This window comes from Magnolia sinica, unplaced genomic scaffold (genome assembly GCF_029962835.1).
Source record: "Magnolia sinica isolate HGM2019 unplaced genomic scaffold, MsV1 ctg33, whole genome shotgun sequence".
NCBI classification, from domain to species: Eukaryota; Viridiplantae; Streptophyta; class Magnoliopsida; order Magnoliales; family Magnoliaceae; genus Magnolia; species Magnolia sinica.
Window position 1 is genome coordinate 29,595 of NW_026682810.1, and position 72,089 is coordinate 101,683.

The 72,089-nt window shown below is 41.3% G+C and overlaps 1 protein-coding gene across 1 annotated transcript; it reads left to right on the forward strand.

The window, feature by feature from the left end:
• Positions 1-38,209: 38,209 nt before the first annotated feature.
• Positions 38,210-56,054, forward strand: LOC131236231 (glucomannan 4-beta-mannosyltransferase 1-like). Its single transcript, XM_058233363.1, has 9 exons — positions 38,210-38,281; positions 38,983-39,081; positions 50,378-50,630; positions 51,546-51,656; positions 51,740-51,876; positions 51,953-52,066; positions 52,885-53,084; positions 53,859-54,104; positions 55,620-56,054. Exons 1-9 carry the CDS (start codon positions 38,210-38,212, stop codon positions 55,780-55,782), a joined length of 1,395 nt encoding a protein of 464 aa, XP_058089346.1. The 3' UTR covers positions 55,783-56,054.
• Positions 56,055-72,089: the final 16,035 nt, after the last annotated feature.

Here is a 72,089-nt window from a genome sequence, read left to right on the forward strand (position 1 = left end):
TCAACAAAGTAATGGGTAAGATACGCACCATATTCGGTGGACTAGCGGGTGACAGAGACTTGAACAGGGCATGCAGAGCACATGCCCGAAGTGCAAGCAAAAACGACAAGGAGCATGACATTTACCTTACCGACAAGACTACAAAAGAGTAGAGGCTGAGCTCATGTAGCTTAAACTTCATAGAGGAAGATGTCCGAGGTCTTCATCACCTACACGACGATGTCTTAGTAGTCACCATGATTGTGGCTAACCACAAGGTGCACCAAATACTGTTCGACATTGGTAGCTTGGCCGATATTCTGTTTGTCCTCACCTTCAATAAGATGGGAGTTGGGAGGTCCAGGCTATGACCTATCTAGACTTTCTTACTCTGATTAGTAGGAGAGAAGATTACCTCCGAAGGAAGTATACTGCTACCCTTAACCACTGATGAAGGTGTTAACCAGACAACCACTATGATCGACTTCCTTGTAGTGGACTATCCATCAGTCTACAATTTAATTATGGGCAGACCATCCCTTAATACCATGAGACCTGTGGTGTCCACATATCACCTCATAATGAATTTCCCAACAAAGCACGGTGTTGGCCAAATTAGGGGTGATCAACATGAGGCTTGACAATGCTGCTAGCTAGATAACGTTTCGAGCAAAAATACGGTGATAACAGATAATGCACATCATCTCTTTGGATCCACGAGAAAAATTTAGCAAAAGAGGATCACTAGTCTAAGACCTCGTCTCGATATTGATCTGTCATGGCTACCCAACCCACACAGTCCAGGTCGGCTCATTGCTAGAATCGGAGCTACGGACCAGGATCGTCTACCTATTAGGACAACATGCCGATGTCTTCGCTTGGTCTCACTAAGATATACCCGATATAGATCTGGAAGTGATGGTCCATAGGCTGAACGTCGACCTCGACCACAAGCCAGTAAGGCAGAAGCGAAGCACATTTAACTCAGAAAGCTATGCAACCAGTGAGGAGGTCCATCAGTGAGGAGGTCGGTAAACTCCTCTGGGCTAGGTTCATCGAGGAAATCTACTATCTCGACTGGTTGTTGAATGTCATATTGGTGAAGAAGGCTAATAAGAAATGGCGAGTGTGGGTCGACTATACTGACCTGAATAAGGCATGTTCGAAAGATAGCTTCCTCTTCTAAGGATCGACCAGTTGGTCGATAGTACTACCGGGCACGATCTCCTTAACTTCACGGACGCATACTCAGAGAGCAATCATATTGTCATGTATAAGCATGATAAGTAGAAGGCGACTTTCATCACTGATAAAGGATTCTAATCCTATGAAGTCATACCATTCGGGCTGAAGAATGCCGAAGCGACTTACCAATGCTACGTCAATAAAATGTTCGCCAAACAAATCGGTAGCACGATAGAAGTCTACATTGACGATATGGTAGTCAAAAGCACCAGTGTAACAAATCATATGACTGACCTTGAAGAGATATTCACGATCATGAGGAGGTACTGAATAAAATTAAACCTGTACAAGTGTGCGTTTGGTTTCCGTTCGGGAAAGTGCCCTATCATGATATGGTAGGGCACACGTACGAAAATCTCCTAAAAAGATCACACAAATCACATGATGTCAATCATATCCATCTACCATTGAATTGTGACTGCTGAACATTTCACTACTAACCGTCCATTTGACAGCTACTAATTCAATGGTTAGGATCATTTAGTCAACAAATTTTTTGTAATATCCAAACCTTTAAAAGGACCCACTGTTTTGACGGTCACGATTGAATCATTTCATCTTTAAAAGTGGTGGTGAACAATCAACACAGCCTTCACTTATATGTGACACGGATGTAGAGTAGTACGCTCCAGTGGTACGTCTGAGTAGATGTGGGGACCACGTAGTGTATGTATCACATCCAACCCGTCCATCATACGCGTACCATCAGTTTATCTCTAAATTCAAAACCTTAGCTTGATCTAAAACTCTGATGGGCTACAAAACAGGAAAAAAGGTTTAAAGGGACACCCACTCTTGATTCTCAACGAGAGCACCTGACTTGCAGAACAGCATGATTTTTTCTCCTGAACCTTCATCCATGGTGAATGAATGCTCTGTACAGCCTGGATTCTGCATACAAAACGCCGTTGGCGAGCAATTCTAAATGAAGGTTGATCGACACCTCTCAACTTATCCCCTGTTATTTGGCTCACCTGATTTTCCGTTATGGCTGAATTTTTTCCAACGAAGGTAACTTGAGGCTACGCATCTAGTGGACGTGTCGGATGTTGTTAATAAATGGAGCGGGTCCCTGTTCTACCCGCAGTACCACAGGAGCACACCCCTTGTATAAACTGCAAACCAGGACCATTAAAAGATGACAATGGGTCGGTTAGGAAAAAGAGAAGCAATCAAGGCCACTCAAAGACATATGTTTGATGCAATGGTCCCACACCCTGCATGCAAACAGGGTGTCTCCCTCCTTTTGTACGTTCTCTCACCTCTTCTCACTATTTAAGCCCACCCCAAGTGATTTTCCTCATCTACCAAGCCATTTCAAACCATGCATCATCACTCCTCCCATTGTTTCTTCCCCCTCTCTTTTTCTTGATTTCAATACTACACAACCTTCTTTAAGTAGTGTTTAACGGTCAGGATGAGTGGATTGGTGGGCGGGAATAATCTGATGGGGATAGGAGGGAGGGACGATATGGTGGACCACTTGAGGTTGGCATGGGAGCTGATAAAGGGTCCGGTGGTGATGCCACTGCTGCGGGTGGCTGTGTTCGTGTGTGCGGTGATGTCAGTGAAGCTGTTCGTGAAGAGAGTGTATATGGCTGCGGTGCTTGTGTGTGTAAAGCTGTTAGGGAAAAAGAGGTATAACCCAACTTCTTCCTGATGTGTGGCTGCAGCCACTGTAGAGAAAACTGAAACTTGAAGAAGAAGAGAACTTTGAAGAGAGAACTGCTGCTGTATTTCTTATTGAATAAAATCGTATTACACTGCTGCCTTTTATAGACTTTCTTATTATGTAAAATGACTAATCTATCCCTGTCTAGATACATCCTAGGGGTAGCTAAAGAAAGAAAAAAAATCCAGAAAATATCTACTGTATATCTTCACCAGCTAGCAAACTAAACTTAGAAGAAATCTCACAGCTAGCATGCACAGCTAGCTCAAAAGATACGTATACAGTTTTGGATTTGCAAAAAATCCTCCACCGTATCCAACACTCCCCTTCAAACCAAAACCGGCTTCATTCCGAGCATCGTTCTTAATCGTTTGAATGCGTCAGTCGGCAATGCCTTTGTGAAAATATCCGCCACCTATTCCGTAGTATGACAATACTCTAATTTCATCATTTTCTGCTTCACATGATCTCTCAGAAAATGATATTGGGTATCAATGTGTTTGCTTCTTCCATGCTGTACTGGATTTTTAGCTAGCTCGATTGCCGACTTATTATCCACATATATGACTATAGATTCCTCCTGTGGATGCTTCAGCTCCTTCAGTAGATTCCTTAACCAAATTCTCTCACAGACGATGGACGATGCTGCCATGTACTCTGCTTCACATGTGGACAGGGCAACCATACTCTGCTTCTTCGAATTCTATGTGAAAGCAGTCGTTCCGAGATAAAATACGTAGCCAGTGGTGCTCTTTCTTTCATCTTGGTCACCTCCCCAATCATTGTATGAGTATCCATACAGCATTGCTTCATCATCGTATGGATAGAAAAGACCGAATTTCATTGTTCCTTTGATGTACCTGAGGATTCTTTTTGCAGCTAGCCAGTGTGATTCTATTGGTGCTTGCATGTACCTACTTAAAAGCCCAACACTGTAGACGATATTTGGCCTTGTGATTGTGAGGTACCTTAAGCTTCCGATTCGGCTTTTGAATAGGGCTGAGTCGACGTTTCTTCCTTCTCCATCTTTTGTGAGCTTCAGGCCTATTGTAACAAATGTATTTACAGCTTTACAGTCGACCATCTGAAACTTCTCAAGAAGTTCCTTTATGTACTTCTTCTACGATATGTAAATGCCGTCGACTTGTTGCTTCATTTCAATGCCTAAAAATAAAGACATCAATCCACCATCAGTCATCTCGAATTCTTTGAACATAGCCTGCTTGAATTCTTTAAACATCGCCTGGCTGTTCCCAGTGAACAGCAGATCATCAACATATAAACAAGCGATAAGCATATCACCACGGGCATTCTTCTTTGTGTAAACGGTATGCTCATATAGACATTTGACGAAACCATTCTCTTGAAGATAACCGTCGATCCGAGATAGCCGTTGATCCATGCATTCCAAGCCCAGGGAGCTTGCTTCAACCGATACACCTATGTTCCTTCCCTTTCATGACAAAGCCTTTAGGTTAGTCAACGTAGACTTCTTCTTCGAGTACTCCATTTAGGAATGCGGATTTCACATTCAGTTGGTAGATCATCCAACTGTGATGAGCTGAAAGGGAGATAATCATCCTCACAGTGTCAAGGTGAGCAACTGGTGCGAAAACTTCTTCATAATCTACCCCATATTTCTGTTTGTAGCCCTTTGCTACGAGCCTTACCTTATAACGTTTGATCTTACCGTCGGCATTCCGTTTGATTTTATACACCCATTTAAGACCAATGGTCTGCTGACCTTTAGGGAGTGAGATCAGCTCCCATGTGTGATTCTTCTTAATGGTATGGATCTCTTTTTCCATAGCCTTTCTCCAACATTCTTCATTCACGGCCTCCTTGATTGTGAGAGGCTCATGGTCCCCATATAGGCAGAGTAAATTCACTTCCTCAGTTTGTGCATAGATGTCGCTGAGGCTTCTCATTTTAATAGGAGCGAAGGGTGAAGGAGAATCAGATGAAGATGTGCTAGATGAATTTTGATTTGATGAAGTACTTCCAAGAAAGATGGACCGTACTCCTAGACTTCTGCGATCCGAAGGGGGTGATGTGGCTGTCTGTTCTTGCTTCTCATGTATCTCTTCTTCGTATTCTTCGACCTCGACTTGCTTTTCTTTGGCCGAGTTTCCCTCGTTCCATTTTCATGCTTCTTCCTCACAAAATACCACATCTCTACTCACTACCAGCTTATTGGTTAGTGAGTTGTAGAGCTTGTATGCCTTTGACTCTTCGTTGTAGCCGATGAAGATGCACTTCTCGCCACGATCATCAAGATTTTTCCTTCTTGCTTCTGGAACTTGAGCGTAGGCAACACACCCATAGATCTTAAGGTGTGCCACGCTTGGCTTGTATCCACTCCATGCTTCTTGCGGTGTCTAAAATCTGACGCTCTTGGTCAAACACCTATTGAGCAGATAGGCAGTACATGTAACTGCCTCTGCCCAGAAATTCTTTGGCAGACTTTTCTCCTTCAGCATGGTCCTTGTCATATCGAGGATGGTACAGTTCTTCCGTTCCGCAATTTCATTTTGTTGTGGCGTATACGCTGCAGTATGTTGTTGCTTAATACCATGTTCCCTGCAATATTCTCAAAAAACATTTGAGGTGTACTCCCCACCTCTGTCAGATCTAAGGATTTTGATTTTAAGACCACTTTCTTTTTCAATAGGGGCCTTAAAAATTTAAAAAGTAGTAAAAGCAGTAGACTTCTCTTTGATTACATACACCCACAATTTTCTACTGAAATCGTCAATGAAGGTAATAAATATTTATTACCTCTAAGAGAGATTTGATCCAATGGTCTACAGATGTCAGTGTGAACTAACCGCAATGGTTCTCTTACTCTTTGGGATACTCCACTCAAAAAGGAGTTCCTTTGTTGTTTCCCAAGTGTGAACGCCTCTCACATATGTTCTGGAGCTTCAATAGTAGGTAAGCCATACACCATACTTAATAAGGACAGAAGTTTCAGGCCACTAAAATTTAGATGGCCAAAGCAAAGATGACACATCCAGGAATCATTCTTTACCTTTTCATAAAAAACACTTCTCAAGCATTGTATTTATATGGAGAGGAAACATATGATTCTTCGTCATCTGGACTTGCACAATCAAACGTCCATACATATCTCTTATGGAAAGAGAAGAGTTCTCCATGTGTATGACATACCCTTTTTCGAGGAGTTGTCCGAGACTCATATATTACTTTCATATTGGGCACGTAGTACACATTGGAGATATAGTTTGGAACACCATTCTTCCGAAAGATTTTGATTTTGCCTTTACCTTTTACTGTCATTTTTGATGAGTCTCCAAACGTTACATCGCCATGAACTCCTTCTGTGAGTTCCACAAGGAGTTTCTTGTCATCGCACATGTGATTGCTTGCACCCGTGTCGAGATACCATACATCCTACTAATCATTGCCTTTCTCTTGTGTAAGGAGAAGTATGGAGCTTTCTTGTTCATGTCCTGATGCTTCGGCATAGTTGGATCGCTCGTTTTGATTCACCGGCTTGCTCCAACAATCAGATGCATAGTGGCCAAGCTTGTTGCAATTATAGCATTAGATGTTCTTTATACTTCCTCATCCACACATAGATCTACCTCTACAATTTTCTCTTCCACGAAAAGTGGTATTTTTCTGCTGGTTTTGACCATGGCTTTGTTGGTATCTGCACCCACTGCTTCTTGCGCAATTGTTAGCGAAACGTCCACCACAATGTGAACTTCCACGTCCACCATTGTTATCATTCAGAGTCAATCTTGACTCCAAAGCTTGTTTCATTGGTATGGAACTGGCATTCTTCTGCATTCGTTGCTTATGAACTTGCAACGATCCCATCAACTCCTTAATGGAGAGTTTCTCAATATCTTTTGATTCTTCGATCGCCACAACCACATGCTCAAACTTGGTTGTGAGGGATTGAAGTATCTTTTCAATAACTCGGACATCTTTAATCTTCTCACCATTTCTTTTTAAATTATTGACAGTTACAAGCAAATGCAAAAAATAATCAGTAATATTCTCACATTCCTTCATATGAGTAGCTTCGAACTCGGCTCTTAATGTTTGAAGGTGAACCTGCTTCACTCGATCTACACCCTTGAAGATGGTGCCAAGAGTATCCCATGCTTGCTTGCTTGATATTGCTTCGGTAATCTTTTCAAAGGTGGATTCATCCAACCCTTGATAGAGGAGAAACAAAGCTTTATTGTCTCTCTTCCTCTGATTTTTTAGAGCAATCTTTTCTTCATTGGTAAAGGCAGCTTCTTCTTCCATAGTGGGTTCTTCATACCCATCCATGACGATCTCCCATAATTCTTGTGACCTGAACAATGCCTTCACTTAGATGCACCATTTTTCATAGTTGTCCTTTGACAACTTAGAAACCTGCGGCTGGATGGTGCTAGCCATCTTTTCTATATATATTTTTAAAAATGGCTGATTTTTTTTAAAAGAATATAGATGAAAGAAAAAATCTGAAATTTTTTAAACAGATTTTTTTTTTTGGCTAAAATCTGATTTTTTTTAATAGATTTATTTATTTATTTTTTGCTGCAATCTCCTTTTTTTTTTGCAAACAAATTTTTTTGCAATCTGATTTTATTTTTATTTTTATTATTATTTTTTTTATAACAGATTGTTGTTGCAATCTGATTTTTGAAAACAAATTTTTTCAATCGGATTTTTTAAAAGCAGGCTTTTTTTTTTTTTTTTTTAGCTGGAAACTGTTTCTGATAAAAAAAACTGGACCTGTGGGTTATAGGCCCACCACAACTGATGTACCAAACAAATCTGGCAAACCCAACACAGGGAGTGCAAGACCTCCTTCTCACGGCTGATTTGTCTTGGGTATTGCAGACCCAAAACAGGTAGTGTAGAGCCTCCTTCTTACGGCTGAAAATGCCTCTGTATTCTGATTGGTCTTGTTGGGTTTATAACCCAACTTCTTCTTGATGTGTGGCTGCAGCCATTGTAGAGAAAACTGAAACTTGAAGAAGAAGAGAACTTTGAAGAGAGAACTACTGCTGTACTTCTTATTGAATAAAATCGTATTACACTACTACCTTTTATAGGCTTTCTTATTATGTAAAATGACTAATCTATCCCTGTCTAGATACATCCTAGGGGTAGCTAAAGAAAGAAAAAAAAAATTCAAAAAATATCTACTGTATATCTTCACCAGCTAGCAAACTAAACTTAGAAGAAATCTCACAGCTAGCATGCACAGCTAGCTCAAAAGATACGTATACGGTTTTGGATTTGTGTAAAGCTGTTGGGGAAAAAGAGGTACACAAAATACAGGAGAGAGATCATGAGAGAAGACTTGGAGCGGAGCCGGAGCCATCCTAGGTTGCTTGTTCAGATACCATGTATATTGAGAAGGAGGTAAATTTTATTTTTTGTTTTGTTTTTTTTTGTTTGGGGTGTGATCTAGACCATTCATCAAGTGGAGCAGCAAGATTTGGATTGAAAAGCAGGCCCATGCACTGTTCAGATTGGCCACCTGATAACCAGAAATGGTCATGCTTGGTAGACCCACATGAATAGCCTGATCTCATACCAGTAGAAATTTTCTACCGAGAACAGGTTCTCGTGAGAATCCCTGAGAACCCCATGAGGGGAGAGGATTAGCTGTTACCCGGGTAGCAGCTTTGTGGGTATTACCTTTACCGTGTGGGGTCCACGTTGATGAATGTGTTTTATATCCATGCCATCGATCCATTTTTTCAGTTCATTTAAGGAGGTCATCCCAAACATTAAGCAGATACAAATCTATTGTGGACCACACCACTAGAAAAAATGGCGAATGACCACTAAAAGCTTTTACATGCCACAAAAGTTTTGGATCAAGCTAATCTTTGAATTTTCCTTCATCCAGCTCTATTTGACCTTATCAACGGGTTAGATGGAAAATAAACATTGCTAATCTTCTTATGTTAGGCACAGGGAAGTTTTTAACTGTGAGCTTTCAATCATCTGCTCCTCGCAGGGAGTCTACCTGATATTTGGAAATGCTTAATGTTTGAAACCGTGTACTAAATTGAGCTGAAAAAACAGATGTACGGAGCAGATATACAACATATCATCAAGGTGGCCCTATAGGAAGCACGGGTAACGCCTAATCTACACCCCTTGAGAGTCATTTTATGCCAGGTGTACGTACAATCTTAGCCTACGGACTTAAGTTCCTCAATGTTGCAATGTGATTAGACTGCATCATAACACAATACATTTAATGCAGCGCATTGCTGAAAGCCACGATCATAATATAAACCAATCACAACGAAGAAAAACAAGAATAAAAAATATAAATATAAATAAATCAGTGGGGTAGATGATCAGAATTCCTACCTTAGGATTGCGTATATCCATCACGTGAGATGAGTTCGGGAAGGACTCTCACAAGTCCTCATCTCTTGGAGATTAGTGTTTTTATCATCCTCCTCAAAAAATTAGAAGGCCCTAAGCATAGACGGTTGGATGATCGGAAACATGCATCCCTATGTCGGGTGCTACCATTGATGGGCCATTGTCTAAATCTTGATTTTTTTATGGTTGATCCGTACGGTTGAATGGAAACTATTGTTAAGGAGACTTTGAACAGTTTACACACAGCTCCAAAAAAGTCAAAATCATGATGATTGGACGGTCGACTATTCCCGATATAGCCTTGATGAACATTCGTAGGTGTCCCACCATCTTTGCATGTATGGCCCACGAAGGGAGGCTTGGTGGTTAAGGAGATCGGCTTAGTAGACATGAATCGAACAACGAATCCGTCGTGAGTCATACCCAATCGGTCGATCAGCTTTGATATTTTGAAATACCTCGATATTTTCCTTTGATATATCCAACCACGTTTTTTTATTTTTTTCCCACGGTGGGCTCTGCACAGATCTGCCCGTTCTTTGTTAGTACGGGCGGGGGCCGGATGAAATCCGCTTCCATCCATGACATAGTAGTGACGATATTTTAAATTGTCTCGATATTTTGAAAAAATGATTCAGGATATGTTCTGAATTATCTCGATATTTTGGAAAAATCATTTCGGATATGTTCTAGCGCTGACGTCACGAGATCTTTTAAAATCTCGCAATTTGTTAAAATTTCCCTCGCGAATCAGCCATTGCTTTTTGAGGAAGCAGATTGGCTGACGTCAGCAAGTTCCGTCTGTCTAATCATAGGCATGCGTTATATCCAAACCGGCCATCCGTCTGGGAAGCTCTTATTAAGGCTTGAGACAAAAAATAAGATAGATCTAATTACCAAGTGGATCACACTGCAAAAAACAGTAGGGGATTGAACTTCTATCATTGAAACCCTTATTGGGGTCACAGAAGTTTTGGATCAATATGAAATTTGTTTTTCCTCTTCATCCAGGTCTTTGTGACCTCATGAACATATTGGATGGAAAATAAACGTTATGGTGGGCCCTACAATTTTTTTAATGATGAAAATCATTATCTCCACTGCTATTTGTGGTGTGGTCCAGATGATCTTTGGATATGTTTGTTTTTTGGATAACACTCTAAAATAATCTATAAAAGTAAGGGCCGGTTTTTCCACCGGCGTTATGTGGGATTAAGCTGGATGGAATTGAAAAAGTAGCATTAAATGCATGTGTAAGGTATTGTCTTTGGATTGGGTGTATCCCATGCTTTTTAATGGCATGTTTGGAAGATATGGAACTAACTTCTATCCTGCGGGATTGGGGCCATATCCTGTTTGGGAAAGAGAGGATTGCAAAAATCCAGCTGGTCAATCTGTCGCGGTAACAAAGCCAAAGTGGGAGAGAGAGGGAATGGAGATACTCTGAGAGATTATGAATATCTGTACGCATGCACACCGTGATGAATCACCTTTCGTCGTAGTTGTTCCCTCAATCCAAAATGTCCGAACCTTGTCTACGGCAGGGATGATGGCTCCGACAGAATTTTGAGAATTTGGATTTTGAATTTGGACTGTTGAACTTTTCATTTTTAACCGTTCGTTTGATGGGTGCGATTGGATAGTATTGGAGACTTGTTCTCTGTCATTTTTTGAATTATGCGCCCATTCGACTAGACAGCATGGCCCACCTAATTGGACGATTTAGGTTAGGGTTAATGCATAGTAGTTCCAAGAGTGTAATGGCTTGTGCATGGTTATGGGAGTCATGGTGGGCCAGGTTATACAAATCAGTCCTTTGAGAATAAATAAATACAAACGTCGATCCAGTGCATTACATCTCGGGTGTGTATATTGAGACACTTGGAGGGTCAGATCATCAACGAGTGTCATCCATTCACTCCATTCCGTACTGGCCTCCATTCCAAAATCACACTACTGTGATGGTCATGATCTTCACTATCTCATCAATGGATCGCAAAATAGATGGTCAGAATCAGTTAGAACTTAGATGTCTTGCCTTGTCAAATAGCAGAAGCTCCATGCTCCCGAAAGTTGCACCGATTGCACAATCCTTGCTATCCAACCATCGAGTTGGACCATTCACCCCGTCCAGATCACTCTTTATGGGCTACCTTACAACATATGGTGCAGATCAAGGTAGTTGAATCATCTAATTAATGATCTGAAAATCAAGTGCTCCATAGCAAAAATGTAGTGATTAGCAAAATAAAAAAAAATATGGAAAAAAGCAATCAGACTAGGGGTGATCACAACATACCTGTTATTCTGATGACAACGAGAAGATCTTCAGAGTGTCTTCAAAACTGAAAATATAAATATAAATATTTTAGTACATGGTGGGAATCAGTAGAGATGGAGTATTACAAAACATGAAGTGCAAACACATCTGAACGCCCACTGTGGTATAAAGATACCATCATGCCATTACCGTTTGGTGGGAGAGATACTGTGGCGAAAGGAAGGAAAGAGGTAGTTGCTCCTCAAGACATACAACACATACCTTACCACGTACTGGGCCGAAAATGCACGTTTGACTCCATGCCCAAGTCTCCTTTATATACTTCGACCTCCTTCCTTACTTCACTGCAATGTAAGAAGTGAGCTGTAACGTCAACCTCAACGGTCAATCGACGGTATGGCTGTAATGGTTGTACATCGTCTGGAGCCATGTGTCCTATAGGTAGTCTCGAAGCCGAAGGTAGACTTGCTCCTATATGACTGTGAGAAGGAGAAATAGTTCGTTCAAGCCATCAAACAGAATCCATCTGAATCTCCTGGATATGGATGCGCATTTCCTCTCAACCACTTATGCAGGAACTTCATACAATTTGAAGTTCAGTGGGACCCACCGTGATGAATATAGGAAATCCACCATGCCCAACAGGTTTACAATATCAATTTAGGTGACGGGCCTGAAAATGATCAAAATCCAAAATTCATATGGGCCATACATAAGAGAAACGTGTGTAGGTAAATTCCTACCGTTGAAACCTTCCTTGGTCCACCGTGTTTTTTTTATACCATCTATACCATTCACAAAGTAAATTCTATACACATGTTTTAGAAAAGTTATAAGTTATCATGTTTCAAATGTTGTATGGCCCCACGTATGTGTCAATGGTGGACATTCAATCATCAATCGTTTACCCCATATGTGAAAAAGATTTTCGTTATTTCTAGTTCAATGTCATAACATATTATTTAAAATCTGATGAACGTGGTGGATTTCCCATAAACATTACTATGGGACCCAGCTAGCTATCCTTTGCACGTGGATCCGCCTGTCACGCGTTCACAGGAACAAAAATGTTAATTCGAATTGGTACCCACTTTATATCGTCCTGACTTACTCAGTCCGTCCTTTTCGCACTGAGTACACTTAGTTTGGCCCACCATCAGTGTATTGTCTTATCCACTCTGTCCATCATTTTTTTCAGATCATTTTAATGGTTGAGACAAAAAATGAGGTATATATAAATCTCAAGTGGATCATACTAAAGGGAATAATGATTTCCACAGTTGAAACCTTTCTATGGCCTACATGTATGTTTTTTATCATAAAACCTGTTGATAATATCACAAAGACATTGATTAAGTGAAAATACAAATATTAGATTGATACAAAACTTCTGTGGTCCCTAAGAAATTATCAATGGTAGATGTTCAATTCAAACTGTTTCTGATGGTGTGGTCGATTTGAGCTTCGAAAAATTTTCAGTTTTATGGGTAATGATCTAAACTTATCTTCTAAAATATATGGACGGAATAGATGTAATCACATAAAGCACTAGGGGCTCACGTTCATGCGTTGTATCCAAATGAACGTCACTCTTTATACACAGCAGCGTAAGCGGTCTAGCCTATAGTGAATACGAAGCGTCGCCCACGGGATTGCAAAACCTTTCCTGTTGACACGAGGTATTGGCGGGAGACCCGATGTTCAATATCCCGAGATGAAATATGGTTTCCAAACATAAATGTACGGTGGATATGGCAGGCGGGGGAGTGCAATCCCACTTAATCTCACCTAATGCAGGTGGCCAAACAGGCCCTAAATGAACGGTGTAGATATAATAAATACATCACTGTGGGGACGTGTAACTTTGATCTCATTTAAACCGTCCGATTCGTACAACTCGGACATCGAGGAGCGTCGGTACTCGTCTTCGCACCACACGTGCCTACAGCATATCTGGTGTGTGGTACACCGGCCAATCCGCTTCCGCTTTTGGAGGAGTGTAGTTACTGGAAATCCCTCCTATTAATGTTTTAAAAAAATAATGAAGTTAGAAAATTTTGTCCGTAACAAATCTACTCCGTCCACACGTTTTGAAAGACCAAAGTAGGACATGATTTAAAAACAGGCAGATACAAAACTCAGGTGAGCCTTACCAATGAAACAATGGAACAGAAAGGTCCACCATTGAAACCTTCCTGGAGCTGACCGTAATGTTATATTCCATTCAAACCGTTCATAGGATTATTAACACTAAGATAGACGGCAGGAACAAATATCGTCATGATAAATAATAATAAAAAAATTCTGTCAACCCCGCGCGCTCGATCCCTACATTTTCGTGCGGTATGGCCCACGTGAGTTTTGGAGCTGCCTGATTTATAGAATCGTATCCTACTGTGGCCTTTCGAAACAAATGGAATATCTCGGTGCCGGGTAAGAGGCAATCCACTTCCGCTTTTGACCCCAACACCAGTCAGCTAGCTGTTGTCAAAGCTCTGTGAGCCTCACATGCAAACATATAAACCCCATCGTGATAATCGCCTGATTTTGGGCCACGGTATGTTCGTAGTGAGCCCCACCTAATGAATGCCCCAGTTTCGATGTCTGCATGTAAACCCTCCGTACATATCACGCGATTATACTTAGCATTCCGGTATTACAAGGACGCCACTTGCCTGTATCCCTAAGCTCTATGGTGAGGTCCATCGTAACGTCTGTTATATATCTACTCCATTCATCTGTTGCTCCAGTCCACTTAAAGGACCTGGTAGATTCCAGATGAACTTTTGAATAGGATGATATTTCAGTGTTTCCTTCCTTACGGTGGGTATCACTTCATGAACGGCTTGGATGGCATATAAAAATAAAATGACAATGGGACCCATGAAAGTTACAACGGTGGGATTTTCCATTCTCACTGTTTACTGTGTAGATTTTGGATGGGGTTCAGGTCATCCTATGTAAATTTCAAACCAAATTGGGTCATAGGCAATTCGATCCGACTCAGTCCGATGCCCAGCTCAGGTAAGGAAATCGACTTTTACGAGCTAGACACAATCGGCCGGTCAGCTTTGATATTTTGAAATATCACGAACCATTTGTTTTCACGGTGGACACCCACACGGATCCGCCTGTTCTTCCCTGAGAAGGGTGGGGGCCGTACGCAGTCTCCTTCCATCCATGACACAGTAGCGTCGATATTTTGAATTATCTCGAGATTTTGGATAAAATCATTCAGATATTCTCGCGCTGACATCACGAGGTTTTTTGAAATCCCGCCATTAGTAAAAATTTCCGCCGCGATTCCGGCATTGCTTATTGAGATGTGCAGTTACTGAAGTACCCTCGTATTAATGCTTAAAAAAATGATGAAGTTGTAAAATTTTGGAACCCACAACTACAGATATGCTGGTTATGTTGGTGACAAATCCACTCCGTCGAGGGCGCGGATTAGCTACTGACAGGTTGAGTAGTGTAGCGAGACTAGCTACTGAAGTGATGTGAGAAAGTTTCGTGGGCCCACTATGATGTATGCTTTGTATCCACACCTATATACGGGAGAGATCATTTTAGGGCAATATCCAAAAGAACGAGTTAAATCCAAAGCTCCAGTAGACTCCGGCATAGAAAACAGTGGGATAGTGAGTTAAATCCAAAGCTCCAGTGGACCCCAGCACAGAAACCAGTGGGACAGTGACGCTTACCGTTCAAAACTTCTAAAGGCCAAGAAAAGTTTTAAATCCAGGTGATATTTGTGTTTTCCCTAATTTCATGTCTTTTTTAACTTTGTCTTTTTAACTTTTGAATGAGTTAGATTTCAAATAAACATCACTATAGACCTTAGGATATTTTTAACAGTGGAAATCATTCTCCCACTGTTTTCTTTGGTATGGTCCACTATAAATTTTTATTTGCCTAATTCTTTGGTTCATACACTAAAATTATATCTAAAAATGGATGGACGGTGTGGATATGACACATACATCATAGTGAGGCCATAGAACTTGGTGACGTCACTTCAGTAGCCAATTCGCTACTCAATATCTAATCCGCGTCCCTCCATCACACGATAGAACAGAATTCTATAAATGAGATACAAAACTCAGGTGCGCCGTATCATTGAAACTACGGGAACAAAAACGTCCACCGTTAAAACCTTCCAGGAGCTGACTATGATGCTTATATTCCATCCAAACCGTTCATAAGGTTATTAACACTCAGATGACCTGTAGGAATAAATATCATCATGATACAAAACTTCTGTCACCCCCGTGCGCTAAGTCCCCACTTTTTCGTGTGTATGGTCCACGTGAGTTACAGCTGCCTGAATTTTAGAATCATGTCCTACTGCGGTCTTTCAAAACAGATGTACGGAGTGGATTTATCACGGACATCTTGGTGGGCCCAACACAGCCCCGGGCAATGGAATATCTCTGTGCCGGGTCAGAGGCAATCTACTTCCACTTGTGACTCCAACACCAGCCAGCTAACTGATGTCAAAGCTCAGTGTGCAAACATATAAACCCAACCGTGATAATCGCCTGATCGTGGACCATGGTATGTTCATGGTGAGCCCCACCTGATGAATGTCTCAGTTTCCATGTCTGCACGTAAACCCTCCATACATATCACGCGATTATACTTGCCTGTACCCCTAAGCTCTATGGTGGGGTCCAACGTAACGTCTGTTGTATATCTACTCCGTCCATACGTTGCTCCAGTCCACTTTTAGGACTTGGTAGATTCCAGATCGCATAATACTTCTCGGGAGCCTTGGAAGTTTTGAATCAGGATGATATTTCAGTGTTTCCTTCCTTACGGTGGGTATCACTTCATGAACGGCTTGGATGACATATAAACATGACAGTGGGTCCTAGGAAAGTTTCAACGGTGTGGATATAACACAACAGCACGGTGGGCCCCACAGAGCTTACGTTCCAGGGGATCTCCATAACTCGGGTTACATCCAGTGAAGTCGCGTACGTTGGACAGAATGCAACGGTTGTAGCTGTCTGCCTTCACTATCCTTTTGCAATAAAGACTAATTAACCATCTCACTTGCACATGCCACGTGTAATCAAGATTGATCAAGGATCTGGATCATCTCTCTGGTGGGCCCCACCTTGAAAGTGCCTCTTCATTGAGTTTTTCGAGGACTCTCTTAACTAACGGGTCAATTGAACGCAGTTTGAATGTATTCATCGACGCTCTTGCGGATTCCGTCCAAGCGCGACTTGGCCGCGATCCAGGAACCAGAAATGTGGGTGAGAACCTAACGCTAACGGTAGGGTACACCTCAATGATATTCATTGTATATCCACGCAGTACACCTGCTTTTCCAGATTATTTAGAATACGGTCCCAAAAATGAATCAGATTAAAATTTCAGTTGGACCACACCACAGGAAACACGTCACATAAACCTGGCTGACAGGAAAAACCAAATATCAGCTTGATCTAAAACTTTTTTACCCCACAAAAAGGTTTTTAATGGACAATAACCAATGTTTCCTGTGGTGGGGTACACCTGAAAGTTGCATCTTCTTATATTTTTGGATCATAGCCTAAAATAATCTGAAAAAACAGATGAACGGCGTGGATATACAATGCATAGATATAGGTGGCCCCTGTTGGTCGATATCACCCACGTCGTTGGTTCCGGGGTCGCAGCCACGTTGCACCCCGCTTGTACGGACTCGGTCCACGCAGGGCTCTGTGGGGCTAGCGTGATTTATGGGTTTTATGCACACCGTCCATCCATTTTTATTTTGATAGATCGGTAGATCACGGTGGGCCTCACAGAGCACCTGTCTTGACTGAGATTCGCTGGCATGCGTCGTACAATGATTCTTGCAGCTTAAAGAGGGCTGTTAATGGGCCGGGATAACTCGCTGGGCCTTCAGACCTGGCTTGCTTGCCTCTAGGCTTGGGTTGATACACTAGACCCAGTGCCTGGCCCAGGCCAAAAATTTAAGCCCGTCTATTAATTGGTCTGGGCTTGAGCTACCTCATCACCTCGAGCCCAGAAGGACCCAGCCCGTCTGGTTTAGGGTTTCGAGGCATTTTATCATAAACCATGCATGCACCTAATGAACCGTTCAGATCTTGCACAAAAGTGGGTAGCCAGGGTTGGGCTTGGGCCATGTGTAACCTTCATGGGCTGCACTTAAGCCTATGTATTTTGGCCTGTCATGGGCGTGAGATGGGCTCGAGCCTAAGAATTTGCTATGTGGGCTGGTCTTGGACAGATGTAGCCCCCTCCATAGCCTACCATGGGATCATAACTTGCCTATGTATGAGAGAATTTTGGTGGGCCACAACAATTGGGATGGGGACACCCACCATTAGTTATGTTGTGGGGCTAGTGTTTATATGCCATTGAATCTATTAATCTGAACAGCTCGGATTGTTACTCAGATTTGAGTGCTGTAGAAATGTTCAAGTCAGTGAGTTGACTTGACAAGTTGCATCGTGTCCAGAAATGCTACCCTCATGATCGAGTTTCGTGGTGACTGACTAGCGACACAGGAATCGACTCTTGCTGAATCAAGTTGACTCGCCGAGTTTTGAGTTGAGTCACCGAGTTTTAGAACTATGGTTCCGGTATTTAGTATGTAGAGATGGAGCTGTAGTTCACTGATCCCAACCATTGATATGACGTGAGCCTCACCATGGATGGGCCTGTTGGGGGACCGTGGAAGCACATAGAGATGAATATTCGAGTGTAATCCAATCACACCAAGTAAACACAAAGATAACACAGCGATTTAACGTGGAAATCAGAAAAACCCTTAAGGAAAAAAACCACGGCATAAAGTGACAAATGATCACTATAAAAGCAGAAATTACAAAGAGAAAGAGCTTACCCGATTTGGACAACCTCAAATCTCACAAATGCTACACCCTCTGAAACCCTTGGACAAATTGAAAACCCTAGTACACTCTCCCAATCCTACTTACACCCTTATATATAGGCTATAAAAGGATCCCAAGCAAAACTGGAAACAAATTCCGCAAAATTACAACTCTCCGTAAATCTGTGCGATCCAATCGAACACACTTCGATGTCATCAAAACTTATCCTTCGATAGCATCGAAGCCATGTTGATGGCATTGAACTAACACCTAAATTGCCCCGAGACAAAACATGAAAATCCAATTTTCTTCGATTGCATTAAGCCATCTTCGATAGCATCAAATTGATCTTTGATGTCATCGAACACTCATCAATATCATCGAGAAAGTGCCCAGTTAGTTCAGCGACTAACAGGAGAAAAATGAAAAATCTCGATGGGATCAAGCACTGTTCGATGCCATCGAAGGTGACATTGAACAGTTTGTCGATGGCATCGACAAACACTGTATCTATCTTGATTTAAGACATTAAATACAATAATCTCCACCGTGTCGTCAATCATCAAACGTATATCTTCTTGTCTTCTTTTCTTATCTCTTTGCCTTACATCATAGCTCCATCAATGCTTCTCGTGTACACTTTGTCTTGCTTTTATGCCATCGCCAAGCCTAGAGAAGTTGCACAGAACTTAAACTTCTCTGTAGGGACTACCTTGATGAGTATGTCTACTGAATTCACGCTGGTGTGAATCTTCTCCAGAGTTACGCCTCCTTCCTCAGGCACCTGTCGAATAAAATTGTGGCAAACATCAATGTGTTTAGTACATGAGTGATAAATAAAGTTTTTAGTCAAATTGATAGTGCTCTCGCTATCGCAATTAACTGACATGACTTCCTGCTGAAGCCCCAATTGATTTATCATGCCTCTCAACCAAACACCTTCTTTGAAAGCTTCTGTCACTGTCATATACTCATCTTCGGTTGTGGAAAGAGCCACCACAAACTGAAGCTTAAACATCCAACTGATTGCTCCACTTGTCGACTTTTTAGAATCAACACTGCCTGCGTAGTCTGAATCCACATACCCTACCAACTTTGCCTTTGTCTTTTCAAAAATTAGGGCATAGTCTTTCGTACCTCGAATATATCGAAGTAGCCATATAACTGCTTCCCAATATTGCTTGCCGAGGTTTGACATGTATCTGCTCACAACACCAACTATTTGTAAAATATCTGGTCCCTTAAAGACCATGACATACTTTAAACTACCAATAGCATTCGAATAAGACACATGAGACATATCTTACTTTTCCTCATTTGATTTAGGACATTGTTCTGAGGAAAGCTTGAAGTGACCCGCGTGGGGAACGCTGGCTGGCTTTGCCTTATCCATCCTATACTTGATCAACGTCTTCTCAAGGTATTTTGCCTGAGATATAGTTTATATCCCTGTCTGTTGTCAAATTTGAGGTGCCAAAATCACTGTTATGTTATATAACTTGCATAAGTGAAGCTCTCTCAAGGATCAACATTCATGAACAAGCTAAGCTCACAACAAGCAAAGCTAACAAGTACAAGGATCAATCTTGAATGTAAGAACTGCTCACAAGACAAGACTCAAGCTGCAAGACTTCAAGAAGAGTACAAGGCGGTTTGTAAAGAACTCAAGACACTTTTCAAGATTGAGCTACATCAAGAGTTCAACTACATCAAGACTTCAAGGCTCATACTTCAAGGTCACTAGTTCCTAATGTTTCAATGTCCTTACTTGAGGTATGAATGACCTTAGGTTGACCTTAGAAGTAGGTCATTTTGGATACATAAATCGAATGTTTATTCTTACATAAGTTTGGTTTGTTCTTCGACTAGCCCTAGGCCTTCTTCGACTAGTCCTAGAGTTGCTTCGACCGATCTAAGAAATTTCTCGATTAGTCGTGAGTTTGTTACAAATTTCGGATAAAATCAGTGTTAGGCTTCGACTAGTCCAGAATCTGTTCGACCACGAAGGAACAATGTCGACCGCATCTTCGACCGAAAATCTTCGACTCAAAATCCAGCGATGTTTTATAGGTTCTTCGACCAGTCGAAGGAAACCTTCGACCAGTCGAAGATGACCTACGACCAGTCGAAGGAGACCTTCGACCAATCGTAGAATGGTCAAAGCTTATCCCGCCGGATCTTTCAAATATCTGTTATTGCTTCGACTAGTCGAAGAGCTCCCTAGACCAGTCGAAGACGCGATCTGCTCACCTATAAATAGTGCACGAATCTTAGAAGAAATCATCGAATTAATTAATCTATTCAAGCCAATCTTCGTCGAACTTCTGAGAGATAATTCTGTGCTCCATCTAAGCTAAGTGTGCTTATTTAATATTCTCTTTCCTTAGCTTTATTTAATTGATTTTGTTTCTGCTATTCCAATCTAATTTGATAAGAGGAATTGTTATTCCCTTTCTTTGGAATCAAAATCAATTAAGGCAAGCCCTATTTGGTTTAATTTAAAATCTATTAGAATTAGAACCATTGTAATTGAGTACTGGACATTGAACTTGGACATTCAATCATCTACTCTGATTTGGTTCTACCGGGCTGCTACAACGAAGGAGATAATCAGGTATTTTACATTTAATTGTAAATTCCTTTCTGTTTTGGTTTCTTTTAAGATTTGCCAGAAAAATCTTGTTGTATTGGTTATCTGAGGAGAGCCAGGAAACTCAGAAGTGGGGTTTTTTAATTGTGTAAGCTCACAGACAAAGACACAATTGTAAAGGTTTTGGGTGAACTTGGGAAAACCTATTTATTAGTGAACGCTAATATCCCCTGTGTGAGGATATTAGGAGTGGAGTAGCATTTTGTGTGGCTGTTGTTTAACAGTTGGTGAACACACACAGGCGAACCACTATAATCCCTTGTGTTGTGGTTGAATAATTTATACTTCTGATCTTTAATTATTCTTTTGTGGGATGTATGTATGGTGGTGAATGTTGTAATCATTTAATTCAAGCATTGTGAGAATTTTGTAATAGTTTAGAATTTATTTTCTGCTATTCCTTTATCAACTTGATATTCAATTTCCTTTAAAAGTTGTTCCAGCAAGGTTGCCCTGCCATTTTTATGGTGTATGGCTGTCCCTAGAACAATACATTTGTAATTACAATTTATTTTAATTCAGTTTGTATTTATTTCTGTATTCCTCTTCGGTTTGAGATTTGATACAAAGATCTTTTTAGAAATAAGGTTGTCCTACCATAAACTCTGGTTTTTAGTATAAGGTTGTCCTTAGAACAACATTTGTATCAACCTCTCAAGATCTGAATTTTGAGGTTATTTTACTTTCTTGCATTGTGATTTACTTTGGCTATCATATTCTTTTTAATTCCGCTGTTATAAGTTTTATTTGGCATTGTCCTATTCACCCCCCCTCTAGGACATATAGCTAGGCCTTTTCAAGTGGTATCAGAGCCTAATAGCTCTTTTTTTATTCTTGGATTTAATTCTTGAGCTAACGATTTAAGCTATTTAAGATGTCAAATTTTGATAGCCTTTCAGTCACTAGGCCTCCACCCTTTGATGGCTCCAACTATGCCTATTGGAAAGCCAGAATGAGGATCTTCCTCAAATCAATGGATGAGAGTGTGGGGCAAGCCACAGCAACTGAATGGAAACCTCCTGTCATGGAAGTTACCGGGGTTGATGGTTTAAAATCTATGAAAGTCACACCATATTACCAATGGACCACTCTTCAGAAAAGTGAGAGTAGTGCACATGCTAAAGCACTAAATGTAATTACTTGCGCACTATCACCGGATGAGTTTAATAGAATCATTTCATGTGATATTGTAAAGCAAGCTTAGGATATATTAGAAATGACACACGAGGGTACTACAATTGTCAAAAAATCTAAAGTCCAACTCCTCACAACCAGATTTGAAGAAATTCATTTGGAGGAAAATGAAATGTTTATGGACTTTTACACTAGATTAAATGACATTGTAAACTCAATGTGGGGTCTTGGCGATAAAATCCCAGAAAGTAAAGTGTGTGCAAAAATATTACGCTCACTTCCTGAACGGTTCAATTCTAAAGTAACCGCGATCCAGGAACTTCGTGATACGGATAATATGAGGGTAGAAGAACTAGTTGGTTCTCTATAAACCTACGAGTTAAACTTTAAAGCTCCTAAAGGTAAATCTATCGCACTAAAATCTTCTAAATGTAATTCAGAAGAAAATTCTGATTCAGAAGATGATATGGCTCTTTTAGCTAAGAAATTTTACAAGATTTTCAAAAGTAAGAAAAGGGTTGATTTTCAAAAATCAAATGATAAAAAGAAGTTTAGACCCAAATCTCGAAAATCTTTGAAAGATAGTCAATGTTACAACTGTCAAGAATATGGGCACTTAGCAAATAGATGTCCTAAAAGGGACAAACCCAAGAAGAAGGGTATGTTGGCTACATGGGATGAATCATCTGATTCTGAAGGTTCTTCTGAATTAGAAGATTCTGAAACTGAGTCGGGCAATGAGGTTAAAGCTCTTATGACTCTAGCCAAATTCACATTTTCAGATAATGACTCAACAAGTGAAGAAAATCTGAATAGTGAATGTGAAAATGAAGATGATCTTCAAGACGCTTACAATGCCCTATATAAGGAAAGTTGTAAAATTGCTGTCAAACTTAAACTTTAAAAAGAAAAGTTTTCTAAACTCAAAAATTGTTTTGAATCACTTGTCTTAGAAAAATCACAAATTTCAGATTGTTTTGAAAAATCAAAATGCGATTTGGAATTCAAAAACTCCCTAATTATTGATTTAAAATCTGAAATTGAGAAACTTAAAACTGAAGTATCTTCTCTTCTGAGTTTAAAGGACACATGAAAATATGCCCAAGGTGATCCAAAGTTAGAGAAACTTTTATCCGGATCAAGAAAATGTGGCGATCGATCCGGGTTGGGCTATGATAAAAATCTACCTCCTAAACAAAAGTATACTCCTCCTATGTTTGTTAAAGGAGTGTCCTCAAGCTCAAAAGGGAAAAGTACTTATCAAGATTTTTCTAGAAATTCAAAAACTTTTCCAAAACCTAGAAGCAGCCATGTCAACTTTAATCAGAAACAAAATCCACTAGCTGAAAAGATAGTTGATTTACTCAAGGAGCTCTTAAAATCTAACTCTATAGGTCATTCCTACAAATATACACAAAAGAAGACCAACTATGTTCCTAAACCCAAAACAGTTATGAAATGGGTTCCTAAAGTTACCTGCTTGGTTGCTCACACTGCTTTCAAAGCAACAAGTCATTCAAAGTGGTACCTAGACAGTGGATGCTCCAGGCATATGACAGGTGACAAAGCTTTATTCATGGATCGAAAGATATGACTGATGGTTCATCACATTTGGTAATGGTAGCAATCGCAAGATTATAAGCCAAGGTACGGATCAACTTTTTAATCTTCTTGTGTTTAAAAATGTTTTATATGTTGAAGGCTTAAAACATAACTTGCTTAGTATATCTCAAATATGTGATAATAACCATAATGTTCGGTTTTCTAATCAAAGTTGTGAGATACTAAACAATAAGGGTTCTGTAATATTAACTGGACGTAGAACGTCTGAAAATTGCTATATTATTAGCGAATCCAGCTCATCTAATCAAACATGTTACATGGTCCATACAGACGAGACTGATTTATGGCACAAACGTCTTGGACATGTACATTATCGAAATTTATATAGATTGAGCAAACGAGAACTTATAAGAGGTTTACCCAAACTTCAAAAATTAGATAAAATATGTGGTGAGTGCCAGATAGGCAAACAAATAAAGAACTCACACAAAAAGGTGAATTCAAATACCACATCAAGACCACTCGAACTTCTCCACATGGATCTGATAGGACCTACCAGAACAGAAAGTCATGGTGGGAAAAAGTATATCCTAGTAATAGTTGATGACTTTACCAGATTCACTTGGGTAGTCTTCTTAAGGGATAAATCTGAAACCCTTGAAGAAGTAAGAAAAGTTTTCAAAAGGATTCAAACTGAAAAATCTTCTCAAATCAGTAAAATTCATAGTGATCATGGATCTGAATTTGAGAATAGCAATTTTGAGAAGTTCTGTACCGACTAAGGAATATTACATGAATTCTCTGCTCCCAAAACTCCACAACAAAATGGAATTGTAGAAAGAAAGAATAGGGTGCTTCAAGAAATGGCTAATGTCATGTTGAATAGCATGAAGCTCTCTAAAAATCTTTGGGCTGAAGCAGTCAACACAGCTTGCTGTATTATTAACCGAGTCTACATTAGCAAAGATAATAATAAAACGGCTTACGAATTGTGGTTCAATAAAAAGCCTACTATTAAATACTTTCGAGTTTTTGGCAGCAAGTGCTATATTTTACGTGATCGTGAAAATTTAGAAAAATTCGATACGAAGAGTGATGAAGGTATTTTTCTAGGATATTCCTTAAACAGTCGAGCTTATAGGGTTCTGAACAAAAGGACTGGTGTGATTTAAGAATCCATTAATGTTGTCATTGATGATCACTTAAACACGCCAATTTCTAATTCAGATAATGATGAAGTACTAATCATTGATAAACCTGATACTTCATCGAATCAGACTGATTCTGAGTTGAGGACTGTTAAAGATCATCCAACCACACAAATTCTTGAAAACCCTCTCACCGGTGTTCGCACCCGTAGACAACTTGAGGATATATGTAATTATGTATGTTTTACATCCCAAATAGAACCATCTAACGTAAAAGAAGCTCTTGCTGATGAGAACTGGATTGTTGCGATGCAAGAAGAACTCAACCAATTCGTAAGAAATGATGTTTGGTATCTCGTACCAAGACCTAAAGATAAACACATCATTGGAACAAAATGGATTTTCAAAAATAAGTCTGACGAGTGTGGAAATATAATTAGAAACAAGGCTAGACTAGTGGTACAAGGTTATACTCAAATTGAAGGGATTGATTTCGATGAAACTTTTGCACCAATAGCACGTCTTGAATCTATCAGACTATTTATATCCATTGCATGTTTTAGAAAGATAAAGATCTATTAGATGGATGTGAAAAGTGCTTTTCTAAATGGCGATTTACATGAAGAAGTCTATGTTGAATAGTCAATGGGTTTTGAAGATTCCAAAAATACTGATTATGTATATCGGCTTAAAAGGCACTTTATGGATTAAAACAAGCACCTAGGGCATGGTATGAGAAACTAACGAAATTTCTTTTAAGTCATAATTTTCAAATGGGATCTGTTGATAAAACTCTGTTTGTTAAAAAATATAATGATCATATCTTAATGGTGCAGATTTATGTTGATGATATCATTTATGGATCAACTTGTACTGACTTGACTACTGAGTTTGCAGATTTGATGAAATCACAGTTTGAAATGAGCATGGTTGGGGAATTGACTTATTTCCTTGGATTGCAAGTAAAGCAACAACCTGAAGGAATATTCATTTCTCAATCTAAGTATGCTTTGAATCTAATCAAGAGATTTGGATTTGAGAATGGCAAGAATTTCGATACTCCTATGAGTACTACCCTGAAACTCTCAAAAGACTCTAATGGTAAAAATGTTGACTCAAAACTTTATCGGAGTATGATTGGTAGTTTGTTATATTTAACTGATAGTAGACTTGATATTTCTCTAAGTATTGGTATTTGCGCAAGATATCAATCGATCCAAAAGAATCTCACTTGATTGATGTCAAGCGAATTATTAGATATGTCGCAAATACTTTAATCTCGGTCTCGGTATCCTCATGAGACCAATGTCCAATTAGCTGGGTACTCTGGGCTGGTAATCTAGATAATAGAAAATCAACCAGTGGTGGTTGTTTTTACATTGAAAATTGTCTAGTTTCCTAGTTTAGTAAGAAACAAAATTCTATATCACTTTCAACAGCTGAAGCTGAGTATATCGCAGCTGGTAATGCATGTACACAGCTTGTTTGGATGCAACGAATGCTAAGTGATTATGGAATTAAACAGGATTCTATGTTATTACATTGTGATAATTCCAGTGCGATAAATATTTCAAAAAATCCTATTCAGCATTCTCGTACTAAGCACATTGACATTAGATTTCATTATATAAGGGAATTAGTAGAAGAAAAAGTTATATCTCTAGAATATATTCCTACCGAAGATCAACGAGCTGACATTTTCACAAAACCTCTCGATAAAAGCAAGTTCAAAAAGATGAAATTTGATCTTGGCATGTGCATTTTAAAATGATTATTTATGCCTACTTGTATTATAGTGTATATATTTGCTAGATTGAATTCCAATTTTTGTATAATTTGCAAGAAATATGAATTTTTGGGCTTTCTTCGACCTGTCGTGAGTATACTCGACCTGTCGACCTACGACCGGTCGTAGATACCCACGACCAGTCGTAGAACTCGGGATTCACTTATAATTGGGGATTTTTGCTTTCTTCCTCATTTCATTCTTCTTCTCCTTGGAGCCGTGCTTCGACTTGTCGAACCCATCTTTCATGTTCTTCAAGGTTAGTGTTCCAAATCCCATTTTTCTTGCAGATTTGTGTCTAGATTGGTTCCTTTTCTAGCTTGAAGCTTTCTATTTTAGATTTCATTGAGATTTGGGGTTTGGATTTTGAAAAATCTGTTTTGAGTAAACCCACTTCTCAATCCTTTGCAACTTCTTAATTCCTTGATATCCTTGTTGCAAATGGCTTCTAGAGGTAGAAAAACTACTTCCCGTGGTCCTTCTTCTTCCTCCAGATCGACCGCTATCTCTAAACGTCATCTTCTTGTTCCCAATGATGATCCATCATATGTTAGGGACATTAGATTACGTAATGTTATTGTTGAACATCCTGTTGATGTTAATCATATTGCACCTTTTGACATCCTTCCTATGCTTGAAGCTGTAGGTTGGGTTAACTTATTACATTGGGGTGGGCCTGCATACCGGTCCATTGCCCAATCCATGTTTACATGTATTAGTGCTTTCTCACAGGATAATTTAACTTTTAAAATATCTACTAGAGAAGGGCCTTTTGACATTGATCGTCATTTAATTTCAGCCCTTATGGACATTCCTGTGAATGATGAGGGTATTCCTATCCATAACTAAACTGATAAACCCTCAATGTCTGAAAAACGCATGCTCACTAGAGACTTGTGCAACATGGATGTTCAATGGACACAAAAAGGGAATGCGCTTCCCGTAAGGTATTTGTTACCCAAATACAGAATTCTCCACAAAATCTTTGTGTCTAATCTGTATCCTCGTTCGGGTAATAAAACTGACTTGACTTCGTTTATGGTTCGTGTTATCCATGCTATTTCCAATGGTACTCAGATTTGTTTACCATCCTTAATCTGTCATTTCATTCTTCAGTTTAGACTCCATTATGGTCATAGTGACATTCCTTTTGCCTATTTAATGACTGTATTGGCTACACATATGTTAGTCGATATGCCGGTTGATGAGGCACCAATCCATCATCTGATCTTCAACAATACTAATATCAATAAGATGAAGTTGGATCTGCTTCCTGAACAAGGTGGTGGTGGTGGTGGTGGTCATGAAGAAGCTGGTGATGACATTAATATGGATGACATTTTTGAGGAACTGGATTCTGACTCAACAAATGATCCAAATTTTGAACCATCTGATGTTGATGCTCGTCTGAGTGTATTAGAAGATAAAGTTGAGAATATAAATGTAAAGATGGAAAACATGTCTGTTGCTCATGATTTACAATTCAAGTATATGCGCAAATATCTTAGGCAATTGAACAAAGGCATGCACCAACTAGATCCCTCTATTCCTGCTCCGTCATCTGGTTCTGGTTCTGAGTAGTTTTTATGAGACTTCTGGTCTGTTATATCTTTATAACTTAGCACTTGGTTTACTGATTTTGAGTTGGATACTATCTATGTTTTATGCTGGATATTTATTCTATGTGATGCTATGCTGAGTATCTCTATCACTGTTTTGCTATACTCTCATAACTCCTCATGTTTACTCTCATATATCCCTTTATTTAGTTCTCCTTTATTGTTGTTTCCTTTGTCATATTGTGACAAAAAGGGAGAGAATGGTTTGTTCTTAACGATGTGATTGTGAGAGGAGTAGCATTGGTTATGTTACTCAGGGGGAGTATGTTTGAACTAGTTGAATGAAACTGGTTGAATGTTGAATGTTGAATATTGAATATTGATTTGCAGGTAAGCCAGTTTATATGACCTGGTTCATAACTCTTTAACCAGTTGTTTTACTTTATGTTTATCTTGGTTATGTGTTTTGTCACTAATTTGACAAAGGGGGAGATTGTAAGTGCTATAGTTTATATCCTTGTCTGTTGTCAAATTTGTGGTGCCAAAATCACTGTTATATATAACTTGTATAAGTGAAGCTCTCTCAAGGATCAACATTCATGAACAAGCTAAGCTCACAACAAGCAAAGCTCACAAGTACAAGGATCAATCTTGAATGCAAGAACTGCTCACAAGACAAGACTCAAGCTGCAAGACTTCAAGAAGAGTACAAGGCAGTTTGTAAAGAACTCAAGACACTTTCAAGATTGAGCTACATCAAGATTTCAACTACATCAAGACTTCAAGGCTCATACTTCAAGGTCACTAGTTCCTAATGTTTCAATGTCCTTACTTCATGGTTGAGGTTTGACTGACCTTAGGTTGACCTTAGAAGTAGGTCATTTTGGATACATAAATCGAATGTTTATTTTACATCAGTTTGATCTGTTCTTCGACTAGTCCTAGGCCTTCTTCGACTAGTCCTAGAGTTGCTTCGACCAGTCTAAGAAATTCCTCGATCTGTCGTGAGTTTGTTACAAATTTCAGATAAAATCTGTTAGGCTTCGACTAGTCCAGGAATCTATTCGACCAGTCGAAGGAACAGTGTCGATTGCATCTTCGACCAGTCGAAAAACTTCGACTCAAAATCCAGCGATATGTTTCAGGTTCTTCGACCAGTCGAAGGAGACCTTCGACCAGTCGTAGAACGGTCAAAGCTTATCCCGCCGGATTTTTCAAATATCTGTTATTGCTTCGACTAGTCGAAGAGCTCCCTAGACCAGTCGAAGACGCGATCTGCTCACCTATAAATAGTGCACGAATCTCAGAAGAAATCATCGAATTAATTAATCCATTCAAGCCAATCTTCGTCGAACTTCTGAGAGATAATTCTGTGCTCCATCTAAGCTAAGTGTGCTTATTTAATATTCTCTTTCCTTAGCTTTATTTAATTGATTTTGTTTCTGCTATTCCAATCTAATTTGATAAGAGGAATTGTTATTCCCTTTCTTTGGAATCAAAATCAATTAAGGCAAGCCCTATTTGGTTTAATTTAAAATCTATTAGAATTAGAACCATTGTAATTGAGTACTGGACATTGAACTTGGACATTCAATCATCTATTCGATTTGGTTCTACCGGCTGCTACAACGAAAGGAGAAATCTATATATTTTATGTTTATGTAAAATTTCTATTCTTTTGGTTTTTATTTGAGATTTGCCAGAAAAATCTCATTGTGTGGTTATTTGAGGAGAGTCAGAAAACTCAGACAGTGTGGGTTTTTGGATTGTGTAAGCCTAAGTTAAAAAGACACAATTGTAAAGGTTTTAGGTGAACCTGTGAAACTTATTTTATTAGTGAACGCTAATATCCCCTGTGTGAGGATATTAGGAGTGGAGTAGCATTCTGTGTGGCTGTTGTTTAACAGTTGGTGAACACACAGGCAAACCACTATAATCCCTTGTGTTGTGGTTGAATGATTTATACTTCTGATCTTTAATTATTCTTTTGTGGGATGTATGTATGGTGGTGAATGTTGTAATCATTAAATTCAAGCATTGTGAGAATTTTGTAATAGTTTAGAATTTATTTTCTGCTATTCCTTTATCAGCTTGATATTCAATTTCCTTTAAAATTTGTTCGAGCAAGGTTGCCCTGCCATTTTTATGGTGTATGGTTGTCCCTAGAATAATACATTTGTGATTACAATTATTTTAATTTAGTTTGTATTTATTTCTGTATTCCTCTTCGGTTTGAGATTTGATACGAAGATCTTTCTAGAAATAAGGTTGTCCTACCATAAACTCTGGTTTTTGGTGTAAGGTTGTCCTTAAAACAACATTTGTATCAACCTCTCAAGATCTGAATTTTGAGGTTATTTTGTTTTCTTGCATTGTGATTTATTTTGGCTATCATATTCTTTTTAATTCCGCTGTTATAAGTTTTATTTGGCATTGTCCTATTCACCCCCCCTCTAGGACATATAGCTAGGCCTTTTCAAGTGGTATCAGAGCCTAATAGCTCTTTTTTATTCTTGGATTTAATTCCTGAGAACACTCTTTGCAACCCCCAAATCTTTCATCTTGAATGTCCCTGATAACTGAATCTTCATTTCATTGATTTCAGATATGTTAGATTGGCGATCAACATGTTATCAACATACAATACTAGGATGATGGTCTTGCCATCACTCAACGTCTTGTAATAGACATAATGATCGTATTCACTCCCAGTAAATTTCTGATTCAACATGAAATAATTAAACGTTTTATACCACTGCCTAGGTAACTATTTTAGGTTGTATAACGACCTCATTAACCTAGAAACATTGTTCTCTACCCCTTTAATTTTGTATCCCTTTGGTTACTTCATGTAAATCTGCTCTTCCAATTTCCTATGCGGGAATGTAATCTTCATGTCCATTTGTTCCAGCTCGAGATCTTACTGGACAATCAGTGCTAACATGAATATAATAGACACTTGCTTTACAACCGGCGCGAATATCTCTATGAAGTCGATCTCTTCTCTCTGAGTATAACCCTTCGCTACCAGCCTCGCTTTGTATCTATCCTGTTTCTTTTTGAATAACCACTTGCATCCAATAGCTTTTCGGCCCGCTGGAAGCTCCGCCAGTTCCCATGTGCTGTTCTTGTATAACAAGTCCATCTCATTGTCCATTGCCGCCTTCCACTTTTTTACATCAGGCTCATCAAGAGCCTCCTGAATAATAGACGGGTCCCCTTCGTCTATAATGAGGGCATATGGGTTATTAGAGTCGTCTCTATATCTTGCCAGTAACATGCAATCTTGCGGCGGATTTCTTCTCACAGGTGGCTGCTCCACCTATTCTGATACCTCTGTCTGTGCATCTGTCTCAGCCTGAATAACATCTGTGTTAACCCGAACATCTACAATCAACTTTTTCGGTTCTATGTTTCCTGTGGTGTGGTACACCTGAAAGTTACATCTTCTTATATTTTTGGTTCATAGCCTAAAATAATCTAGAAAAACAGATGAACGACGTGGATATACAATGTATAGATAGAGATGGCCCCTGTTGGTCGGTATCACCCACATCGTTGGTTCCGGGGTCGCAGCCACGTTGCTCCCCGCTTGTACGGACTCGGTCCATGCAGGGCTCTGTGAGGCCAGCGTGATTTATGGGCTTTATGCGCATTGTCCGTCCATTTTTATAGATCGGTAGATCACGGTGGGCCTCACAGAGCACCTGTCTTGACTGAGATTCACTGGCATGCGCCGTACGATGATTCTTGCAGCTTAAGGAGGGCTGTTAATGGGCCGGGATAACTCGCTAGGCCTTCATACCTGGCTTGCTTGCCTCTAGGCTTAGGCTGAGATACTAGACCCAGTGCCTGGCCCAGGCCAAAAATTTAAGCCTGTCTATTAATTGGTCTAGGCTTGGGCTAGCTCATTGAGCCTGTCATCACCTCGAGCCCAGAAGGACCCAGCACGTCCGGTTTAGGGTTTCAAGGCATTTTATCATAAACCATGCATGCACCTAATGAACCGCTCAGATCTTGCACAAAAGTGGGTAGCCAGGGTTGGGCTTGGGCCATGTGTACCCATATGGGCTGTACTTAGGCCTCTGTATTTTGACCTGTCATGGGCCTGAGATGGGCTCGAGCCTAAGAATTTGCTATGTGGGCTGGTCTTGGACAGATGTAGTCCCCTCCACAGCCTACCATGGGATCATAACTTGCCTATGTATGAGAGCATGTGTGAGATTCTTCACACCGTCCATCAGGTCTGCCGGGCCATATTTGGTTTGGCACCAAAAATCAGGCTGATCCAAAATTTTGGTGGGCCACAACAATTGGGATGGGGACACCCACCATTAGTTATGTTGTGGGGCTAGTGTTTATATGCCATTGAATCTATTAATCTGAACAGCTCGGATTGTTACTCAGATTTGAGTGCTGTAGAAATGTTCAAGTCAGTGAGTTGACTTGACAAGTTGCATCGTGTCCAGAAATGCTACCCTCATGATCGAGTTTCGTGGTGACTGACTAGCGACACAGGAATCGACTCTTGCTGAATCAAGTTGACTCGCCGAGTTTTGAGTTGAGTCACCGAGTTTTAGAACTATGGTTCCGGTATTTAGTATGTAGAGATGGAGCTGTAGTTCACTGATCCCAACCATTGATATGACGTGAGCCTCACCATGGATGGGCCTGTTGGGGGATCGTGGAAGCACATAGAGCTGAATATAGGAGTGTAATCCAATCACACCAAGTAAACACAAAGATAACATAGCGATTTAACGTGGAAATCAAAAAAACCCTTAAGGAAAAAAACCACGGCATAAAGTGACAAATGATCACTATGAAAGCAGAAATTACAAAGAGAAAGAGCTTACCCAATTCAAACAACCTCAAATCTCACAATTGCTACACCCTCTGAAACCCTTGGACAAATTAAAAACCCTAGTACACTCTCCCAATCCTACTTACACCCATATATATAGGCTATAAAAGGATTCCAAGCAAAACCGGAAACAAATTCTGCAAAATTACAACTCTGCGTAAATCAGTGCGATCCAATCGAACACAGTTCGATGTCATCAAAACTTATCCTTCAATATCATCGAAGCCATGTTGATGACATTGAACTAACACCTACACTGTCCAAAGACAAAACATGAAAATCCAATTTTCTCCGATTGCATTGAGCCATCTTCGATGGCATTAAACTGATCTCCGATGTCATCGAACACTCATCAATATCATCGAGAAAGTGCTCAGTTAGTTCAGCGACTAACAGGAGAAAAACGGAAAATCTCGATGGGATCAAGCACTGTTCGATGCCATTGAAGGTGACATTGAACAGTCTATCGATGGCATCGACAAACCCTGTATCTGACTTGATTTAAGACATTAAATACAATAATCTCCACCATGTCTTTAATCATCAAATGTATATCTTCTTGTCTTCTTCTCTTATCTCTCTGCCTTACATCATAGCTCTATCAATGCTTCTCGTGCACACTTTGTCTTGCTTTTATACCATCGCCAAGCCTAGAGAAGTTGCACAGAACTTAAACTTCTCTGTAGGGACCACCTTGATGAGTATGTCTACTAGATTCACGTTGGCGTGAATCTTCTCCAGAGTTACGCCTCCTTCTTCAAGCACCTGTCGAATAAAATAGTGGCGAACATCAATGCGTTTAGTACATGAGTGATAAATAAAGTTTTTAGCCAAATTGATAGTGCTCTCGCTATCGCAATTAACTAACACGGCTTCCTGCTGAAGCCCCAATTGATTTATCATGCCTCTCAACCAAACACCTTCTTTGAAAGCTTCTGTCACTGTCATATACTCATCTTCGGTTGTAAAAAGAGTCACCACAAACTGAAGCTTAAACATCCAACTGATTGCTCCACCTATCGACTTTTTGGAATCAACACTGCCTGCGTAGTCTGAATCCACATATCCTACCAACTTTATCTTTGTCTTTTCAAAAGTTAGGACTTAGTCTTTTATACCTCGAATGTATCGAAGTAGCCATTTTACAGCTTCCCAATGTTGCTTGCCAGGGTTTGACATATATCTACTCACAACACCGACTACCTATGAAATATCTAGTCTCGTATAGACCATGACATAGATTAAACTGTCAACGACATTCGAATAAGGTACACGAGACATATCCTGCTTTTTCTCATTTGATTTAGGACATTGTTCTGAGGAAAGCTTGAAGTGGGCCGCGTGGGGAACGCTCACTAGCTTTGCCTTATCCATCCCATATTTGATCAACACATTCTCAAAGTATTATGCCTAAGATAACCAAAGCTTGCTCCTCTTCTTGTCTCTGTGAATATCTATGTCGAAAACCCTCTTTGTAGCCTCCAAATCTTTCATCTTGAATGTCCCTGATAACTGAATCTTCATTTCATTGATTTCAGATATGTTAGATTGGCGATCAACATGTTATCAACATACAATACTAGGATGATGATCTTGCCATCACTCAACGTCTTGTAATAGACACAATGATTATATTTACTCCTAGTAAATTTCTGACTCAACATGAAATAATCAAACTTTTTATACCACTGCTTAGGCGACTATTTTAGGCTATATAATGACCTCATTAACCTAGAAACATTGTTCTCTGCCCCTTTAATTTTGTATCTCTTTGGTTACTTCATGTAGATCTGCTCTTCCAATTCCCCATGCGGGAATGCAGTTTTCATGTCCATTTGTTCCAGCTCGAGATAGTATTGGACAATCAGTGCTAACATAAATCTGATAGACACTTGCTTTACAACCGACGCGATTATCTCTATGAAGTCGATCTCTTCTCTTTGAGCATAACCTTTCGCTAGCCTTGCTTTGTATCTATCCTGTTTTCTTTTGAATAACCACTTGTATCTGATCGCTTTTCGGCCCCCTGGAAGCTCCACCAGCTCCCATGTGTTGTCCTTGTACAAAGAGTCCATCTCATTGTCCTTTGCCGCCTTTCACTTTTCTACATCAGGCTCATCAAGAGCCTCCTGAATAGTAGACAGGTCCCCCTCATATGTAATGAGGGCATATGAGATATTAGAGTCATCCCTATATCTTGCCAGTAACATGCAATCTTGCGGCGGATTTCTTCTCACAGGTGGCTGCTCCACCTATTCTGATACCTCTGTCTGTGCATCTGTCTCAGCCTGAGTAACATCTGTGTCAACCCGAACATCTACAATCAACTTTTTCGGTTCTTCCTACTTATTCTCATGGAAGAAGGACCCTTTGTTGAATTTGATGTCATGGATAATGATGATCTTCCGTGTGACCCGGTCATACAGACTGTAGCCTTTCACACCACCACTATAACCAACAAATATGCATATTTTGGCTCTTTGGTCTAGCTTATCTCTCTCAACTGACGATGTATGAGAGTAAGCCTCACATCCAAATATACGCAATAAGTAGTCTACTTTCTGACTACTCCATACTTCCTCCAGAATTTTACATTCAATCATCATAGAAGGGGACTGATTCACCAAATAGCAAGTCATGTTAATGGCATCAGTTCATAGGTCCTTGCTCAACCCAGCATTATTGATCATGCATCGGTCCCTCTCCATGAGAGTCCGATTCATCCACTCAGCCACACCGTTTTGCTCGGGCGTGTGGCACATTGTGTTGTGCCTTATGATCCCTTCATCCTTAAAATATCGATTAAATTATCAAGAAGTAAATTCTCCACTGTTATCTGTCCTTAATACTTTTACCTTTCTCCCTGATTTCTTTTCCATAATCACTTTCCATTGTTTGAAATTGGTGAAAACATCAGATTTATTTTTTATAAAATAAACCCATACTTTCCTTGAGTAGTCGTCGATGAATGTGACAAACCATGATGACCATCTAGTGGAACCACGGGCGACAACCCCCATATATCAGAATGCACATAATCAATCACATCCTTACATACATGTTTTCCAGATTTAAAAGATAACCTAGATTATTTACCATATATATAATGCTCGAATACAATTAAATCAAAACTTTTAAAATTTAAAATTAAACAACGATCAGAAAGTACTTTCATACCCAGCTCGCTCATATGACCCAGATGTGCAGAGACATGGAATTTAATACAACCGTTGCAACTTCACCTATTGAAATGCTCCTGATCAACCTACCGTGCCTCTGTGCTCTCATAATCATGAGTACCCCTTTTGAAACTTTAATGACACCATTAAAATCAGTGAACTTGCACCCTATTGCTTCGAGTGCACCGAGAGAAATCAGACTCTTCTTTATATCAGGAACGTGTCTAAACTCAGTCAAGATATGTTCTGTCCCATCAAGCATCTTAATACGTACTGTAACAATAGCCACAACATTACAGGTATTATCATTGCTCATAAACACCTGTCCACCATCGCACTCCTTGTAACTGGTGAACCAACTTCGATGAGGAGTCATGTGATATGAAGCCCTTGTATCAAGGATCCACTTGTCTCTACGATTATCGTACAAGTGTCTGATCATAGACACTGACAACACATCACCTCCGCTTATCTCTTTATCATATGTGGCAGTGCTGGCCTCCCTGGAAGAAGCCTTTGAGTTTTTTTCTTCGCTTTACGATTTGTACAACCTTTCTTCATGTACCCAACTATCCCACAGTTCCAACAATTTAACTTGCCCTTGCTCTTACCCTTGGATTTGGATATTGACTAAGAAGATTATGTATCTCGCTCAGTATTCCTGCCACTAGTAAGCAGCGCATCAGTAGAGGCCCCTATGATACCGTTTTTCTTTCTCATGGCCTTTCCCGGAAGGGCTGAGATAACAGTGTCCACACTCAGGGACAAATCACTGGAGCACAAAGAATCCCTGAAAGACTCGTATGATGCCAGTAAGGAATTCAACAAAATACATGCATGATCTTCATCTTTGACTACTTCTTTCATGTCTAGGAACTTGCAAATCAACTTGTTAAAATTACTGATGTAAGCCGCCACATCTCCACCATATGCCATCTTGAAGTTGAACAACTGCAACTTTAAGTGTAGGCTATTTTTCAGGGACCGTTTTGCATAAACGTCCTTTAATTTTGCCCAAAACTCCACTGCTTTTTTCTCCCTCATGATGTTGCAGAGAACCTCATCCATTAGACATAATCAGATTGAAGATTTAGTGTTCTTATCTAGAATTCTCTATTCATCATAATCCATAGACGTACATCACTCCTTAAGAGCCTCATCTAGCCCTTGCTAAGTTAATAGATTAATCATCTTAATATTCCATAACTCAAAGTTATTTTTGTCTGAGTACTTCTCAATGTCATACTTCGAATTTCTAGCCATTAATACTTTTCCTTACAGATTCCAGTATGTGCCCCAACAATTGCTCTGATACCACTTCATAGGGGACCGCGGAAGCATACAGAGTACAATGAATAGGAGTAATCCAATCGCACCAAGCAAACACAAAGATAACACAGCGATTTAACATGAAAAAACCCTTTCGGGAAAAAACTACAGCACAAAGCAACGGATATCACTATGAAAGCAGAAATTACAAAGAGAAAGAGCTTACCCGATTCGAACAACCTCGAATTTCACCCTTGTTATACCCTTTGAAACCCTTGGACGATTTGGAAACCCTATTAGTAACTCCCAATCCCACTTACACCCATATTTATAAGTCAAGAAGGAATCCTAAGCAAAATCATAAACAAATCCCGCAAAATCGCAACTCTGCGTAAAATTATGCGAAAACTATTGATGGCATCAAACTGTCTTCGATGTCATCGAAACTAATCATTTGATGGCATTAAAGCCACATTGATGTCATCGAAATAACACCTTTACTGTGTAGAGACAACACATGATTTTTTCAGAAATCCTCAATTGCATCGAGATATGTTCGATGGCATCAAACTGATCTTCGATGTCATCGAACACTCATCGATAGCATCAAGAAAGTGCCCAGTTAGTCCAACGACCAACAAGAGAAAAATGAAAATTCTCAATGGGATCAAGCACTGTTCAATGCCATCGAACAATCTGTCAATGGCATCGATAAGCCTTGTATTTGACTTGATTTAAGATATCAAATACAACAGGGCCTTCTTTATTTCTTTGTTTGCTTTTCTTTTTTTTACACACACTCACATCCATTCGAACCCTTGATCTCAACGTTGAAACTCACCATGGATGGATAGAGCACCAAAATGAGCTATTTAGTATTCTATGGTGGGGATGGCTTCCACACCAAAATGAGATGTTTAGTATTTGATGATTGGAACCATTGATATGACGAGCTTGAGTGTGGATGGCCAGTGCCCTAAAACGATCTCTAGAATCTTTAGAATGAATGACAAAACATTCCGCGTTTTGTTGGTCAGATGTGAACCATTTGTATATTTTCTTTCTTAATTGCCCACTACCTATTTATGACATAGAAATTTTATGCCGGAAATTCTTCATGCACAGGACATTCATAGTGGGGGCCATGACATCAAGGTTTGGATCATTGAACTAGAGTCTCTAATGCAAGGGTTGGTGATCACATATCTTCCACTATCTGCTAATTGGCGGGCAGGAATCTTAACATGCATTTTGAAATGGACTTTTTACTATTTGAAAATGCTTGCTAGCTTCCTGCCAATCGTCTTTAGATGATGGGGGATGTGCACACCAAATTCTCAATGCCCACCATGCTACCCTCTCTCTCTCTCTAGCTCTCACCCAGTTGGAAAATATTCTAAGTTATTTATTTATTTTTGTAGGTTTATAAACTTTCGATTGGAGCCATGGGGGAGATGTCATGGCCATCTGATAAACTCATAATTCAAGTGCCTGATGATTCCACAAACCCAGAAATCGGGGTGATACTTCCAAACCAATTAACCAGGAAAAAAAAAACCTCAATTTAAAGCCCGGACTGGACGCCCACTGTTGGCTGTGTGGTCCAAACTGGTCTGACCTGCAGCCAACTGAGTCACCTGGGTCATGTTAACTTAAAGAGACTTGCTCTAGTGCTCCTAGTTGCATTGGGACACAGTCCCATCCAATATTGAACTAGCCTGCTCATTAGCTCCAGAGCACATTTCATGGAATGAAGCCTTTTTTTGTTTGAAGGGGAGTGTTGGAAACGTCAAACCCAAACAAACGTTTAGACTACCCTGTCATCTAGACCCTTGAAATAATTCCTGAAATCTGGACAGTTGATACGTTTCTAGAAGAATCCTCCAACCTCCACCGTTTCAAGCTTTTAGTATTACCAGGTTCTATTACATGCACCTAATGAAGGTTAGATGCATTTAGATTGGATGATTTTATAATTTCACAATGACTCCAAATGCCTATAAATTGGCTTCGCTGTATTGGGTTATACGAATGAAAAATAACAAATCAATTCCAGCAGCTTTTATCTCTATGTGACTCGTTGAAGCGAGCGTCTCTCTCTATGTGACTGACTGAAGCCAGCAAAGTCCTTCCTGTTGTGCATAGTACTATCTTCCGGTCTAAGCAAGCCAATAACAGTCCCTACAAATTGGTACGAGAGCTTTTTGATCTTTGGGCCTCATCAGCAAGAAGCAGGTGCCCCGCACCAGCAATTTCTACCCTTATTATTATTATTATTATTATTATTATTTTCGCAATGTCACCCCTTTTTCCATTCAATATTAAACAGGATTTACAGTTTTTCCGGTAGGTCAGACAAAATTATGATGTTGATCAGCCTTGAGAATCCATATTCATCACCATCATCAAACTGTCCAGATTTTTAGATTTCTAAAATCTATCAGTTTTTCTTTTTTTTCATCATCTCAAGTGGTGGACGTTCTTTGAACTCTTGCAAGTTCTAGCAGCATATATCATTTCAATATTTATATTGAAATATTTTCAAATGACAAGTACAATACAGCCCTAAATACCTAAGTTGTCTAAGGACAACTATGAAAATTGGTGCATCCAAATGAAAGCATTGTTCGGATCTCAAGATCTATGGGAAATCAGCACTAATGGGTATGCAGAACCTACGATGGACCAAGAAGCGGCCTATACCAACGAGCAAAAGGCCACCATCAAAGATCAAAGAAGAAAAACAAGAAAGCCATGTTCCTTATCTATTAAGGGTTGGATGATTCAACCTTTGAAAAGATCGCTGAAGCAACATCAAGCAAGTAAGCTTGGGATTCTCTTAGCACCATCTTCAAAGGTGTTGATCAAGTAAAGCGCGTTTCAAAGACTAAGAGCCGAGTTTGAGGCGGCACATATGAAAGAAGGTGAAAGTATTTCTGCCTTGTATATCCTTCGATTTTGATATAAGGCTCTAAAATCATCTTGTAAAATGGATGGATGTAACACCCCGACTTTTCAGGACTCGAGTATATGACCCGTGTCCCAAAAACCCGAGTGTTAGCTTTAAAGGATGGTCAAATTCGAGTGTACATTTTTTTCCCTTCATCAGAGTAAGCAAATGAGCGTAGTGTGGACAAATCGACATAAAGGAAAATTTCATTGTCATTCAAATTTACAAGAAGTTACCCATAATGACTTATACAAACCAATGTCTCCAAAATTAACAAATACAAGAATTACATGATATAATACATGAAAAATAATAGAAAGCATATAAATATAAGCCGCAAGATCGCACAACTCCTCTAAGCATACAGTCAAGCATTCCTGGTGATCGTACCCTGCTTCTTATCAAGTCTGAACATGCATATCACTTAAGCCACCTGTACTACCTGTACGGTTTTATATTTGATGGATGAGTGGCCAACTCAGTGTGAATTTCCCTCAAGATTACACACCGCCGCATTAGGTAAGAAATAGTATAAAACATCCAGACAACCAAAACAGAGTAAATGCAGTCTTATTAGGTGCATGGATGCATGAATGCAATCATCGACCCGGGTAAATCATCCGGACGGTCGGTGCCCCAGGAAAAATATCCAGACAGGCAATGGGGTCGTCACCCAAAGATGTGAGTGGTCATCAGCGCAACACGCAGCGTAATCGTATGGGCATGAGTGATCCAAGTCATCATCATAAATCGATCGGCTGGTCATTAGCGCAACTCGCAGCGTAATCGCATGGGCATAATGATCCAAGCCGTCGTAGTATGCTATGCGTGCATGATTTGCCAGCCCATTATTAGTCCAATTGCAATCAGCCATTTTAGAATAAGCTCACGGTCACTACGGGGAGCGCAGGGCCCAGCGTAGGCCGACAGCTCGGGCATAGTGTCCCATTACCACCATCCCCGGCTCATGAGGCTACCATCTTAGGATGTTTAATGGAAACCCATCGACTAGTGGCCAATCATATTATAGTATATGGGGCTTACCATCGCGTGGTTGCACGGTATAAAACATCAAACCCATATAGGAAAAATACCAAAACAAAGCCACATAGGGCGATATCAAACAAGCCACATAGGGCAATTATCAAAATAGGCCTCATAGGGCGAGTATCAAAACCATGCGATAAAAGACCATCCTTGAAAACTATTGGACACAACAACCCTGGATGGTAGGCCCACATTAATGATCCATTTAGACCACCACTCAATAACCACTAAGTCGAAGGTCCATTTTAATCACAACCAGTCGGGTTACATCCTAAGTATGGGTGTACATTTATAGGTGGGGGTTTCCCACTAATGTACCAGTTTAAAGTCCATAAGCAATACACAAATAATCCACAAGCATGAACAAATATACAGGATGAACATTAAGCAGGTAATATAGCAATTCAATTTCCACCAGCTAACACATGTGATTATAAGAGAGAGATATCAATTATAATTTTTAATAAAAACTATAACTTAAGCTAATGAGAAGATGGAAAGCTCAAGGGGAAGAATCATCACCTTATACTTGAATCGTTAACTGACGTTGCTAGGAAGCACGTGCACCCTCAGAGTTGAGTCCTACCATAGATTGTGAAGTTGTATGGTTAAATCAAGGTTCTATAAAACTATCTATGGTCTGGATTATAACCTAGGGTTTAGGTTACTTAGAGCTTAGTTGTAGCCTTAACTCTAGGGTTCAAATTGTAGTTGATAGTTTACAGATGTTAATTTAATAGTTATAAAATATTTACTAACGTTAGTATTATAATTGATATTAGTTAATAATCAATATGATGATAATTAATATTATGATATACTATTTATGATTATGATTAGACAATGCATTAGCATCTCATAATGATATCATTGTAATTTATTTTATATAATAACTATTACTAGAATAGATAATTTACTAATGGTCATGCATCCTAATATTTAACAATCCTATTAACAATGGAAATGGTAATAATGTTAATCTAATAATTAGAGAGTAGTTATTAATATTAGCGTTACAATTAACATTAGTTAATGTAGCAAGGTAGTCATTATGGTGACACCAATGACCAACCAAAAATGAATATTTAAGAATAATAAACAGGATACTACTATTTAAAAATTGTAATCTATTTATAATAACTAGTTTAGCACAACGATCCACTAATGGCTAATCTTTGGTAACAAATAATAATGGTGGTAACAACGCTAACAGTACATCAAAACAAGATTAGAAAAGGGGGAGGAAATTGACTCACCTTGTTGACTCGGTTTGAAACCGAGTTAACCCGGTTCTCTCTTTCTCTTTCCAGTTTCACCTCTATTCTTTCTTCTCCTTTCTTTCTCTCATTCCCTTCCACCATTTCTTTCCTTCCTCTCCACTCAACACCATGCACCAGCAGGTCCCTTTGGACCAAACCCATGCCCAACTCGGTCCAGCGAGTTGGACTCGCCAATGAGGCCGGGCCGGCCTGATTTGAGTTGGTGCAGCCATACACCTCCCCTGTCTCTCCATTCTTCCTCTGTTGGAGATTCAGCAGCAGTGGCTGGATGCCCAGCTTGGCTTGATCCAGACTCTACTCGGTTTGAGTCAGCAAGGAGGCAGCCGCATGCTCCATCTTCCTACTCTTTCTCCCTAACTCTCTCCCTCTCTTATCTTCTCTTCTTCTTCCTTTCTTCTGCTATTACGGGAACTGCAGCAAGGTTTGGAGCAAACCCGACTCGAATCATGACTCGATCGAGTCAAACTGCTGCACACACAAGGCGACAGCAAACACTCTCACTCTCATCTCTATTTCTTTCTCTTCTCTATTCTTTCTATTTTCAATCTCTCTTTCTCTTTTCTCCCTGATCCTCTCTTCTTCTACTTCTTGCTGGAACATCCAGCAATGGACGTTCGGCCTGGGCTTGATCTGGCAACGGGTCGGGTCCTCATGGCGTGGTGCAGCAACCGCACCATTCCATCTTCTTCTTTCTCCTTTCTTTCATTTTCTTTACTCCTTCTCCTTCTTTCTTTCTTCACTCTCTCCCTTTGGCTAGAAACAGCAGGTCCGGACTCAAGCCCAAACCTGACTGAACTCATCTCGAACTCCGACTGAGTTCGGGTGTGGTGCAATGGCAGCGGGCAGCAGCTGCACCGCTCCATTTCTTTCTTTTTCCTTTCTACTCTCTCACTTTCCTATCCTTTTTCCTCCTCCAGGGACCTCCAGTCGTGAATCCGAACATAATTGGAGTCGGAACGGACTCAAACTAAGATGGTTGGTGCCGTGGAATGGCGGGGAAGAAGATGTAGCGTTAATGGCAGATTGCAAATGGGGGTTTATTTCTTTGAACTAATTGTTGTAGGTGGTGTGTATGAGCTCAGAGGAGCTTAGAGACATGGATTTCTGAAGCTTCAGGGAGGTTTGGTGAGTGGTTTTGAAGGAAGAAGAAAATGGTCAGTTTTTTGTTGTGGCTGTGAAAATGGAGGGTAAATTACTATTCCTCGATCCACACACCTTATATGCTTGCCCTGATCCCTCCTAAACCGTCGAATCAATAGCAAGTGGCCAGGATCTTCTCTGGCTGAAACTGCCTCCAAAATCCCACCAAAATAATCCCTGGTTTTGCAAGGAATGCCCTAAGCAAATGGATGGCTGAGATTTTCTCTCAGACAAACGATCGGGATACGCTGAATTAAAGGGCTGGGATTGGAGAGGGGAGAGAGCACACGGATTGCTCTCGTGGCAAGGAGGACAGTTGCCATTTTTGGAAATATGGTTTTGTAGGGCCATTTACAGCGAGGTTTGTGTGTCTATACATGCATGAAAGTCTGAAGTGAAACTTGGCTTTTGGTCTCACACGCGTCCTCTGTCAGATGGACGGTTCGGATCATGAAGATGGGCCTGGGTTTGTGGGCCACAAACAAAATCACGGACGACATCCGTTTGCTGGCCGAAAACGAGAAAGGAGGGAGATTCCTTCCCATTTGTGGGAAAACTCGGTCAAAGGAGCTTTGAATACTCCTGCTAGTACGGTGCACAGTGAGTGCATCCCCTGTGGTGCACATGCGATGCAGGTGTGGGGTCCACCGTAATGTTTGTGAGAAATCCACACCGTCTAAATGATTCTACAGGTCATATTAGGTCACCTGGCTAAAGATGAGGTGGATCCAAAGCCTAGGTGGGGCCCACAACTCGATTTGGGTCGTATTGGTGGATTCCTGCCAATCCAACGGTTGGATCATATCGAATTTGAACGACAACGGTTAAAAGGGTCTAAGAGACTTATTTAGGCAACCGGGACCACCTACACTATGGATTTAGAATATTAAATGCTATTACTAGAATAAGTTTTAATGTTTACTATTATTATTATTATTATTATTATTATTATTATTATTATTTTCCTTTATATATTTTATCATATATAATTTATATTATCACAAATTGTTAATATATAAATTATATGAATATCAGTAAGCAGAGATTAATAAATATATATTATTATTTGTATGGTCAGATATATGTTAGGTTTTTACACTTTATACAAGTCATTAAATTGTTTGAAATATGATATTCATTATAAATTTTTCTAGTATATTTTATGTATTACAATTTCTATAGTTTGTAATTTACATTAATGATGTTGTAAGTATATGCATATAATATAGGTTATAGTTACATATTATTTTAATTTGAAACTTTAAATATTTATAAAATATATAAATAACATTTCATAGTATATATATTTAGGTTGTATTATTTTTTGTGTGTTTATATTAAATTACATTAAATGGTAACACCCGAGTACTGGAAAGTATGGGGTGTTACAGCTTGATCATGGAAAAGGCACTGCGATCTCTCAGAACCAAGTTTGAAAACGTGGTTGTGGCAATCAAAGAATCAAAGGACTTGAAAAACCTGTCCATCGAAGAGTTGATGGGATCGTTGCAAGTGCATGACCAACGGACGCAGAAAAATAACGCATCGACGTTGGAACATGCCCTAGAGTCTAAGCTAACTCTAAATGACTAAAATAGTGGTCATACAAATCATGGATGTCGTGGCACAAGCACTAATGCAAGAGGAAGAGCACGTGGATATCATCTGAACCATCCACAAAATCAACAGAAATTTACCAATTTCCATGGAAGAGGGAATGGTAGAGGCCGATCCATACGCGGTCGCAGAAATATGAGAAATATTCAATGCCGGAATTGCAACAAATTCGGCCATTATACCTCGGATTTTTGGAGCAAACCAGTGGATCACGATGAATGATCCAATTATACTGAAGCATCGAGTCATGACCAGGAAGACTCCACAGTACTCGTTGCACAAGAGAAAGGTTGTGATCGACCAAATGTGTGGTATCTCAACACAGGTGCAAGTAATCCATGTGCGGGAACAAAAGCCTATTTGAAGAACTCACAGAAGGAGTTCATGGTGATGCGACTTGTCAAAGACACCGGTGAAAGGTAAAGGCAAAATCAAAATCTTTCAGAAGAATAGTGTTCCAAACTACATCTCCAATGTGTGCTATGTGCTCAACATGAAAAGTAATATACTGAGTCTCGGACAACTTAAAAAAGGATATGTTATACACATGGAGAATTCTTCTATTTCTATAAGAGATATGCATAGACATTTGATTACGAAAGTCCAGATGGTGAAGAATCGTATGTTTCGGCTCCATATAAACACAATGCTCGAAAAGTGTTTTTATGGAAAAACAAAGAATGATTCTTGGACATGGCATCTTCGCTTTGACCATCTAAATTTCAGTGGCCTGAAACTTCTGTCGTCATCAAGCATGGTGCATGGCTTGCCTACCATTAAAACTTCAGAACAAGTGTGTGAGATGTGCACACTTGGGAAACAGCAGAGGAACTTCTTTCCAAGTGGAGTATCCCGAAGAGTAACAGAACCGTTGCACTTGGTTCACACTAACATCTGTGGACCATTGGAGTCAATCTCTGTTGGAGGTAATAAATACTTTATTATCTTCATTGACGATTTCAGTAGAAAATTGTGGGTCTATATAATTAAAGAGAAGTTTGTTGCTTTTACTATTTTTAAAATTTTTAAGGCCCTTACTGAAAAAGAAAGCGGTCTTAAAATCAAAACCCTTAGATCTGACAGAGGTGGAGAGTACACCTCAAATGCCTTTCGAGAGTATTGCAGGGATCAAGGAATCAAGCAACAGCACACTGCAGCGTATATGCCACAGCAGAATGGAATTGCGGAACTAAAAAACCGTACCATTCTCGACATGACAAGGACCATGCCGAAGGAGAAAAGTCTACCGAAGAACTTATGGGCAGAGGCAATTGCATGTACTGCCTATCTGCTTAATATGTGTCTGACCAAGAGTGTTAGATTTAAGACACCGCAGGAAGCATGGAGTGGATACAAGCTGAGCGTGGCGTACCTTAAAATCTTTGGGGGTGTCACATACGCTCAAGTTCCAAAAGCGAGAAGAAAAAAATGATGATCGTGGCGAGAAGTGCATCTTCATCAGCTACAGTGAAAAATCGAAAGCGTATAAGCTCTATAACCTACTAACTAATAAGGTGGTGGTAAGTAGAGATGTGGTGTTCTGCGAGGAAGAAGCTTGGAAGTGTAACTCGGAAGATTTTGCCTACGAAAATTAGGTCGAGGTCGAAGAATATGAAGAAGAGAGACATGTAAATTAGGAGTAAACACCCACATCACCCCCTTCAGATCGCAACAGTTCAGGAGTACGTTCCATCTCCCCTGGAAGTACTTCATTAAATCAAAATTCAGCCAGCACATCTTCGTCCAATTCTCCTTTACCCTTGGCTCCTATCAAAATGAGAAGCCTCAACGAGATGTACGCAGAAACTGAGGAAGTGAATTTGCTTTGCCTATATGTAGACCATGAGTCTCTCACATTCGGGGGGGCTATGAATGAAGAATGTTGGACAAATGCAATGGAAGAAGAGATCCATGCTATCGAGAAGAATCACACATGGGAGCTAATCTCACTCCCTAAAGGTCAGAGGACCATTGGTCTCAAATGGGTGTATAAAATCAAGCGAAATGCCGATGGTAAGATCGAACGATATAAGGCAAGGCTCGTAGCAAAGGGCTGCAAACAAAAATATGAGATAGACTATGAAGAAGTTTTTGTCCCAGTTGCTCGCCTTAACACTATGAGGATGATTATCTCCCTTGCAGCTCATCACAGTTGGATGATCTACCAACTGAATGTGAAATCCACATTCTTAAATAGAGTACTTGAAGAAGAAGTCTACATTAACTATCTTGAAAGCTTTGTCATGCAATGGGAGGAGCACAAAGTATATTGGCTAAAGAAAGCCCTGTATGGGTTGAAGCAAGCTCCCCGTGCTTGGAATGCACGAATCGACAACTATCTTTAAAAGAATGGTTTCATCAAATGTTTGTATGAGCATGTCGTCTACATAAAGAAGAATGCTCATGGCAACATCCTCATAGCATGCCTATATGTTGATGAAATGCTGTTCATAAGAAAGAACCAGGTGATATTTGAAGAATTTAGGCAGGCTATGTTCAATGAGTTTGGGATAACTGACGGTGGATTGATGTCTTTCTTCTTGGGCATCGAAGTGAAACAACAACTCGGCGGCATCTATATATCACAGAAGTACACAAAAGAACTTCTTGAGAAGTTTCGGATGACCGAGTACTGTAAAGCTATGAATACATCTGCTGCAATAGGCCTAAAGCTAACAAAAGATGGCGAATGAAGAAGAGTGGACTCGACTCTATTTAAGAGTTTGATTAGAAGTCTCAAATACCTCATAATTACTAGGCCAGATATTGTCCACTGTATTGGACTTCAAAGTAAGTATATGGAAGCACCAAAAGAGTCACATTGGCTTGTTGCAAAAATAATTTCAGGTATGTTAAAGGAACCATGGAATTCGGTCTCTTTTATCCATATTATGATAAGGCGATTCTGTATGGATAATCCGATAGTGATTGGGGAGGTGATCAAGATGAAAGGAAAAGCACAACTGGATATGTATTCTATCTCGGGTCGACCGCCTTCACATGGAACTCAAAGAAGCAAAGTATGGTCGCTTTGTCCACATGTGAAGCAGAGTATGTCGCGGCATCGTCCACAGTTTATGAAGCAATATGGTTGAAGAACATGCTAAAGGAGCTGAAACATCCATAGGAGGAATCCATCATTATATACGTGGACAATAAGTCGGCAATCGAACTTGCCAAAAATCCGGTACAGCACAGAAGGAGCAAGCACATTGATACTAGGTATCACTTCTTAAGAGATCAAGTAAAGCAGAAAACGATGAAATTGGAGTATTGTCATACTACTGAACAGGTGGCAGATATTTTCACTAAGGCACTATAGACAAATGCATTCACAGATCGATGCTTGGAATGAAGCCTGTTTTGGTTTGAATGAGAGAATTGTTGAAAACGTCAAACCCAAATAGACGTTACCTTGTCATCTAGACCCTTCAACGAAACCCTGAAATCTGGACCGTTGATACATTTCCAGAATTATCTTCCAGCTCCACCATTTCAAGCTTTTAGTATTACCAGGTTCTATTACATGCACCTAATGAAGGTTAGATGCATTTAGATTGGATGATTTTATAATTTCACAATGACTCCAAATGCCTATAAATTGGCTTCGCTGTATTGGGTTATACGAATGAAAAATAACAAATCAATTCCAGCAGCTTTTATCTCTATGTGACTCGTTGAAGCGAGCGACGTCCTTCCTGTTGTGCATAGTACTGCAGCAGCAATTGAATAGTCCTGTCTTCCGGTCTAAGCAAGCCAATAACAGTCCCTCCTGCATCTATTAAATTTCTAGAAAACATTTTCCAGTGTACTGTAAAGCCTCTTCTTATTTATGTATGCATGCGCAAAGCCAACCCCAGGCCTGGCCAGTTGATAGCCCTACATGCAAATATCATGCTGTTCCGACGAATATTAACCATTTGATCAATGGCCTTCAGTATGAGTGGTGAAGACCATTTACATAAAATACGTCCAATCAACAATTTAATCCATCTCTTTGGTAGGGCCCATCAAGAATCATGATTGGTTAGGCAATTGTAACCATCCCACCCATGTATTAGAAAAAGGATGGCTATCGAAAAAAGAGCCAAATCAAGTATGGATTGGATCGTAAATGCAGTTTTTGCATGAAAGCCTATATAATGTGTTTTGGACTCAATGGACAGTTCAGATTGATTGATTGGACTGTCCAAGAAAGCCGACACAACTAGGAGCACTATTATGTATTGGGCTTTCAGAGCACTGGAGCATTTCTCTTGAAAATCAGAAATAATATGAAGGCTGTCTAACTCAAATAGTTGGACGTTTGGATTGGAAAGCCCATGTGTGACCCGGCGGTCCAACTCTAAAAAACCGGTCGAACCGATTGGTGTGGTCTGGGTTTGAAAAGATTGATTTTACTACAAGGAATCATATGATATCTGTGACCCGCATCATTGCGAGTTCCAGCTTTTCACTTCCAACTAATGGGGTAGATCTGTGCATCCCTTTGCAAATGGACAATGCCTAAAGATCCCTGAGAACAATCATGGAACCTTTCTCAGCTGAATATGGCCTCTTGTTGTATTTCTCTTCTCAATGATCTTATCTGAAGGCCACAAATCAAATGGTAAGGATGTCCTGTCCAGGAGATTTTTGGGCTATATAGTCCATCCATGGTGGGATCAACAGACCAATGGTCAAGACTACTGATCATGGCCCCATTCACCATAATTTAAACCCTCAATAATGTGAAAAGATGCAGCCCACTTAAATAAAATTATGATGATGGTGATGGTGTAGGACATGGTGGAATTTGAGTGTGAAAAATGGTTGGAGAAGGGTGTAAATATCAAGTATGAGAGAAGGGAAAATAGGAATGGGTACAAGGCCGGAGCACTCTGTGAAGGTCTTGAGAAACAGTATGTTAAAGATTGTGAATTCGTCGCCATTTTCGACGCTGACTTCCAGCCTGAACCAGACTACTTATGGAGGACCATCCCCTTCCTTCTCCACAATCCAGACCTTGCCTTGGTCCAAGCTCGATGGAAATTTGGTAAGAGCAATGAGGCCACTCTATAATACTTGTGTGTTTGTACTGTCTTCATTTTCTACAAGTGGGTCCCACAGTTCAGGGAACCAAATTAATGATAATTGATCAGCCTAGCCATGGTTGGGTCATGCACCAAAAATAACCCAAGTTTGAGAATTGCAGACATTGACTCAGATTGGTTGAATGTGGTCTGTTGCTGTATTTCTTTTTTGTTTGTGGGCCATCCGTGCAGGGGCTGCACTTTCAATGGCTTTGATCAGCGACGACCATGGGCTCAACACAATTTTATACACCTTAAGTGTAACATGCATGAATGAATTTATATTTCTCTTGCTTGCTCCTAACTACGAAAATGTGTCTAGAAGCATACATTCATGTTGGATCAATGGCAATGAGGCTCTCTTGATCATGACCATGCCTGGTGAAGACCCAGGTAATCCCCACAATGGTCTGGTAATCCAGATCCTTGTAGTATTATAAATGGTATTTATTTTGAAAAATCCATTTTCGATAGTTCAAATCAAGGGTTACTTTGGATTAGCATTTCCGAACCATGCTGGGGACATTTCTCTTTGGGGTATTGAAGATCCGACCATTAGAAATTTGGACAGATCAGAGTCTATAAAAGGGGATTAGCAACCCCATTGCAAAATACTGGAGAAAATACAAGAAAACTTCAAGAGAATATGGTCAGGAAGAGCTTACCACCAACCCAATTCCCATTCTCATGTCACTTCTCTCCTCATGGTTTAAACGCCGATCGACGTCCCATCCTGATCTGATTTTTTATTGTCAATCCATATAAAAATCACTTTGCCCGATTTCTTAGACCATCCCTTTTACATCCATATTCATGTGCCCATATGATGTTAGTTCTAAATCATTTGATTATTTTTTTTTTTTCTCTTTCTGGTGTAGTAAATGCAAATGAATGTCTGATGACACGCCTCCAAGAAATGTCACTGGACTATCATTTCAGTGTGGAGCAAGAAGTGGGCTCTTTCACCTATTCGTTCTTTGGATTCAATGGTAATGTTTGCAATACAAATATTCATATTATATTCTTCTTAGTCTCTATGACATGCATGGACATGAACAAGTTGCATTTATAGGGACTGCTGGAGTATGGAGAATCCAAGCACTCATGGATGCTGGAGGATGGAAAGACAGGACTACAGTAGAAGACATGGATCTTGCTGTTAGGGCCAGCCTTAAGGGTTGGAAGTTTGTCTTTGTCGGAGATTTGTCGGTGTGTTTTTCCTTCAAATTGTTTCTATCTTTTCCTCTTATTTCTTTCTATCCATTTGATGGAAAATACTATGTAGGTGAAAAACGAACTGCCGAGCACTTACAAAGCCTATCGATATCAACAGCATCGCTGGTCATGTGGCCCGGCTAACTTGTTTCGGAAAATGTCCAAGGAAATTCTATGTTGTGAGGTACGTAAGCTTTGGAATTGTTCTAAAGAATGGCCTAGTCCAATAGCATCTACTACAAAACTGCTAAAGCTGTGTTTGGAAGTCCCAACTTTTCTCAGCCAGTAGGATTCTTTTTTGTTCTTATTGAGACTGGGAACATCTCGGGCCAATATCATATAGTGGGAAGACGGAAGCCTGGCTGTGGTTCTTGATTTTGGCACCCCAAATGCACAACAGAGTAGATGGTAGTCTGTTCCAGGAGAACTCCTGTTTGGATGTTGATTTCGGGTACATCCAAACACACAACATCACATTTGGTGCAACATTAGATCCTTCATCACTAGAAATGGTACTCCATGCTTTATTCATCATGTCTCTATTCATGGAACAATCATGCAATGGTAGGTCGAATATGGAAACGCAAGTGAATTGAAACCCAAACAGAAGGTTCGAAGAAAAGGAAAGGAAAAGGAAACAAACAGATTGTGATTCCTTTCGCTTCATTTCTTCTTTGTTCAATTCCAATTCGATCTGAATTGCATCCAAACATGGCCTGAAAATGAGAAAAATTTTGTAGCTATTTCCCCGTAAGACATTTCCCCTGCATTAGAGAAAGTGAACCCTGTAGGTACCTATGCAAGGTATGCAAGATTTTTCCTTTTTTAAATGGTTTATATTCCCAATCACTCTAATTTTTCCGTAGATTATGCATTCATGGTTGTTCCCAATGTATGAAGGGTCTGAATCGTCATACACATTTGCCACATTTGAATTTTTATTAATTTCAAACAGGTACTGCTATGATTCCCAACCTGAAATTTTCATTGTGGGTTATGCAGAAAGTATCCTTCTGGAAGAAGTTCCACGTCTTGTATGCGTTCTTCTTTGTTAGGAAGATAGTCGCGCATTGGGTCACATTCTTCTTCTACTGCATAATTATTCCTGCATGCGTGTTAATTCAAGAAGTCCAGCTTCCAAAATACATTGCAATTTACATTCCGTCCGTGATCACCATCCTCAATTCAATCTGCACTCCAAGGTAAGATTAAGCATGACAGTGTGCTGCTAACAATGCACTAATTTGGACCAATTCACGTTTCTTTCCTGCCAAACATTCAATTGAATTGCTAAAACTCCATCACGGGAGGTGGAGATGGCCTACGTGGGGCTATTTCAAATCTGTTTTGTAATAAGGTGTTAGCCACCAAACAGCAATTCAGTGTTAGAGTTCTATAAGAGGTGTACCATCACCAATCAACACCCACCATTGATCAGATCAATCTGGCCATCAGATCTACATCGTATGCCAGTAACCCCCAACTTTTGTAGTGATCTCAACTTCTCTCTCCTGGTGTCCACCCTGAATACAACCCTCCATGTTTTTTAACTAGCCATTGATCTGTGTGGCCCAAGTGGGAGTATGTTAGAGTTCTATAAGAGGTGGGCCATCACCAATCAACAGCCACCATTGATCAGATTGGTGATGGCTTACCTTTTATAGAACTCTAACATTCAGATAATTGCAAGCCCAATTTGCAGCGCATGGGATTGCGATCAGGGATCAGGTAGTCATTCTGAAGAATGGCCCCACTTGCCTTTCAGTCATTTCCTTGTATTGAATTATTGTATTTTGGTCTAATTTAGCATCCAAACATGCCCTCTTAAAGCATGTACATGAACTGAATCCAACATTATGATTTACTTTTCATTGTAGCTTTCTAGAGAAGTTAATATCGTTACAGTAAGTCATCGCATCCATTTTGAGAAGTAGCACTTGAAACATTCGGACGGTGCACTGTCTTGCTATTTTCAGGTCTATACATTTGCTTGTTTTCTGGATACTCTTCGAGAATGTCATGTCTCTGCATCGAACCAAGGCGGCAATAATTGGGCTCCTGGAAGCGGGCCGTGTAAATGAGTGGGTCGTTACTGAGAAGCTTGGGAACACCTTGAAGAATAGGTCCGGCGTCGCCAGCACCAGCACCAGCACCAGTGACAGCACCAGCACCAATGCCAGAATGAGACCTCAAAGGAGGCCCAGATTAAAATTTATAGAAAGGTATGTTGCACACCCGGAATGGTCGCAATCGATTTGTTTTCATGTCATTGCTTCATTTTTGAATGGGACCTACTTAAATGTGAAAGACATTGGAAAGTGGGGAAACCCTATTTCTGCATTGAGAACAGTGGAGAAAGTCTGTCAAACCAGCTCAAAAAGGAAATTTTGTCATCTTGGCCTGGTCATAGTTTAAAAACATGAAAACTCAACTCGACTCGAAACCCAGTCTAGTTGAGTCGACTTGGAAACTCAGGCGTGTTTCTTGGGAACTCGTACTAGTTTATTCTTTTTCAGTATTATTTAGTATTGAAAAGTACAAATAATATATAAATAATGCAGAGTTGGCTGAGTGGAGTCGGGTTCTATTGAGTTTCATCAAGTTCTTCCAAGTTTTGTTTAGTTGTCCTGAGTTTTTTTTTTTTTTTTTTTTTTTTTAATAAATAATCAAGTCAAGTTTTTCTCGAGTTTTGATCTGGTTGTGAGCTTTGCTCGAGTATCGATGAAATCTGGTTGAGTTGGGTCAACTGGGGCGAGTCAGGTCAAATTTTTATTTTTATTTTTTTTAAATCCAGTTTTTCAAGTATAAGGCCAGTGGCCATTTTTCTCAATTCGAATGCTTGTGGTTGGTTAAAAACAATGAACGCTTGGATCAGTGGCCATTAACTTCCAAATGCCACTTTAGCCATCGGAGTATTAAAATGGAAAAAATACTTGCCTACCTCTGAGTTCACTTACTCTATCTTGGGGAAATTAACTACTTGGTGTGCATGAAATCCACCCTGTCCATCAGGTGCATCATCCCTTGTTTAGCCTTGATATAAAAAATCAGGCTCAGGTGGGCCACCCCATAAACTTATACCTGAAAGCCTCTAAATTCATGTGGTATGGCTCACACTGAGTTTTGGCATGTAAAATTTTGGGTAATTTTTTTTTCATCCTGATGAGGAACATCAGATGAATGAATTGGATGGCATATAAGCACCACGGTGGGCCCTACACAACTAACCGTGGGCTTCCCATCCAACTTTTACCTAGGTGTAGCCTACCCAAGTTATGGATGGTCATGATTTCTCAGTTACAAGTGAACACGACGCAGCATACCTGATGGAGTGGGTGGATTTCATAAATGTTCCACCCAACGAAAGGTCCTAGCACAGCTCTGTTTAAATCAGGATTGCATTGCATTGGTGGTCCCATATAGGCCATTACTGGTCCCTTGATTGCTATTAATTTGTTCAGTTAGGATTGATCCAGCTTACAACTGCCAACTTGGTTAAGTGGTTGTGATGTGTGGCCACCAGCTTTCTTAAGTTGGTAGGCTCCATGACAGAGCAGTTTCATTTCAAGTCATGTTCGTCTGATCAGACCACAGTTCTTAAATGATCTCTTTCATAGAAAATTAGGCGCATCAGATCGAGCATGGGTTGTCCGGGCCAAGCTGCAATTTTCATTTTGATCTTTTTCTCATTCTCACCCTTGAATTTTTTTTTTTTTTTTTGTGTGATTCAAAACTAGGATTCATGTAATGGAGCTGATAATGGGAGTCTTTCTCTTATACTGCGCAATCTATGATGTTTTCTTGGGCCGGGACTACTTCTTCTTCTATCTATTCCTCCAATCAGCGGCCTTTTTCGTCATGGGATTTGGGTACATGGGCACTTTTGCGCCCTCCAATTAGAGGCCACGCCAAGATGGCATAATGCCCCTATAGTAGGAGAATGTCTAAAGTGTGAAGTTAGTATGTTTGGATGTCTGAAGTGTGATTTATACATGCCTATAGTAGTGGGATGTGATCCATGAGAGAGTTGATGTATCTTATGTGGACTACTTAAAATAGCTTATACACATTTGTATATGGCTTATTTGGATGTAGAGAATCCAAAATATGGACATGAAAAACTCCTATGGATGCTTTAGGAAATGGAAAATTATAATTATGTAGTGTGGTTATCAGTGTTCTCTATTTAAAAGGTTAATGACTAAACAACAAGACCTACTTCTATATACCATGAGCAGTTGAAGTGGAAACACTGTTTTGATTCAAATGGTAGTTTGAAGGCACTTTGGAAAGCCCTGTCTCATCTGCTGCATGACAAAACAGGTGCTAAAATGGGACTTTAGTTTTTGCTGAACTGACCAAAAAGCACGCTTAAAACCTCCTTTTTCAGGACCCTCTTTTGAGGAAGTGTGTCCAAGTGGCCCTCTAAAAGTAGTCTTATAATCTGGTTAGGTAACCTTGTTTTCTATTAGGCTGAGTATAGAAGCACTAAAAATAATAGGCTCCCCCTCAACAGCAATATTATTAAGTCGAGACTTAGGACGAAGGTGGGGATGAAGTTCATAATAGAAGTAGTTGGTATGGGCCAGCACCCCAACCGTGAATGAACTGTTACACCGACATTTACCGATCCCCGACTTGGCTATAAAACTATTGTTCCGCCTTTGGCTAACAGCTTAAGCTTTTAGCTCAACTTGTTGGAATAGTGGGCCGAGGTCCTAATTGAAGTCATAAGTGTGATGAGTTCATTTATAATGTTTGCATATTAAGTTATTTCAATCAATGAAGGAGGTCCTTGACCTGACTTATGTCCAGCCATAAAAGCTGAACGCTTAGAAACCGAAGCTGGTAATAAGGATGCAGGTTTATTTGCCTCGCTATGTACATAGTTATACATGGTCTCAAGTGATGGAAAGGAATTCTATCCTAAGACTATATATATATATATATATATATATATATATATATATATATATATATATATATATATATATCCGTTTCTCTAGCCACTTGCCTAACTCTATATATAGGAATAACAATTGCAAGCTATTGACACTTACATTTAGGTACTTAGCTAAAAGGGGCCTCCACACACCCGATGGCATCTTTGTACCACCTTAATTCAACCTTGTGACGAATGATGGTATCATCACATCCTGATGAGGAAGCAAAAAAACCAATAGAAGGCCTCCACGCCACGTGCAAACCCCTATGCCACATGAATTATTAAGGCAGACTCAAAGATTGCCTCAAGGTGTTGGGATAATCGAGCTCATCAACCTATAAGTATCTTGACACTTATCTCGAGAAGACACGCATATACACATGTATGGAAGAGGGCTTTGGACTTTTCCAATATGAACCTCACTTGCTTGAATATTCCACCCTATTACTAGGACCGTGCGCCATTTGCTAGGGCCCTCAGCGGAGGAGAGGGCCTTGGAACACTATATATATATCCTTCTGAATAAAAGCTTTGGCACCATGTGTCAGAGTGCTACTTGATCGATCTTTACCCCTAGGTCCAAACTTGTTATAGCATTGTGCCAAGGCATGATTCTCTCCTTTAGTCCACTAAAGGACTATGAGCGCAGCAACCCACGATGGACCTTTGACGCATCCGAGTTCCTAAGCTGGGCGCAAACCTCCTCAGGGTCGGTACTCAGCGCAGAGCGTCTTATCACTAGATGATAAAAAGGTCGGGAACTACTTTTCGCCCGTACATCCCTAACATGTGAGGGACGTCTACTCATGTACACAATGGCTGCACGAGTTTCCTATCCCATACAAAGGTTACAGATATTCTTAAGAATGTAATTAAGGACCTACCTATGTCAAATTACAAACTAAAATACAATTGCTCCAGAAAATAAAAATAAAAAATTACTCTCTCTCTCACACACACACACACACCCACCAATGAAAGCCACTCGGCATGACTTTCTTTAGGCGCATATCATATATGCATTGCATAGCCTGTAAGTACAATATAAATGCTCAACAATCCTTTAGGGCATTTTTGGATTAAGTGAAATGGTGGGAAAGAAAACAGGTTTCTCGAGAAATCAATTTTCCCTTGCCTGTAAGTACCAAAATCATAGGAAAGGAAATACAAATCTATTTCCCATGCAGCTATTTTCCTTCAAAATTATCCTTTTATGTTCTCACGTCCACTTTGAGAAATCAGGTTTTTCATAGTAGATTAAGCACGGCTTAGTATCATGCGAGACCAGGGCAGCCTAAAATGAAGCAGATCCAAATCTCAGATGATGGACCATACTGTAAGAAACAATGGTGATTGAATGCAGATCCAAATCTTAGGTGGACCATACTGTAAGAAACAATGGCGATTCAACGCCCAACCATTAAAATCTTCCTAGGGCCCATCACAACGTTTCTGTAATGTTTATTTTTCATCTAAACTGTTGACAAGGTCACATAATCTTGGATGAAGATAAAACCAATTAGCACCATGATCCAAAAATTTTTGTAGCCCATAAGAAGTTTTTAATGATCAATATCAGTGCCACTCTTGTGGCTTCTGTTGGGGACAAAAGATACGGAGTTCGGAGACTCGGACTCTATGCCTCGGGTCGCCAAAGGATGTGTCGGATCCGAGGCATGGTTTACTGAGCCGAGACAGAAGTTGAGTCGGCTCAGACTACACATCAGCAATCCGGGCATGCATCGGGCCGATCTTCTTATCGGATCGGCCAGCGCAAGATAAAGCCTCATCCCGAATATCTTGGGATAAGATCCCCGGCCCCGAAGCTCACGGGATCGGACGAAGACTGGAGATAGGCACGATCCTGTCTCCGTGATATCAGGAGAGGATCCCGCACACGATATCAGGAGAAGAATCCTCGTACAAATAAATGCTCCAGCAGCTATAAAAGGAGGACGGCCCTCGTCTGGTAAAAAAAGGCAAAAAATTTCTATCTCAAAACCCCTCAATACGCTTAGACCCAGAATCCAGGCCTGACTTTGGCATCGGAGGGTCCCCTGCTTAAGCCAGGGTCTCCTTTGTCCTCTTTTTGTGCAGGTACACGAAGGTCTAAGAGGGCGAACCAGATATTCGCATCAACAGTTTGGCGCCGTCTGTGGGAACCGTACAAAAAAGCCATCTCATATTTCTATATTGAATTCCATGGTGATGACGAGAAGGACGGTCCCAGAAGAAGATTTGAACGAGATTGCGATTACAGGGCCAGCGGGTCCAGTCGCGGTCCCCGCAGCCCAGAACCCGCCTAACAACCGCCAACGAGGGGCGGCCAGAACAAGCAACAATCAGCGGGGTCGCAACGACGGGCGGTTGGACCAGGAGGTTCAAGAAATCCGGTCCGATATGAATATGATGAAGCAGATGCTGGAACGAATGTATCAGCAGCAAATGCAGCCACTCCCGCATCCTCAAGGAGAGACAGCGCACGTTCCGACTGCGGCGGTTGATCCTCAACCTTCCGCGCCGCAGTCTTTGCGGCCGAGCCAACCCCAAGGCGAGTCAGAACCATCTCCAGCGCAGTCGGCCAACGCTTCCCTGCCCCCGACCGATCTTCGACACGAGATACAACGAAGAAGGCGCAACCGCCCTTCCATGGAAGGCACGGCCGAGAGCAGTGAACCTTGGAAAGCCGATATTCAAAATTTTAAAAGAGAAGTGCAGGAAGAAATGGCGAAAGAGATGGCAGACATAAAGCATGGCCGGAATATGTATTCGACCAGATCCGAAGCAAAGGCGTCCCCCTTTGTGGACTCGGTAATAAAGGCTCGGTTGCCCGAGAGGTTTCGCTTACCTCAAATCACTCCTTTCACCGGCAAGACCGACCCGACGGAGCACATCGAATGCTTCAGAACCTATATGGAGCTCCACGATGCCTCGGATGCAGTGATGTGTCGGGCCTTTTCTCTTACATTGACCGATGTAGCTCGACTGTGGTTCAAACAGTTGAAACCAAAGTCCATCAGCTCATTCGTTGAGCTGAGCGACGCCTTCCTCACAAACTTCATCGGCGGAAAAAAGAAATTGAAGCCCCCTGCACATTTGAACAACATAGTTCAAAAGCAGGGAGAGCTATTGAAAGATTATATCAAGCGTTTCAATTTCGAATCCCTTCAGGTTCGAAAACATTCAGAAGAAACGGCTCTCAATGCGCTCATGCAAGGAGTTAGAGATAAGCCATTCCTGGCATCTCTAGACAAAACTCCGCCTGATACTCTGGCAGAATTTATGGCACGGTCAGATAAGTATGCAAACGCCGAAGAAATGCGAATTCTGCGTGAAACCAAAACTTTGGTCAAAGAGTCGGCCAAAAAGGAAGCCGACTCGGCCGGAGGAAGGAAACGCAAGGATGATCAAGCGCATGATGAGCGAAGGTCAGGTAAACGGCCAGATCGAAGATTTTCCATATATACCCCCCTGAACAAGACTCAGGAACAGGTATTGATGGAAATCAAAAGCGAAGGCTTTGTCAACTGGCCCAGTAAGCTCAGGAGTAATCCTAATCGGCGGGACAAGGACAAATACTGCCATTATCACCGTGATCACGGGCATAACACAAGTGATTGCCGACACCTAAAGGAAGAGATCGAACGACTCATAAGGGACGGCCGACTCAAAGAGCATGTGGTTAAACCTGGGGTAGCTGAGGGACATCCGACCGAGAGTCAGCCTATGGAAGAAATCCGGACAATTATCGGCGGCCCGCGAGGTGGAGGCGACTCAAACAATGCTCGAAGGAATCACGCGAGGAAGCTCAGTCAGCCTAAATCCGAGCTTATGATTATAGATCGGCCACCAAAGGAGAAGAAAAGGGAAAGATATTGCATCTCGTTTACAGAGGAAGATGCCCGAGGTATCTATCACCCCCACGATGACGCGTTGATTGTCACCCTGACTATCGCTAACCGAAAAGTGTTCCGGATACTCGTCGATACGGGGTCATCTGCAGACGTGTTATTTACGCAGGCGTTCGACAAAATGGGGATCGAACGATCCATGCTACGCCCAGTTCGGACCCCATTGATCGATTTTTTCGGAGGACAGGTACTGCCCGAAGGGATTGTCTCGTTACCACTCACTGCTGGTAGTGCCCCACATCAGACGACGATGATGGTTGAATTCTTGGTCGTCGATCAACCCTCAGTATACAACGCAATACTCGGCCGACCTTCATTGAGTCTCCTCCAGGCCGTGGTATCCACATACCATCTTTCACTGAAATTCCCGACTGAGTCGGGAGTAGGAATTGTCAAAGGAGACCAGCAAGATGCGAGGCGTTGTTACATGATAGCTGTAAAGGGAACCGCCGACAAAAGTCCGATCAACATATCAACGATCGAATCATTGGACCCCCGGGGCGAGAATCATGAACGAGGGCAACCGGCCGAAGATCTTATCTCAGTCCCCTTGGTCGAAACAGATGGATCCAAGACGGTACGAATTGGCTCGTCCTTACAGTCCCCCTTGAAAGAAAAGCTGATAGCCCTGCTCCGTAGGTACGCCGACGTATTTGCCTGGTGTCATGAAGATATGCCCGGGATCGACCCCTCTGTGATGACTCACCGACTCAACATCGATCCGTCATATCGACCGATCCGACAGAAGCGACGACCGCTCGGCCCTGAACGATACGCCATCATTGAAGAAGAAGTCAACAAACTCCTCCAGGCTAATTTCATAGAAGAAATACACTATCCAGAATGGGTCGCGAATGTCATGCTTGTAAAGAAATCCAACGGGAAGTGGCGAGTCTGTATTGACTATACTGACTTAAATAAAGCCTACCCGAAGGATAGCTTTTCGCTTCCAAGGTAGATAGTACCGCCGGACATGAGCTTCTTAGCTTCATGGATGCTTATTTAGGGTATAATTAAATTGCAATGCATAAAACAGATAAATCAAAAACTACCTTTGTCACCGACAAAGGCCTTTATTGTTACCGAGTGATGCCATTTGGTCTGAAGAATGCCGGCGCAACTTATCAAAGATTAGTTAACAAAATCTTTGCTCGGCTTATTGGCCGAACCATGGAAGTATACATTGACGACATGCTCGTCAAAAGTATACACGCGGCAGATTATGTGAATGATTTGGAAGAAATGTTTCTCATCCTACGGAAGTTTCGGATGAAGCTGAATCCGAGTAAATGTGCTTTTGGGGTGGGCTCTGGAAAGTTCCTCGGTTTCTTGGTTAGTCAGCGAGGAATAGAGGCAAACCCTGAGAAGATAAAGGCTTTGATTGATATGGAATCCCCTAAGACCATTAAGGACATCCAAAGGTTGACTGGACGAGTCGCAGCACTTAATCGGTTCCTGTCCAGAGCCACGGACAAATGTCTCCCTTTCTTCAAACAGTTGAAAGGAAGACAAACAATGGGTTGGACGGAAGAATGTGAAGCGGCATTCCAACAATTAAAATCATATCTCAGTTCTCCACCTCTCTTATCAAAACCCGAATCAGGGGAGTCCCTGCTCCTTTACCTAGCAACATCCGAGGCAGCGGTTAGCTCGGCTTTGATACGAGAATCCGAAGGAAAGCAACTGCCGGTTTATTACGTCAGCAAAGCGTTATTACCAGCAGAAACGAGATACCCAAGCTTGGAAAAAGTGGCCTTGGCTTTAATAACTTCCTCTCGCCGACTCAGGCCGTATTTCCACGCCCATACCATCATCGTGATGACCGATCTTCCGCTTCGCCAGGTATTGTAGAAACCAGAAGCTTCCAGCAGACTCACGAAGTGGGCTATCGAACTAAGTGAGTTTGACATTCAATACAGACCGAAGGCAGCAATCAAAGGGCAAGCCGTAGCTGATTTTATTGCCGAGGGTACACCACCAACCGAACTCCCGGTCAACGATATGCCAAAGGATGTTGCAGTTCCAGCAACGACCACTCCCCCGACCCTTACCTGCCCTATTCCCTGGAGACTGTTTGTCGACGGTTCTTCCAACTCGAAGGCAAGTGGGGCCGGGGTTGTACTGGAGACCCCCGATCATACCTATATACAGTATGCCTTACGACTTGGATTCCAAGCATCGAACAATACAGCAGAATATGAAGCATTGTTACTCGGCCTCCGACTCGCCGCTAGCATGGAAGTCACGCACCTAAATGTTTTCAGCGATTCTCAGTTGGTTGTTAATCAAGTTACCAGTGTATACCAGACACGGAAATAACAGTTAAGAGCATACATGAAGAAAGCGAAAGAACTTATCAATGGATTTCAACTCTGTCGTGTCACTCGGATCCCTCGAACAGAAAACGGCAAAGCCGATTTATTAGCAAAGCTCGCCTCCGCCGATGTAGATGATATACCCAGGTCCGTCCCTGTCGAATACGTCGATAAGCCGAGTATAAATGAACCAATTAGCGAGGCCATCAATACAATCGACTCGGAACCATCCTGGACCGATCCGATCCGCCAATACCTTGACAAGGGAAAGCTGCCTGAAGATCGTGCCGAGGCTCGACGAGTTAAGATCCGGGCCTCCCGTTACACCATACTCAACGGAACCCTTTATAAGAAAGGGTACTACGCCCCGTTGCTACGGTGCCTCAAACCCAGTGAGGCGAACTATGTATTACGTGAAATCCATGAAGGAATCTGCGGAAACCACTCTGGAGGGCGATCTCTCGCCCACAAGGTCCTACGACAGGGATATTACTGGCCCACTATCCAACACGACGCTCGCAAGCTCGTCCAAAAATGCGACAAATGTCAACGGTTCGCGGCAATTCCGAGGCAAGCCCCCGAGGCACTGACGCCGATGACTGGTCCCTGGCCCTTCGCACAGTGGGGTGTCGACATCATAGGTCCACTCCCTATGGGAAAAGGTCAGACCAAGTTTGCTGTGGTAGCAGTGGATTATTTTACGAAATGGGCCGAGGCAGAGCCATTAGCTAAAATAACCGAGCAGAAGATCACCGAGTTTGTGTGGAAAAATATTATCTGCCGATTCGGAGTACCCCGTACCATTATTACAGACAATGGAAGGCAATTTGATAATAGAAGCTTTCGCGAGATGTGCGACAACCTCGGAATCAGAAACGTCTATTCTTCGCCTCATCATCCTCAAACTAACGGACAAGTAGAAGCGGTTAACAAGATTATCAAGCAACATTTACGGACCAAGCTTGACCGGGCCAAAGGAGCATGGGCCGAAGAGCTCCCAAAAATTCTCTGGGCTTACCGAACTACAGCTCGAACCGCCACAGGGGAAACGCCCTTTTCACTCGCGTATGGCTCAGAAGCCGTCACTCCCGTTGAAATCGGATTACCCTCGGCTCGAGTCACTTCGTTCAATACGGAAGAAAATGAAGAACTCCTTGCACTCGGGCTCGACCTTTTGGACGAACAAAGGGAAGTGGCGCGGTTGCGCACGGAGGCACGACAACGACAAGTGGCTCGGTTCTACAATACCCGAGTTAAGATCAGGAGGTTTCGAATGGGAGATATGGTTCTCCGAAAAGTATTTTCCAATACCAAGGAATTTGGATCGGGTACGTTGGGACCCAATTGGGAAGGACCCTATATCGTCTCGGGCACCATCCGACCAGGAACGTATCGGCTAGAAGATCTAAACGGACAATCATTGCCTCATCCTTGGAACGCTGAGCACCTCAAGATTTACTATCCTTAGCTCGGTACTCAATGTTTAAAAACTCTGAACTAAGAAAGATTGAAGCCAAGTCAAATGAATAAAACTAAGTGTTTTCTTTCATTCATCAACCACATGCGAGTACAACATGTGAATACATCGATTAAAAAAAAACAACACAAGGGGCCCTGGTTACTGTCCTCCGGAAGGAACGGTACCCGAAGCATTCTCGCATGTACCGGCCTCATCCCCAGCAGTGACTTCAGCGGCGACGTCCGGATTCTCGGATTCTGAGGCTCCTCCTCCCTCGATTTCTGAGAGATCAAGGTCAGGGAAAGATTTCTTTATGTCTTTGACACATTCCAGATATCCGCTTTGGAACAAGCGATCCCTCTCATCCTCGAACTCCGCTGACTCAAGGAAAGCTTGGACGGCTTGGTCCCTAGCCTTCTCAGCCTCCCGAGTCTTCTCGTTGGCCTGCTGAATATGTTCCGCCGCCTCAAGCTTGGCCCGAGCCAAGTCATCTGCACAAGAAGCATGGACTGCGAGAACTCGTCGGTTCTCCTCTTCAGCTCTGGATAGGAGAGCCAATACCCGAGTAACCTCGGCTTGCGCTTCATCGAGGGCTCTCCTGGAGGAAGCCGCCTCTGCCTTTGCGTCTTCGGCAGCTTTCCGGGCAAGGGCCGCCTCGCCTGTCAGAATGCCGACCCGAGTTTCGGCATCCTCGCGTCGCCCTTCGGCTTCCGACAGAAGAGTCTGCAGCCGATGAGTCGAAGATAACTCTTTGCTGGCCTTAATCAAGCAGGGAGCGAGTTCAAAAAGCACCCTTGCTGCATGGCCGACGGTTTGCGACGAAGGAGCGTTGTAGAGGCTGATGAACTCTTTTTCGCCCCCATGGGCTAAGGCCCAGGGAACCATCCCCGACACCACCTTCTGCAGGACGGACGGCCCTTCTTGGTTCGTTTCCTCCCCTCTGGAGGATGCAGTCCTCGTCTCTTCTTCCCCTCTGGAAGACGCAGCCCTAGCCTCTTCCTCCTGTCTCGGAACATCCGTCGCAACGTGTCCCGAGTCGGGTGCCGCCTGAGGTTCCGAGGCTGCGGCCACCGTCGCTTCCACCCTTTCTTCCGGGTCAGAAATTACGACGACAGAAGGGGCGGAAGAACTCGCAGGCTCCTTCTCCTTCCGCACCACTCTTTGCCTCTTCGGCGGCCGAGGCTCCGACAGAAGAACTGATCGCGGAGGAGCCTTTAACTTCGTAACCGCCCTAAGAGGAGGACGAGCTCCAGTCATTTCCGAGGGAGCCGGTTCGGGAGCAATCCTAAGATTGGGTCGAGCTTCGGGCAAATCTAAAAAAAAAAAAAAAAAACGAAGTAAGTCAGGGAAAATTCGGAAAATTCAGAAGATACATTTTCAATTACCTGTGACTTCCGAGTCTAGACCTGCAAGATGAAGGCGTTCCGGCTGTAAAAGCACCTTCCAAGACCTATCTGCCAGATCCAACGTCCTCAACTCTTTGATCCGAGCCAAGTCACTGGAGCCGAGCTTCGTCCGCTTCTTCGGAATATCTGCCAGACACAAGCCCTTCAGACTCAGAATACTACAAAAAATAAAAAAGGGCGAGAGAGAGAAGACCCAAGTCACCTGCTCTCTGGAACGCCCGAGGAACACGAGCCTCGCAGGACCCGGACTCAGCCGTCTCCCAGCGACCACAAGCCCAAAACCAACGTTCTCTCCAATGTTTGTTGGAAGTGGGAGGGTCAGTTATTAGGGAGCCGCCTCCGCCCCGCCAAGCAGCAAAGACATAAAAGCCGGGGTAGTTCGGGTTCACGCGAACTTGGTACAAGTGAAGAAACTCGTCGACTGTTAGCAGTGGCTGTTCCATCTCAGCCCACAACACCGCACATCCGAATAAGTTCCTCCACCCATTCGGAACTATTTGCCCCGGGGCAATCTGAATACGAGATAAAACTCCCCGGACAATGGCCTGAAGGGGCAGACGCAAGCCGCATTGCATTGAGACTTGGTAGATCGCGACCGCCCCAGCAGGAGGATGATCCGGCAAGTCATTCGGACGGGGGAGATAAGTGATAACCGATTCGGGGATGTGATACCCGATTCGGATTCTGTCTAAATCCGCCTCAGTCAAAACTGAAGGAACCGGGCCGCTTAGATCATCCCCCGATCCTTCTCCTTCGGACTCGGCGTGTGCCGACTCATCAACAGGAACCGACCCAGAAGTTCCCTCGGCAATCAACATTTCCTCTTCTTCCTCCTCTTCTTCCTCCATGCCCCTTGGAAAATTAGGCCTTCCCGGGCGGGTTAATAAAGACGACCCACCACGAGAAGGATCAACGGAGGCAGGGCGCTCCGCCGGAGCTTCAGTAACCCTCTTAGAAAGAAAAGCAGCGTTCGCATCAACTGCTATCTCTGTCAGTAAGGAGGGCGATTCCGCAACATTCCAAAAACGTTGCGCTTCGCCCTCATCTCCGGAAACTCCCTCCTGGGGACTTCGAGGACCTCTAGCCGCCATTATCACTAAATAAAGAGGAAGGAAAGACTCACCGGAGAAAGAAAGGAAAACGGGAATGGCGAAAGGAGGCGCTGGCAGCTAAGAGAGAGGAAAGGAAGAAGACGCAAGACCGAAAAGGCTCCAAAGGAAACGTAAAGCGGGAATGACAATAGAAGTTCGAAATGCGGGACCCCCACCATTTTATAGAATTGCCATATGGCGGAAGCAATTAATGGAGAAATGATTCGACGCCTGCATCGACTCCCCCACTCGACACGTGGCGCACATCTACTGACGACAATAATGCCCTTGCTACGTGTTCAACCCTCATTGGCGGGGTGAGCGATTTGACTGCTGACGGCGCATGCGATGTCAGAAACTGAACCGTCTCCCGTCAAAGGCGACACAGATGCATTAAATGACTACTTGTTGTCTCGGACTGAGCTATGAACCGACTCAAAACTCGCTACTCCTAAGTGTCATATGAAACACACGGAGTAAGGGGGCTTACTGTTGGGGACAAAAGATACGGAGTTCGGAGACTCGGACTCTATGCCTCGGGTCGCCAAAGGATGTGTCAGATCCGAGGCATGGTTTACTGAGCCGAGACAGAAGTTGAGTCGGCTCGGACTACACATCAGCAATCCGGGCATGCATCGGGCCGATCTTCTTATCGGATCGGCCAGCGCAAGATAAAGCCTCATCCCGAATATCTTGGGACAAGATCCCCGACCCCGAAGCTCACGGGATCGGACGAAGACTGGAGATAGGCACGATCCTGTCTCCGTGATACCAGGAGAGGATCCCGCACACGATATCAGGAGAAGAATCCTCGTACAAATAAATGCTCCAGCAGCTATAAAAGGAGGACCGCCCTCATCTGGTGGGGTAAGGCAAAAATTTCTATCTCATTTTTCATCTAAACTGTTGACAAGGTCACATAATCTTGGATGAAGATAAAACCAATTAGCACCATGATCCAAAAATTTTTGTAGCCCATAAGAAGTTTTTAATGATGAGTCACCACTGTTTCTTCTTGTGTGGTCCATCTGAGATTTGGATCTGTTTCATGTTTCGAATAATATCCTAAAATGATACGAAAAAACAAATGGACGGTGTGGATATAAAATAAAATCAAGGTGGGCCCCATGGCAAAGGCCACGCCAAGAGTGAGGCAAGGGCCGCAACTAACCGCAACTAACCCGCTTTCCAATTTTCTCTGACTGAATAGCCGTTGCCCGTATGCGCGTCGTGCAGGTCGGTGCACAAAAAGCTTTGTGTGCCATCATGATGTATATGTTTTATTTATGCTGTTCGTTCATTTTTATTTTATTTTTTTCATTTTACTTCTAGGACATAAGCTCAAAAATAAGGCAAATCCAAATCTTAGGTAGACCACATCATAGGTAATGATGATTGAATGCCCATCAATAAAAGCTTCTTTCGGTATAGGAAACAGTGGTGATTTAATGCATGATGAATGATGTATGTGTGACCTAATCAACAAGTTGGATGGCAAGTACACGTTACAGTGGCCCTAGAAAGCTTTTGATGGTGGGCGTTCAACCATCATTAATTCCCATAGTATGGTCCACTTGAGATTTGGATATACTTCATTTTTGTCTGCTAATGCCATAAAATGAGTTGGCAAAATGAATGGACGGGGTGGATAATATACATATATAATCATGGTAGGACCCACAGATCATTTCCAGCACTCACCATTACCACTTGGAACAGAAGGGTAACTTGCGTATTCTACTGAAATAGGAAGCAGATTAGGCGCGACTCAGCCTCACCCAACACGGTGGGGTCTGCACCCTTGGGCCTACTTTGATGTATGTATTCTATGCCGCCCATCTGTTTTCCATATCATTTTAGGGCATAAACATAAAAATAAAGCATATCCAAATCCCGGGTGGACCACGCCCCATCATTAAAAACTTCTTAGAGTCCACCCTAATGTTTATTTGCCATCTAACTTGTTGATAATGTCAAACAAGCTTGGATGAATTGAGAAAACAAATACCAGCTTGATCCAAAACTTTTATGCCCACAAAAAGTTTTTAGTAGTCATTCACCACTGTTTACTGCACATGATCCACCTGAGATTTAGATCTATTTCATTTTTGCACTCATGCCTTAAAATGATATGGCCCAACGGATGGAATAGACAAGATGATATGGAAAATGCAAGGCCCTGCGTCGCTTTCATTTAGTGAGTTTCACATAACCTACCGCAAGGATGGATGTGATGAGGTCGATCACTATCTTCCTCACGAGATAACTACTCCAAATCAAAGGAGCTTCTTTGGACTCCTCATAAGATTCCTCAAATTCACAAGCGAAAATAGAAAATAAAATAAATTCTAATAAATTTAAAAATATATTGATTGATAAAAAAAATGAATTTACAATCATTTAAATAGTGATATGAAACTTAGGAACAAGTATCATAATTAAACGTCAACTCAAACTCCTTAAATTCATGACTTACTATACATAGTAAAGATGGTCATGGTTTCTACTAGACTTCATGGTTTTCAACAAAAAATTGCAATGGCCTATTTGTTAACGTTGAATTTTTGTACTTAATGCAGAATTGGAAAATGTTCCACATTTAGTTGTGTTTGTTAATGTGTTGTTAACGCGGAAGAAGGAAAACGCTAAGTGGTTTTTCACTGAATTCTTTTCGCGATAGGAGTTTGGCTCAGTGGTGAATAGAGAATGTGCTCCATAGGTTTTTTTATTTAAAAAAAGTTTTGCTTCCAATATTACCTCTTTTAATAGAGAAAATTTTTTCTCTTTAAATTGTTTGCAGAATACAAAACCAACTTTTAATATGTAAAACTTTTTTTATGCCCCACCATGATTTATGTGTTTGATCCACACTGTCCATCAACTTTTTCAGATCATTTAATGTTTGAGCCAAAAAAAGAGGCAGGTCCAAGGATTAATAGACCACAAGGTGGGGATTGAAGGTCCACCATTAAAAACTTCTTGGGAGTTGGAGAAGTTTCGGATCGAGTTGATATTTGTGTTTTCACTTCATCCACGTCTACATGGCCTAATGAATAGGTTGGATGGTAAGAAAAAACATCAAAGTGGTCCTTAGAAAGGTTTCAACGGTGGATTTCATTATCACTGCAGCATTCTTTAGTGTGGTTCACTGGAGCTGTGGACCTCCTTCATCTTTATGAACGTGTATTAAAATAATATGAGAAAACTGATGAACAGCTTAGATAAAACACTTACATCACAGTGAGCCCCACAGAGCCCCGCCCGGACGGTAGGGGTAGGACGCAATCCGCGTTCGAAGCAGGCGCGAATTGGCTATTGACAATTTAGAATACTGATGTGACGTCACCAAGTTCTGTGGGCCCCACCATGATGTATGTTTTATATCCACGCTATCCATCCAACTGGAGAGATCATTTAAGGGTAAGAACCAAAGAATGAGTCACATCCTAAGCTCCGGGGGACCCCACCACAGAAAACAGTGGGGAGAGGGACACCACCGTTAAAAAATTCTAAAGGCCACAAAAGTTTTCAACCAAGCTGATATTTGTGTTTTGCCTTCTTTAATGTCTTTTTTAACTTTTGAATAGGTTGGATTTTGAAAAAATATCATGGTGGGCCTTATGAAGGTTTCAACGGTGGGCATCAATCTTCCCGTTGTTTTCTTTGGTGGGGTCCACTAAAACTTTGGATCTGCGTTGTTCTATAGGTCATGCCTTAAGATAATATCTCCAAATGAATGGACGTTGTGGATACAACAAATAAATCATAGTGAGGTCCACAGAACTTGGTGACGTCACTTCAGTAGCAAGCCTCCCTACTCAACCTGCCAGTATCTAATCCCGCGTCCGTTCGAAGCCGACAGGCTGGGACGGGATTGGGAAGCGGATTGGCTGGTGTATTGACGTCAGCAAGTTCTGTGGGTCCCATCATGACTTATTGTTATATCCAAACCCTCCATCCATTTTGCAAGATGGTATTAAGGCTTGAGCCGAAAAATAAGACAGATCTAAAGCTAACCTGGACCACACTGTAAAAAGTATTGGGGGATTCAACAAAAATTTTATTGAATTTTTGGGCGTTATTTGAACCCCAAGCTCATTGATGCAAACTTGGATCCATCACTGCTACAAAAGAAAAATTTTTAAAAATACAAAATTTAAGCAGAGTGGTAGAGGGTGGGACTAGTTTCGGGTCAATGGCCCACTACAAGCTGGACATACTATTCAAATCCCAAGCCAAAGCATAATCCAGTAATTACACCTAATTAAGATCAAGTTAGAAGCAGGCCTGGCCAGCTGGCCTGTGGGCTGACCAAATTCACAAGCCCATTGCCAGCCGTAATTGAGTGTGTGCCCTTAACCCTGGCTGTTCAAAATAAAAATTTTGTATGGACTTTGAATTGACAAGCCCAAGCAAATAAGTAAAAAGTAAGTGGCCGTATACGGTCTGAAGCCCAACTCTTTGGAATCTGGTAACACCCAACAGAAAAGAAGACTTAAAAAGTAGAATCTCAGCCCATTCAGTCCTGTGTCCTACTCGTTGAAATCTCTGCGATTCTAGCAAAAGTGAAGACTTGACTGTAGAATCTTGGCCCAAACCCATCCTATCTCAAGCCCCACTCCTTAAAATCTCTAATGTAGAGATGGTTGTATATTGTTTTCAATGTTGTGGCTCTCATAATGAATGCATGAACCTGACCAACCCCCCTACCAAACCCATCCTATCTCAAGCCCCACTCCTTAAAATCTCGAGAAATTTCCAACTGTACGACCCATTTATGGGCCACCAACCTTTTAAAGCCCACTTGCCTTTTACCTCCCAAGAATACTCCTCGGATGTAGTGACAGCTTTTCACATTACGAAAATGCCCCTATTGTGCAAAAAATTTATTTGAAAGCTAGGGTTTTCTATGGCTATGGATTATAACCACAGTGATAGCCGTAGCTATTGTTGAACAAGTAAGTAGTGAGACATCGAGTTGGGGTCGACCGGGTCTAAGCTGTTTTATGGATGCACTTTTTTTTCTACATGGAGAACTTTATTCTACCTACATTCTTCTCTAACACATATTTATACAAAT

Excerpts from the sequence above, each read along its gene's own strand:
- LOC131236231 (XM_058233363.1), top strand. The coding sequence starts at position 38,210 with ATGAAAATTCTCAATGGGATCAAGCACTGTTCAATGCCATCGAACAAT. Across the intron at positions 39,082-50,377 it reads CCACAAACCCAGAAATCGGG|GACATGGTGGAATTTGAGTG; the intron begins GTGATACTTCCA and ends GTGATGGTGTAG. Across the intron at positions 53,085-53,858 it reads AATTCAATCTGCACTCCAAG|GTCTATACATTTGCTTGTTT; the intron begins GTAAGATTAAGC and ends TGCTATTTTCAG.